The sequence below is a fragment of the Camellia sinensis genome, chromosome 14 (assembly GCF_055761805.1).
Source record: "Camellia sinensis isolate YWXY chromosome 14, ASM5576180v1, whole genome shotgun sequence".
NCBI classification, from domain to species: Eukaryota; Viridiplantae; Streptophyta; class Magnoliopsida; order Ericales; family Theaceae; genus Camellia; species Camellia sinensis.
In genome coordinates this window covers 63,843,128-63,915,216 of record NC_138974.1, presented here as the reverse complement: position 1 = coordinate 63,915,216, position 72,089 = coordinate 63,843,128, and the positions used below count along the sequence as shown (strand labels likewise).

At 36.2% G+C, this 72,089-nt stretch overlaps 4 protein-coding genes across 9 annotated transcripts in view; all 4 read left to right on the top strand.

Moving 5' to 3' along the window:
* LOC114257720 (cell division control protein 6 homolog B) overlaps positions 1–10,052 on the top strand; it is a 16,905-nt gene extending 6,853 nt beyond the window's left edge. For 2 of the 6 annotated variants that reach the window (XR_014350210.1, XR_014350212.1), the window contains exons 16-17: positions 1–85; positions 9,843–10,052. The exon at positions 1–85 is cut by the window's left edge and continues 42 nt beyond it. Coding sequence is in view for 3 of the 6 variants with exons in the window: in XM_082904509.1 (XP_082760635.1) it covers positions 852–1,025 (174 nt within the window). In the remaining 3 variants the exon portion in view is untranslated. Of the gene's footprint in view, positions 86–851; positions 1,149–9,842 lie in introns of those variants that run through there. The other 4 variants (XR_014350211.1, XM_082904511.1, XM_082904509.1 and 1 more) reach the window with 4 other exon arrangements.
* A 9,219-nt stretch (positions 10,053–19,271) lies between these two features.
* Positions 19,272–22,247, top strand: LOC114257721 (uncharacterized). The gene is made up of 5 exons (XM_082904951.1): positions 19,272–19,582; positions 19,689–19,695; positions 19,778–19,883; positions 20,051–21,459; positions 21,582–22,247. Exons 1-5 carry the CDS (start codon positions 19,272–19,274, stop codon positions 22,245–22,247), a joined length of 2,499 nt encoding a protein of 832 aa, XP_082761077.1.
* Positions 22,248–24,528: 2,281 nt separating this feature from the next.
* On the top strand, positions 24,529–34,764 carry ASA2 (anthranilate synthase 2). The gene is made up of 11 exons (XM_028197531.2): positions 24,529–24,796; positions 24,902–25,086; positions 25,237–25,426; positions 30,240–30,391; positions 30,914–31,029; positions 31,124–31,370; positions 31,457–31,513; positions 31,711–31,863; positions 33,282–33,362; positions 33,876–33,962; positions 34,243–34,764. The coding sequence occupies exons 1-11, from the start codon at positions 24,643–24,645 to the stop codon at positions 34,564–34,566; spliced, it is 1,746 nt and encodes a 581-aa protein (XP_028053332.2). The 5' UTR covers positions 24,529–24,642; the 3' UTR covers positions 34,567–34,764.
* A 7,695-nt stretch (positions 34,765–42,459) lies between these two features.
* Positions 42,460–42,891, top strand: PH1 (pleckstrin homolog 1). The gene has a single exon (XM_028203557.2). The coding sequence runs from the start codon at positions 42,460–42,462 to the stop codon at positions 42,889–42,891; it is 432 nt and encodes a 143-aa protein (XP_028059358.2).
* Positions 42,892–72,089: the final 29,198 nt, after the last annotated feature.

Below are 72,089 nucleotides of genomic sequence, written 5' to 3'. Positions count from 1 at the left end.
TAAAGATACGAACTCATGAATTTATTGTTTCTTGGAATTGGTGGCTGTTCCATGTCCAGTTAATGTGTTAACTCTGAATATTAAGGTTAGAATTCATTGTTTGGCTCAGCTGATGTTAAAACCTTCTCTGCATACCACTTTACGGCATTTGATGTCACACAATGCCTCTTCACTTGTATCTAAACAACAAAAAAATGGCTTCTAAAAAATGGCTTCTCTCATTCTTCAAAGGGCAAACTTCACTTTACTTCCCTATGATTTAGGTCGAGTGTAGATTATTTTCCTGACGTTCGAATATCACCACATAACTCTCCTGTGGTTGATGGAGTAAAGTGCATAGTTAGCTTTTTCATTTATTCTAACAGGTTGTGTAGCACATGCGAGTGTGAGGCAGTTGGACATGAAAATATAATTTTTCCTCCGAATTAAATGACAAATGCTTGTCTTCATCATCAATTTCCAAAGAATACCTTCATATTATTTTCTTCATCTTCATCATTTTCATCATCAGATCTGAAAATGTGATGATTTTGATTTTGTTTTCTTTCTTTTCATTTCTCATCATTTCTTTTCAAATCACTCAATTAATTATATTTATCAAATAAAGAAATCATAGATTTTAGACCAAAACCTAAAACCCCAAATGAGTAATTCAATTTTATTTCAAAAGTTAAACTATAATCATAATTCATGAACACCAAAAAATAGAAATTGAAAATTTTATGCATATCTGAAAGGGCAGCAAGAAGGAGAATCTGATTCGAATTTGAAAATACTGTAGAGAGAGAGAGATAGAGAACGCTAGAGAGAGAGACAGAAGTGATTCCTCGTCAATGGGTTGGTTGTTGCAGAGATCGAAGAAGAGGGAGGAGTTTGCGGCGACGACGGTGGTGGTAGATGACAGTTTGCGACGTTTGGCCAGTGAGTTTCCAGATCTAGATTCGTCGGGTGCAAAAGCAAGAGCTTTTACTGGGTTTCATCACTTCCTCATTCTCTTCATCTTACTGGGTTTCATCTTCAATTGAAGAAAATGAGAAGTCGAGGTGGCGACAGCAACACTGGTGGTAGGAATGGCAACGGGGCGGGGCGGGGCCGGGGATCACCCTTCCCGTCCCCGATTCCCGATGATAAGAATGTCCCCGGCCCCGATCCCCGACGGGAAACCTATTACCATCCCCATCCCCGTCCCCTAACGGGGATCGGGTTTCCCCGACCCCGAAAATTCCCCGGATCAAAAAAAAAAAAAAAAAAAAAAACAACTATTCAAACAACATCATCCACAACAATATCATCAAACAACATCAACACACAAATCTGAGTAAAAAGAGAGGTAGATCTAAGTAGAGAGAGAGATAGATCTAGCTGCAATCTAATATATATATATATGTGTGTGTGTGTGTGTGTGTGTGTATAACACAGAGAAAGAGAGGCGGAAAGGTCGGGCGGCGGAGGAGATCGCGGAGGAAGGCAGCGAAGGAGATCGGCATGACGGCAAAGGAGGGCGGTGGAGAAGTGGCGCTGTGAGATCGGCGGTGGAGGAGCGGCGGAGGAGGGGCGCTGTCAGATCGGGGTTGTGAGATCGACTCTTCTCTCTTTCTCTCCTCATTTTTCTCACGCGAAATGAAGCTGTGTGTGAGGGGAGAGAGGATCTGAGATGGGAGAGAGAGATCTGAAATGAGGGAGATGAGGGAGATGAGAGGTGTTGTGTTCTGGTTTTCGAATTGGGAGATGAGTTCTGAGATAATAGAGAGAGAGAGAGAGGAGAGTATATATTATATGAGTACATATATAATATTATATTATATTAGGTTTATTATTATTTATGTTGGAAAGTAGTTGGTTCTAGTCAACACAGTCAGAGAATAGATATAATATTATATTATATTAGGGAGTGTATTATATTAGATTTGAAATGAGAGAGGGAGAGGGAGGCGGGGAGAAACAACGGGGCCGGGGTCGGGCCGGGGTCGGGGCCGAACCACTTATCACCGTCCCCGGCCCGAAAATGAGCGGGGATTTTTTTTTTAATACCATCCCCGGCCCGTCAGGGGTATTTTTCGGGGAAACACCGTGTTAATCGGGGTCGGGGGGTCGGATCCCCATCGGGCCGGGTTTAAATTGCCATCTCTAACTGGTGGCAGTGGTGGCGCATAGAAGAAGTAAGTCAACTGGGTCTTTATTGAAATCAAAGAAGATTATATATGCATATATACATATATATAGCCACAAATTATATACATTAGATTTCACTGGATAGTTTGTTAACTTGTTTCATTTCTTTCTTCATTTTTGTTCTTCTTTTTTCTCTGTCTCTGTTTCTCTCTCTAGATTGATGTGTTACTATCATAAGAAATTAAGAAAAAGATAACAAAATCAAAATCATTACATTTTCCTTACTGAAAATGTGATGATTTATTTTGTGATTGAAAATGTGATGATTTTGTGTAAATTGATAAACTTAGGAAATGTTTTGAAAGTCTTCTCAAACGCACAGTTGAATGAGAAATGATAAATAAGGGTTATATATATAGGGTAAATTGGTCTTTTTATGTTTGTTATTAACGGTGTTAACTGTGCACTTTACTCTATCAATTATAGGGGGTTATGTGGTGATATTCGAAAGTTAGGAGAGTTGTTAGAAATTGGGCGCCCATGTGGCATGACCCTTAGAACCTTTTGAACCTCATCCAAATGGGTTTTGAATTTGAATTCAAACCTATTTGGATGAGCCACTCAGGATATATATCTATCATATCATGATATGGATAGATGATATAGATATCAGATATTATCTCATTTAACCAATGGATAAATGAGATAAATATAATATATATCTGATATATGGTTATGGGTAACCAAGAGAGAAAACAACGTAGGTTTTGTTTTCTACCCATAAACTGACTCTCTCCCAAGAAACAACGATCAAGTCAATTGCACTGTGGTTTGTGTGGGTGATATTCACCATTGTAATATCACCCCACTGCTGGGATTGATTTATCAGACTCTGGAAGCACGTGATTTATCCACGAGGTTCTATCATCGAAAGGTATGATATGATTATTTTATCCGCTGCATAATTGTTTGTTTTTATTTACATTGGTATCAGAGCCATTGATGGATATTTTCGTGTTTCTATTTTTACATGCGTATATATACATGTATATGCATGAATATTAATGGAGGAGGAAGATGAAGTGCACGGTTTTCTTTTTTGCATTTTAACTCCATTTAGATTGAGAGAGTGATATACCTCAATTTTATGTTGCTTAAATGTTATTTTTTATGCCATAAATGTTTTTATTGTGAAAAATGGAGTCCGTCAGTACAAAAATCGGACCGGAAAACACCCGGGAAGGCGGCGCGTGTGATTCACGCGCTGTATGACGCCGAGCAGCATCCCCACGCGCCACCACGCGCCACCACGCGCTGAGCGCGTTAGGCACGCGCTGAGCGCGTTAGGCACGCGCCCCCCACGCGCTACACGCGCGATCTGTCAGCTTCCTTCCACACGCGCGCGTTAGCCGCGCCGCTTCCAGCCGCGCCACGTGTGCGACACACGCGCGCCATGCGCCGCGCCGCGCCGACTCGCGCCGAGTTGCGCTGAGCCGCGAGCCGAGCCGTTTTTCCCCCTGGCTTGGCTCTAAGGCTCTGTTTGTTTGTTTTTTAATTCTGAATTGCGTTAATTGGCCATAATTTATTCGTTATAGCTTTGTTTTAAGCATGGTTGGTACCCTTAGACTCAGAATTAATTTTTCTACATTCTGTAAAATTTTGAAAATTTTACGAAAATAAAAATATTTATTCTGTGTTAATAATTCATTTTTTATGCTTTAAAATGATTCTGGTATTACATAAATAATTTTCTGGGGTTGAAATTTTTATTGTGGACTTCTGAAATGTTTTACTATCTACTGGTAATATTGTTTCAGTTTATCAGTTTCTGGATTTTTTATTTCTAATTTTATGTGTGTTTATTAGTTATTTAAAATTCCAGAATATTTCAGAAAAATTCCAGAAAATTTCAAAATGATGTACACTTTAATTATGGCATAATCTGAATATTGAATACAGCATATTTTTTTTTGGATTTGTAATATGTTGAAATTAGAAGAGCATGATTATTTATTTATTTATTAGAATTCCATTATTAAATAAATATAGCATGAGTTATTTGTAGATTTACATTAAAATGCTATTGTATGGAATTTATCATGCTTTGTATATGCCATAGTCAGTGGGAGGTTATTCGGTTGAGAGAAATCTTTGTAGATTAACTCCCGAAAACCAATATTTTGCGCATAAATTAAACTAAATTTTGGATAATTGTCACTTGTGGCGCAAGAGATGATTACGAGCATAGCGGATTTTCGATCTTGCGACTTGTGTAATATTGTCACTATTTAATTTAGATTTTTGTGGCAAAATTATATTATGCTAATCAAATTAATCCCAATGCGAATTTCTCTCTAAATTGATTTAGCTTATGGAAGTTAATTTGGTTGACCTAAACTTAGTAGAGATGTTCAAATGTGAACAAACTAATCCCATTCTTTAGATGAGCAAAAGTCTTGGAGACTTTAGGTCAAACCTTAATTGAGCCAAAGTAAGGAAACATGACTCAAAGTCGCCGTGTTTTTTGTTGCCTTGTTTGGCACAATAAAAACTAATGTGTGCGCTATAGTTAGCGGCACGCTACATAGTTTTGGTTGGCGAGTTTTGGAGTTATGAAATTAGTAAGCCCTCAATAGATCTGTATATGATCTTGACTAATGAGCTGCGCGGATTGACTTTGTAATTTGACTTGTAAATAATGTTACATCATTGGATGAAGTAACATTCAAGAGTCACGTCATCCAAGAAATGCGAGCTTAAATAAATTAGTCATTAAGTGTAAGACGAGTAGCCAGTACGAGCAGTGTTTTGCTCTCTATCCAATTATTGGGAGTGGATTGAGCGAAATTTCATGCACTATAATAGTGTGCGTTGAAATATCACGTGAAGTTAAAAGATTAGCGCTTAGAAGCTGCAAAATCTATTAACACTGAGTGAAAAGATTAGCGCTTAGTAGCTGCAAAATCTATTAGCATTGCCAACTTGTCTAAGTGTGGACACTTACTGTTTCCACACTTGAGTGTGAAACATGGATGAGGTGCTTCTTTGTGTGATTCCTTTACTAGGCTAACGTTTTGAATAACATTTACCACTAAGCGCAAACGTTGCAGCATAGTAATGAAAAGGTTAAGGCTGACAAGGTTGTTATGACTCTAAGAATTTAACGCATCGCTTGTAAGAGCATTGTGTTGAATTAGACTATTTAGCCTAATTCGCGCTTAAGTTACTTCAGGAGCTATCATAGTTGATAGCTTATTCTCTCCTTCTTGTGGATAGTAGAATTAATTGCAAGTGACTATGAAGCGAGAAATAGAGATGGCAACAGGAGTATCGTCATCTTTCAACTAGATGTATTAAAGTGTATGGAGAATAAAATTGACTTGAAGGTGCAGGGGATTAGCACTTACTAGTTAAATTTGCGACTTAGGCGCAGTTGATATCTCCATGATATCCTTTTTATGATCTAGTGAATATGACTTAGTCGTGAGTCATTACCTAGTTGGGCCTAAACCTTTAAAACTTGTCTTCGAGAACTCACACATTAAGATGATTGGAATTAGTTTATGACATTGGTCATGAACCAGTGGCTTATTATACTTAATCACATTAATGAGATGATGACACGATGGTTTGAGTAGGCCTTCTCTGGGCCCACTCGCTTATGACATCCTGCTCTCATGTGAATGTGTAACTTTGTTCGCAATGGGTGCGCACAAGTAAGTAGGAAAGCCGCAGAAGGTCATTTGTTTTGGCGCATTTAGTCCACTATGATATTTTGTGACTAGATATGTGTGAGGGTATGATAGCTAAGCCTCAATCTCGACACATTTATAGATTACGATACGCATCTGAGTCAAGACTATTTGATCTCCCATACGTCAAAAGTTTTGAGATGATTTTTGACATTGCACATATGAGGTCGAGACCAATTAGATAAGAGTTTTTTGTGCTTTTAGTTTTGACCAAGGTGGCGAGTATCTATTTGAGTTATTTTTCAGAAAAACTCTGTGAAGAGAGATGGATGCTTAGAAAATTGATTATTCCTAGTACTCAACAACACACTGGTGTAGTAGAGATAAGGAATTAAATATTGTTAATGTTAGGTGGATAATGGCGCAAAATGTTTCCCAATTGGGAATTGCACTAGTTTGTTGCCTATATCCCTAACTAAGTGCCCTCCATATCAGATTTTACACTCCATTTTGAGTAATGGGTTAGCAGAGAGCCATCTATGGGCGATCTGTAACCATTAAACAGCTTATCTTTATTCTACTTCTCATAAGATTGCGAAGTTAAGACCTAGGGTTCTATAGCGCATTATTGTATGCTGTCTTGTAAACACAAAGGGTCGTGTGGCGCATTATTGTATGCGGTCATGCAAACCCTCCGGTTCATGTGCATATAGGTAAGCATCTTTGTGGTAGTGTAACTAAGTCACATAAAGTTTTATTAGTAAAGGTGACGTGAATAGAGTTTTCGGAACTCTATAAGATGGAGAATTCCAAGCATAGCGCTCTATGTAGCCTAGTTGAGAATGGAAAGAAATTTCCAATATCTTAGGGACAGTGGGAGCGATGTGCCTACTAATGGATTACTCCATTAGAGAAGAATACTCTACATTCTTAGTTGCGTGGTAGCAAATGTGAAAATTTTCCACGTCATCACTGGGTGATTGAGAGGGAAACATTCATGATTGCTCCGCAAGATGATAAAGAGCCTAGGATAATGCCTAAGGCTCTAGTCCCCTATTTTTTGAAAGTGGATCAATGTTGCGCAGTTTAAGACAAAGTCTTTGAGGATTAACCATTTTTTATAATTTGGTTGACTTTCTATTATGACGCAAAACTGTTATAAAGTTATGCGTAATTTGGATAGTCATTGTTGAGGCATAAGACTCGCTAGATACCGAATGGTCGCACCATTGAGGAAAGTGTAGACCATGAGAAGACTTCCTCCTGGGGAGTGAGGTTATTTTGACTTAGGCTATAATTGACATAAGTTCGGAACATTGATTTGTGGACATTGTGACCTGATTTCTCATTAGAGAATTGGATAAGTAGATCCGTAGGGATTTACCTTCTGCTTTTATGGTGAAAAGTTAGGAGCGCAAAAAGGTTGCTGGTTCCAATAAATCTTTTACAACCTAAAGCAGTTATCCAAACAGTGGCTCTTAGATTTCGTCAAGCCATGATAGGCCAACGATGATCAATGAAGACCACTGAGGCATGATCAATGGTCCAAAAGAAGTTTTTCCTTACTTAGTCATTATGAGCCAGGAATTTATAAGGTTGTCGCCACCTAGGGTGGGCAGTCCTCTATTTTAGATATGATGGACATGGGTGATGTAATTTATATGCTCGGATGTACGATCCTTAGGGATTGTTTTAGGAAAATTCTCGGTCTGTCTTCGATGACTTACATAGAGAATATCTTAGAATGATTCTAGATGCAAAATTGCAAATCCATTGACTTACCTATCGGTAAAAGCCAGAGCCTTAGCTATTGAGTGAATCCTCAGATTATCTTTGGGAGAAACAGATGACCTATATTCCTTGATCTTTTCTTTGTTGTGGGAGCCTAAAGTACGCTATGTGGGCGTATTCGGCATGATAAGTGTTATCTTTGATAAATGGTTAACTGAGTTGTTCAGACTTTGACCTTGCTCATTAGACTGTGGATAAAATGCTTTATTAGAAGCATATTAATTTGCTCATTGTAAAATTCAATGCGCTGGTTGGGCGCATCTGCGCTAGTTGGGCGCATTAAGAATGAACGCAAATTGGTCACCAAAAATATCTTTAGAGAGGTTATTGCGCAAGAGGTAGTGATCTTAAATCATTTCATGTGAGGCGCACATGGTGGATTCCGTTATATATACTTATCGCAAGAGGTGCTGATATGGCTTATGTTTGGAATCCATAATTGTGCAAGCTGTGGTCATTTTTTTTAAATCGATCACTTATTTTGAGATGATGGGATGTTGACACTATTATGGTTTGTGTCATAATGATTAGCAGATGATGATGTCAGCAGGCAAGATTGGCTCACTCACACGAGCAATCGCCCTTGGCGCTTGGGAGCGAGCAAGGATGAGACTGGTGGTTTATTTTATTCGGAGCCAAGAGAGGCTTAAATCATCCACTATGTATGTCGCCTTGGTTATAACCAAGATGAGGTCGTGTTAAGGACCAAACATGGATGTTAGTACCCACTTTCCATGTTGTGCCTGTTATGATTAGCCAGATGCGAGATCTCATTTGGCGCCTAGAAGGCGAGCAAATAGAGAATTCGGGTTAGGCGCTAGAAAGCGACTAGACTAATATCTGTACGGTGTATCGAGTATGACGTCACTCTTTATGGAAGAGTTACTCCACCGTAACATGTATTCATACTATATGTGCTTAGCGACCGAGTAATGAGGTGAGAGAATGGATCCCTGCTTCCTCACCGTGTGAGTCTTACGAGTCATTATTGATATGACTTTCATTTATATACCCTTTTGTGACTTTTGACTATGTCATAAGGTAAGGGGTTGATGTTCTGCTACTTTGGTATGTTGCCTGCGGTCATGTATGATTCGGCCTTAAGGGACATCACTGGGAAAGCGGTCAATCCTAAACTAAATGGCATGAGGGCAAAGGGAAGATCATCTAGTATTACACCACTGTTGTATATTCACTGCCGGCAACTCACATCGCTCTGTATGAGAGGCGAATTGAGTGTGAATATATTGCAAGAATTAAGAGGGTCAAACATGCTCTTTTTGAGGGATTAGAGATGTTTTTTGGACCGGTGTAATTAGATGGGTCTGGGGTATATGAGACACTATTTCTATTCTTTTTGGGTTGATGTCTCTATGCTGGCTCATTTTGAGTTTCTAGTATAGAGCTCCCACATGCAGGTGTTCTCAGCAGTCGCACGGTGCAGTGGCTAGTATGAGATTGTTTATTTTTGGGGAGATTGAGATTGAGACGTGGCAGTGTCATGCCAACTTATGTCCGAGTGGGAGATGTTAGAAATTGGGCGCCCATGTGGCATGACCCTTAGAACCTTTTGAACCTCATCCAAATGGGTTTTGAATTTGAATTCAAACCTATTTGGATGAGCCACTCAGGATATATATCTATCATATCATGATATGGATAGATGATATAGATATCAGATATTATCTCATTTAACCAATGGATAAATGAGATAAATATAATATATATCTGATATATGGTTATGGGTAACCAAGAGAGAAAACAACGTAGGTTTTGTTTTCTACCCATAAACTGACTCTCTCCCAAGAAACAACGATCAAGTCAATTGCACTGTGGTTTGTGTGGGTGATATTCACCATTGTAATATCACCCCACTGCTGGGATTGATTTATCAGACTCTGGAAGCACGTGATTTATCCACGAGGTTCTATCATCGAAAGGTATGATATGATTATTTTATCCGCTGCATAATTGTTTGTTTTTATTTACAAGAGTAATTCACAAATAGCCAAAATCATAGGGGTAAAGTGAAGCTTTCCCCTGCGTCAAATGTATCCGGCAAATCTTAAATAAATACAAGCTATACAACAAAGGACTGATGCAGCATTTCTTCAAAACAGTGGAGTTTGAGTTTAGCATTTCTAGCTGTTGTTGGGTGGGACTTGAAATATTGAATGCATGTCTCTCTTTCTCTCTCTGCTTTCCATGATTGTGCCTTCAGTCTAAAAGGCTTTATTTTCATTGCAGCTATAAGTGCTTGGTGCGCTTGATGATGGACAAGTTAAATGAGGTAACATTCGAAGACTGCAAGCTTGAAAACTTGTTGCCAGCAAGGTGTTGCTGTTGTTTAGTACAATTCAAATCATACTAGTTACATTTTTAGAAGATAAAATATGTAAAGGAAAAACTAAAAAAAAAATGATTTATATAGATATATCTTGCAACAGAGTTCATTCATATCATACTCTTTTTTCTTTTTAATAGTCATTTGTTTATGTTGGAGTTTCAGTGTCTTTGATATGCAATTTTACAGGAAGCTCGAAAGGTGTTCATTTTATGCAAGATTTTCTAATACAATTGTTTGATAAAAAAAATCCAAAATGAAATAATTGCAAATCACATGACCAAATTGTTTGGATTAGTACAAGTATTTGAGAAAAATTTGAAAAATGAGACAATTATTTATCACATGACCAAAATTATTTGTAATCAAGGTTTTAAAAAGCGGCTGCAATCATTACGTAACGCCGTTACGTAATGATTGTGGTAGTTACCGTCACTCGTTACGGTTGCTTTTGTAGTGTGATTGAGATTCACAGGTATATCGGCCGTAACGGTTGCCATAGTGGTCGCAACGGCTTGTTATGCACCGTTACGTAACGGTTCTGAATTGTTTTTTTTAAAAAAACACAAAAAAAAAAAAAGAGTTGAAAATGAGGGAAGAGAGATAGAGAGAGAAGAGAGAAGATGGAAAAATAAGAGATAGAGAAAAAATATAGAAGATGAAGAACATGCTATTGATTTGTTGAAGTTGTAAGACTTATGTTATTTTATTCAGCTGTTATTATTCAATCATTTTGTTTGTGTGTGCCTATCTATATATTGTTTAAAAATAATAATAATAATAATAAGTGTTGTCATTATCTATTTGGCTTGATTAATATATATATATATATATATTTAGGTTTTTATTTATTCTCTTACTTTTGTCATTGTTTATCTTATATATAATAGTTAGTGATTGATTTTTTGTATAATATAAAGTCATTAATTATTAAAATAAAATATAAAAAATTTAATTTATAGTAATTTAAAAATATGAAACATATTGGATTAAACTTAAAAATTTATAAAAATTGATCAATATTTATTTTAAAATCTAATAAATATGATTATGGAAAAAAATGTATGTATTGGTAAGTTTTTTTCAAATTGTGCGAAAAATAAAAAAATTCACGATTTCGATTATCGCAATCGTTACGTTACAGTCTTTACATCCCGCAACTGCAATTGTGCCACCGCTATTATTACGACGCCCCCAATTATTTTTGACAACCATATTTGTAATGGATCCCACTATAGATGGGAATTGAAAGTAGGGGATGGTCCTACAAGGCTTGAAATTATTAATGCCTGATAAACATGCTAAGTTGGATTTTAGCGAGAATAAATTGGAATTTTTTTTTTTTTTTTTTGATAATGAGGTGGGGTCTCATGTCTATATGGTACGAGATTTATTGTGAATAGTTAATAGTGTATTTAATTTGTAGTTTATTAATATAAAAATCTTTTTAAATAATACTATTTAAAAAATTATTAAAGAAAAAAAATTCCAAACCCGTCTTGAACTTTCTTAATAAAAAAGTTTTGATTGACTAGTTTGCTAAGAAAGATAAGTTAATTTTTTATAAAAAATATTAATTTAATGTAATTTTTAAAATTTCAAATGAGTGATAATATTTACAAATATTAATAATTTAAATTTTAAACATTTTCATGAATCTATAATAATTTTCTAAAAGTGCAATGGTAATTTCCTCTAGATATTTTTGTGAGGAAATTATAAATCAAGTGAACTTTTAAAAGTAATTACATATTAATGAAAAGTTTTTGATTTTAATAATTAAATTTTATAAACTTTACCATTACTTTGAATTTTTTTTTCAACCTTGTTATTTCTCCTATTTTTGTCTCAAATTTCATATATTTCTACTTTTTTTTTTCTTCTCATTTTTCCTAATTACTTTGTAATTATTTAAACTTAACCATTAAATCGCCATTCTAAAAAAAAGGAACGTATTTTTGCTTTCCGAAAAGGGAAAATAACATAGCAGTGTATCTCTTTAAACATAACTACAAATAAGTGAAAAATTTTATCGACATTAATAATTAAAGAATAATTACATAAAGGTAGAAGAAAGAAAAAAAATTATCAAAAAAATTACATGAGTGCAAGTATAATCTTTCATTTGTATCCCACTACAAAAACACTTGTATTTCCATTAGGGGTGTAAAAATAACCCGAGGCTCGTGGCGGCCCGAAGCTCTCTCGAAGCCCAAGGTGGGCTCAGCCCATTTCGGCCCGGTTAAACCCGAGCCCAGCCCAGTACCTTGGGCCTAGGCCTAGGCCTTCCATTTGGGGCCCGGCCTGGCCCAAAAAATTTCGGACCCTGCGGGCAGCTCGACTCAACCATCAAACATTCTCTCTACCAATGATCAAATTTCAAAAAATAAAAATAAAAAACAACTTACAGTAATTAAATAATTAAAAAAAGTAAAAAATAAAAAAATTAAATAATTAAAAAGATTGATCTTATAAAAATAAAAAAATAAAAAGATTGATTTTATAAAAATAAAATAATTAAATAACTAAAAGATTGATTTTATAAAAATAAAAAATTAATATAATTAAATAAATAACATTAATAATTTAAAAATAAAACAAAAATTAATAATAATTTATTAAATTAAAATCAAATTAATAATTGTTTGATGGAAAAGGATGATGTATCACACCAGTGTGCCACCATGCCCTGTCACACTGTGGCTGGCAGTGGCAGTGCACAGTCTGTGTGTGGTTGGCCTTCATTTTTTTTTTTTAATTTTTTACTTCATTATTTAATGGAAAAGTGTACCTAACGTGAAAATATATATATATATATATATATACTAAGTTGGATGGTAATATTGGGCCCGTAAGAGCTCACCATGAGTCCCATTTTGATAATCCGAATCGTTAATGTGTAGAACTCTTCCATTACTATATTCTTGTAAAAAATCACGTTAATCGGATATCGTTAACTATATGATCAAATCAGTTTGGTATAAAAATGCATGGTGTTATAGTTAATGGTTGACAAAAAAAACTAATCCGATCAGATAGTTATACATATCTGATCAACGTGATTTTTTATAAACATTTAATACTCGACAAGTTGTACACATTGAATGGTTCCGATTATCAAAACGGGACTAGTGATTTTTTCATGTGTTTGTAATTTTTTTTTTATTTTCCCCTTGCATGTAATTTTTCCATAATTAAAACTATAAATTTTTCAATAATTTTGTAAATATTTTTTCAAACGTACGCCGTGTACTTTCCCCTTCCCAAAAAACACTCCATAATTTCCCGTTGAAAAAAAAAAGAAAAATGATTCGAATCCTCCTTTTTCCCCACCCCTTGACCCCCCTCTCTGTCTCTCTCTCTAATTGGTCAGATTTTTATTTTTATTTTTCTTTCTCCTCCAATTATCACCCGCCAAGTATGTGTGGGAAGGTGAGAATGGTGATCGGAGGGGATCTAAATCATCTATTCTATTATTAAAAGGGAACAGTGATTTTGGTGTCATGAAGCCATCCCTAAAAAACTTTTCTCAAATTTTCCTAAAATGACCTTAACTTTTTACACTTACATCAATTTTAATTAGGGGTAAAATGATAAATTCAAACACCAAGTCCACCTCCCACTTCCCACTCTCCACGTCTGAAGCAGTTACAACATCTTCCTTCAATTGCATTTTGCATCTTCTTTGGTATGTTCTTTGCTGAAAGTTCATTGTATTTGGTACCTTCTCTTTTGTATTTGGTTGTACGTTGAGATTTTCAATACTATCTACTCTCACCACCCGTCACCCGTCTCCCAATCAGCCCAAGAATCAGCCTTATCCTCCTCACCAGCTTCTGTGAATATCGCATCTTCTGTGAATATCGTGATCTCTGCAGTGTTCCTCTGCCTCGCTTCCTCTCCCCAACACCAGCACACCTCCACCACCGCCGCCGCAACAACAACAACAACCACCCACATTATCAACCTCTACATAGAACGGTTTCTTGCAATTATAGTACGTTTGTGATCTTCCCTTTTTTATTTGGTAAGCATTTCTATATCCAAACCTGATAGCAGAATGGTTTTGTTTGGATCACAATTAAAGATTCAAATCCTTCCCCTGCACCCTCTCTGTTTTTCTTTGTTCAGTTCACTGTCATCCACTCAAAACACTTCACCTTCATTGAGTAGGCATTTTAATATGACAATATTTTAAAGAATCATTATTTCAAACCAAACTTACTAGAAATGTATGGGTGTGAATGTATATATTTGTCTGTTAGTTTGATTTTTGATGAAAAATCATTATTTCATATTTTTCCAGGTTGATATTTTTTCAGTTCATGTTGGGTCTGAATATATATATATTTGTCTGTTAGTTTGATTTTTGATGAAGAATCATTATATCATATTTTTTCAGGTTGATATTTTTTCAATTCATGTTGGGTGTGAATATATATATATATATATATATATATATATATATATATATATATATATATATATCTGTCTGTTGATATTTTTTTTTCCCAATTTTCAGTTCACGTTGGTGTGTTAAAATTTTCTGATATTTATTTATGATTGGTATTTGATAAGTGATTGTGCATTGTTGATTTTTTCCCATTTGTTCAGTTCACTGTCATCCACTCAAAACACTTCACCTTCATTGAGTAGGCATTTTAATATGACAATATTTTAAAGAATCATTATTTCAAACCAAACTTACTAGAAATGTATGGGTGTGAATGTATATATTTGTCTGTTAGTTTGATTTTTGATGAAGAATCATTATTTCATATTTTTTCAGGTTGATATTTTTTCAGTTCATGTTGGGTGTGAATATATATATACTAGTAGGTGGCACACACGATGTGTGTGCAATTTAAATAAGTAGGACTAAAAAAAATAATGAAATTAATATTATAATGTGTACTTAGCTTAAGTGGTATGAGTCCTCGTACTTAAACCCATGGTCATGGGTTCAAGCCTTGTCCATCTCTTTGTTTAACTTTTTTTTAAAAAATAAAAAATACTGCCACATGACATGAGGAGAGTAAAGCTTCAGGACACCATAAGAGGTGTTCACTTTATAATAGTATAGATAGATATATCTGTCTGTTGATATTTTTTTTTCCAATTTTCAGCAGTTCATGTTGGTGTGTTAAAATTTTCTGATATTTATTTATGATTGGAATTTGATAGTTTACTTGATAATCTCTTTATTATGAATAACTTTGCCTTTAAGAAGTGTCATATACATATATAGGAGTGTGAGACACCGTTAGATTTGAGAGAAGTTATTGGTTGGTCTTAGAGATCCAGATCTTCACTCAAGATCTCTCTCTTATCCTCTATACTTTGCAATTTCTGTGTGTTTAAAAAAAAAATTTAGTATTCTTAAAATCTATTGTTTTTTAAAAATAATAGTATTAAAAAAAAATTTACAATTTCTTTTGCATTTTTTTTAATATTAATAGTTTATTATTATTTTTATTTGTATATATCAAATCTTTTTTTATTGTAAGTGTTCCAAGAGTATGGGTTTGTATTTTGATATTTTGTGTGTACACTGTTAAGTATACATTTTATTTTCTTCATTAAAAAATTAAATAAAAAGTTTCATTATGTTATTAGTTTCCTTGGGGAAAAAAATAGACTATTATTTTTCTTAGTTTATATCAAATCTATTTCACTGTAATTGTTATTTTTCTTTATGTAAATCAAATCTTTTTTTATTGTAAATATTCTTTTTCTTTTTTGGCTACTATAAGTACTGTAAGAGTATTAGGTTTGGGTATCTGTTGTTTTTTAAAAACAACAGTATTAAAATTTATTTTTAAAAAAAAAGTTTTTTTTTTGCATTTTTATTATTTAATTTTTTATATTAATAGTTTATTATTATTTTTATTTGTATATATCAAATATTTTTTTATTGTAAGTGTTCCAAGAGTATGGCTTTGTATAGATGTTTGATCTATTTGTCACAAAGCACTTGGTATGATCTCCCCCCATTTTTATCATTTTTGATAAACAAAAGACAAAAAATGAAATTGTGTTGAGCTCCTCATTTTACAATCCATATTGAATGATACAAATAGTTTATACAGTAAAATCTACCGAAAAGGGTATCTATATACAAAAATTAAGTTTATTGAACAATGAAATTCATATAATTGGATTACATTTATCTTATAAAACAACTAAATAAATTACCTATATTAAAATTTATATTATCCGTTCAATTTTTTAAGATAAATTTGATCAAATTAATCAAAAATTTTATAGGAACTATTTTCTGGGTGAACCCTACAAATGAATGGTTGTTTGAAGCACTAGGTGGGCCTCATAGTGGGCATGTTAATTAAGTAAACCAACCTCCTGGCCATGTTTGGAAAAATTGTGATTTTTTTTTTTTTTAAAAGGTATTGTTTGAGTAGTATAAAATGTGATTGTTATAATAGGTATCAAATGCAAAATATCGTGTAAACTACAGAGACTATTTATATAATTTATTTTCAATTATTTATTATTATTTTTTTGGACCGGAAACTAATAGTTTTTTATTTAACTACTAGACAAATCATAATGAGTCTTCAAAGAGTAAGATGAATAAATCTGTTTAATAATTCTTTGGCTATTTAATTCTGTAATTTTTAGTTTTCTTTATGTACATCAAATCTGTTTCAATGTTACTATTTATTTTTCGTTATGAGTATTCTAAGTCTCTTGGATTTTTACTTTTCTATTTTGTGTGCTTCTGTATATACTTATGCTTAAATAGTTTTGGAGTTTGTCCTGTTTGGTATGTTTCTATTTGGTATTTTTTTCACTTACTTTTTATTTTATTTTTGTTTCTCCTATTCAATTTTTTGGTTTGGCATAGGTGTGGAGATCTATCATGATCTAAGAGGATATATTAATTAAGTAACAACCAACTTCCCTGCCCATGTTGTGTTTTTTTTTTTTTAAAGGTATTGTTTGAGTAGTTAAAATTGCAATTGTTAATTGACATATGGTGGGTAGGCTTACCAACCATAAAACCCATAATTCAGTTTTTAAAAACTTTTGGGCTTTTTAGGGCTTTTCCCCATAATTCAGGGTTATGAAGATATGTATTTTTGTATTTTTTTTTGTAATACTGTTAATTATACTTTCTGTAATACTAAATATTCCAACTAAATTAAACATTATTTTGCATTATATTTTTTTGGTGTAATAATGTAAATTTTTTTGCAGGTTGCTTTATGACTTTGTATTGTTCAGAATAAACAACTTCTCGGGTGATTCTTTATCTACACTTATCTACTTTGACGGTAAGTATTCTAGACTTATTGATGGATTATTGTAGAGTCCCCCCCCTCCCCTCCCCTCCCCCAAAATATAGAGTTGAGTATGCTTTATTTTTGCCCAAAGTTTCTCTCTCAAATTTTTTATTTTATTTTATTTTATTCTAATTATGATATATCAATTGTGATGAATCAATTCTTCTTTATTTTCACAAAAGCACACACACAAATTTAAGAATAAAGAAAAACCCAAATATGAAATCCAAATAAAAATTATAGAACAGACAATAGATATACAAGGAGGACACCAAAAGTGATTAAAATTAAAAATATATATATATTTTTTTCATGATCTTTCTCATAACATTATTTGAATTGTTCTTAAAAAAATTAGAAAACAAAACTTACAAATATACTTGAACAAAAATTACAATTATTTTAATATTATAAATTTTTTTTTTTAGTTGCATAAATATGTGCAATGTCGTTACAAGGTAATTTACTTATAGGTTTGTATATATAACAAAAGTGTTAGTTTGCTAACAATCTCAGGAAAAATGAATCATGATTATCCTGACACATCAAATTTGAGACGTGTACAACAACAAAATCGTGAACGACGTCGTTTATACCTACAATAGAGGAGGCAACGTTCATCTTTGGAGTCAAATGCTCAAACTGAACAACCACAAAGAGAATTCGAACAGTTCCGCCTTCAAAACATGAGCACTGAACAACGCTCAGCAAGATTGGAGCAACGTCGTCTTGCTCAGCGTAGGCAAAGATTGTTCATTCGCGAACAAAGCACGAGTTCTAATGTGCAACAAAGAGAAATTCAAAGGGAAAGTTTGCGTAATTACGTCAGACAAAGGAGGGCTGCTTTGACTACTGAACAGCGCGAACAACAACTAGCAAGGCGACGAACAAATTATCGACAAAGAAGGCAAATATCTGAAAATCTCGAACAAACTTCTCATCCAGATCAAGCACATAATATGACAAATGCACATAATATGTTTTTTTTTTATAAAAAAAAAAAAGCTTTTACACTTCCAAATTTTACATTAATATTCATTTAATTTATTATGTACAATTTTAACTGTTAGGATGCATGTTAAACTTTTTCGATGCAATCCCAAGAAGAAATAGAACAGGATGGCGCAGGCCGAGAGCAACAATTTTGCCAACCATTCACGATGAAGGGGATTTAGTTGTGACTAATGTTTTTAGTCGTGAAAGTAGAATGACTCTACGCTCACGTATCGACTTATTCCGATATGCACCTACTCATTCGACTTATGAGCATGGAAGCACAAGTGGCAATAGACAAGATGATTCTCACGAAGTTCAGATGGAAGGTAAAAAAAAATTATTCAGTTTAAGTACTTTTACAAAACAAACAACCTTTACAATAAATGTAAAAAAGATGGCCATGCAAATGTGATATGCAGTACAATTACAATTAATATTGAACATGCAACTCAAACACTTTTAAATAAATACTATTCTGTTAATAATAAACCTATACATCATACATGTATTGTTATAGGAAATATCCCTCATGTCGACCACAATCAAGATGCTTTCAGTGATGAAGATATTCTAGATAATTGATCATTTATCCATAGGAGATATCACAATTGTGCAAGAAATTTTCATGAAAGTGAAAGGTTCCAAAGAATGCAGTTTCCTGCTCCAACTACATGTAGACATTGCAACGCAAGATTGTTCCACCGTGAAACGTCTACCATGTGTTGTAATAATGGAACCATTGTTTTGCCACCAGTAACAGCTCCAAATGGGATGATTGATATTTTCTCTGACCAAACAGTGGAGGGTCGTCATTTCAGACAAAATATTCGATCCTATAATCATGTTTTCTCATTCACTTCAATGGGTGTTCATGTTGATGAAAACTTAGCAACAAGAACTCGAGGTGTGTACACGTTTCGTGCACAAGGATCCATATATCATAAGATCGGGAGTCTCTTACCAAATTCTAGCGACAGACCGAGATATTTGCAACTGTATGTTTATGACACTGACCACGAGAATGCGAATTGAATGTCTGAAAATAGAGAATTACACTTGGATTTGCTTGACAAGATAAAGAATATTTTAAATGCTCATAATCCATTTGTACACACGTTTCGCCAGTTAGCTCAGCGTCCAGATATACATGAATGCAGACTTCAGATCAAAGAGCAACCACGTAATAGGCCCCAATACAACCTTCCTACTGCTCCTGAAGTTGCTGCAGTTTTAGTAGGCGGCGAAGAAGCAGGAAACTTAAGACCAAGAGATATCATTGTCCAATCAACCAGTGGTCACCTCCTAAATATTCCTGATATTACCGGATATTATGATCCATTACAGTATCCTCTGTTGTTACCCTATGGTTCATATGGATGAGATGCAAATAGCAGAAGTAATGATGGTAGAAAAGTAACATGCTGTGATTTCTATTCTTATATGCTACAGGTACAACGTACACATAATATCAAAAAATTACTTCGTCGAAGTTATTTAATCTATAGTTATTTATAATTATTCAAATACTATCAATTCAGATTCGCTCTGGTGACCAATCTCTTTTTCTTCGAGGAGGTCGCCTCTTACAACAGTATGTTGTAGATAATTACGTGAAGATTGAGTCCAACAAATTAAGATGGATACGTACTCATCAGAATCACATTTGAGTAGATTTTTATCAAGGTCTTCTAGATGCAGTACATGCTGGTGAAAATTATGGAGGTACAAATTGTCACTACAACTACATGTATTCACGTTTGTTTATATTCATACATATAATTTTTTTTTTGTGAAATCCAAATTTGGAGCAGGTAATGTCGGTCGTAGAACAATATTACCGTCGTCATTTGTTGGTAGCCCACGAGACATGTATCAACGATATCAAGATGCAATGGCTCTGGTCCAAAAGTATAGAAAACCTGATCTTTTCCTTACAATGACTTGCAATCCAAATTGGCCTGAAATTAAAGCTGAGTTACTACCTGGACAGTCACCACATGATCGCCCTGATTTGCTGACAAGAGTATTTTATTCAAAATTTGATGAGATGAAGACCGACATTCTTACAAAAAATGTACTCAGGAAGGTTCTAGCATATGCATATGTTATTGAGTATCAAAAAAGAGGCTTACCACATGCCCACATGGTCATTATTTTGGATGAAAATGATAAGTTACGCACTCCTGACGATTATGATAACATTGTCATAGATGAAATTCCAGACAAGAGATTAGAGCCTAGATTATACAGTGCAGTTCTGAAACACATGATACATGGCCCATGTAGAATGTACAATGAACAATCACCATGTATGACAAATGGTCAGTGCAAAAGACGTTTCCCAAAGCCATTTTCTCCAATTACTACACTTGGAAACGATTCATACCCTGTTTATCGAAGAAGAGAAGGGGAGTCAGTTCCATTAGAGAGTAATCCAAGTATCTTGGTGGATAATAGTTGGGTCATTCCATACAACCCATGGTTGCTCTTGGAATATGATTGCCATATCAATCTTGAAATTTGCAGTAGTGTTACAAGTGTGAAGTATTTATACAAATATGTTTATAAAGGGCCTGATCGTGTTGCACTAGAAGTTCGTCAAGGTCCTAATTATGACGAAGTACAACAGTTCATAGATGGAAGATGGGTTTGTGCTCCAGAAACATTGTGGAAAATATTCAAATTTCCAATGACCAGAATGACCCCTAGCGTAGAACTCCTCCAAATACACTTACCAAATAAGCAGCAAGTGCGGTTTTATACGTTCCAAGACATCACAAATGTTTTAGGAGATGAGTATTATTCCAGAACAATGCTTACCCAATTCTTTCAATTAAATGTTGATGACGAAACTGCAAATTGGTACTTATATCGAGAGATCCCTCAACACTATAGATGGTGCAATAGCACAAAGATTTGGCAGTTGAGATTGAATCGTCAAAGAGTAATTGGTAGAATTTACACAGTTTCGCCATCAGAAGGGGAGAGATTTTACCTAAGAATTTTACACAATCATATCAGAGGACCAAAATCATTCGACCATTTGTTAATGGTTAATGGAATTGCGTACCCAACTTTTAAACAAGCAGCTGAACATCATGGTTTGTTAGAGCATGATGATAGCATACGACAATGTTTGTTAGAAGCTGCAACCATGCACATGCCATCAGCATTAAGGAGATTGTTCGTTACAATTTTGGTTTACTGTATGCCAACAGGGGTGCGAAGTTTGTGGGATGAAATTTATCCTTACTTGATTGAAGATTACATATCTTCAAACAATATGAATAATATGTATATCCTTAACAAAACCCTACACGATATAAACGTCTCCTGCTACAGCATAATAAGAACATATCAGAAAACAATTTGCCTGAGATGACAATGAATTTGGATGATAATTCAACAGTTCCAAAGGTCACAGTTCCAAAGGTCATACAAGATAAGCTTTCCATTGTAACTCCTCGAGAAGACTTAAATTCCATTGCCACGTTAAATAATGATCAATGCTTAGCATTTAATTCAATCATGGAGGCTGTGGAATGCAATACTGGTGCAATCTTTTTTGTGGATAGACCAGGAGGAACTGGAAGGACATATTTATATTGTGCATTGTTGGCCTCAGTGAGAAGTCAAGGTCGAATTGCCATTGCAAAAGCAACTTCTGGAATTGCAGCTACACTTTTACCTGGTGGAAGGACAGCCCATTCAAGATTCAAGATCCCATTAAATCCAGAGGCTTCATCCGTGTGCTCCATTACTAAACAATCAGATTTGGTAGAATTGATTAGACGTGCAACAATCATCATTTGGGATGAAGCTACAATGACGAATCGTTATGCTTTTGAAGCTTTGAATCGAACACTCATAGACATCACTGGTGTTGATTATCCATTTGGTGGCAAAATTATGGTGTTTGGTGGTGACTTTCGTCAAGTACTTCCAATTGTTCCTAAAGGTACAAAAGCTGAAACTATTGCTGCATCGATAGTCAAATCATCTCTCTAGAGTCACATTCAAATACTTCGTTTAAGGGAAAATATGCGATCTATAAATGATCAACAGTTTGGTGAATTTCTTTTACGTGTTGGAGATGGTGTACAACCTACCATTGGAGATGAAATTATCAAAGTACCAACATCAATGGCAATACCATGGAACGGCGAAGAGTCAATAGTTCGACTATTACAAGAAATTTATCCTGATATCATAAACCATTCCTTTGATGCCGAGTATATGGTTAGTAGGGGCATAATAACTCCTCGCAATGAAGATGTCGACAAGCTCAATGAGAAAATCATTCAAAGATTTCTGGGAGTGTCAAGAGTGTACCACTCATTTGATAAAGTTGAAAATGATACCCAAAATTTGTATATATCAACAAGAGTTTTTAAATTCCATTTCACCCGGAGGAATGCCTCCACATGCATTGCATTTGAAAGTTGGAGCCCCAATTATGCTTTTGAGGAACCTTGACCCTTCTTCTGGTTTGTGCAATGGCACAAGGCTATTGTGTCGAGCTTTGAATAATAATTTCATAGATTCAGAGATTTTAACGGGACATTTCAAAGGCACGAGAGTTTTCCTACATCGCATTCCATTAAAGGCTCCGGAAAACTTAAAACTTCCATTTGAAATGACTCACACACAATTTCCAGTTCGCCTTAGTTTTGCTTTGACAATAAATAAATCACAAGGTCAAACAATTCCACATGTGGGAATTTACCTTTCGGATCATGTATTTAGTCATGGACAACTATATGTTGCTTTATCTCGAGAGGGTGTCAGATCAGACAACAAAAGTCTTGGTTAAAAAGGGTTCAGTTAATAATGAAGAAGGAGTGTATACCCGCAATGTAGTCTACAAAGATGTTTTGTTACCAAATTATTGATACATGAGGTATGTACTAAATATGTTCTTATTTAGCTTATATTATGTCATTTTTTTAATCTACAATTAATGTACTTATAATATATCTTCATATAATTATTAATTGTAGGAATACTTGAAAAAATAAAACTACTTCAACTTTGGGAGGATTATCAAGATGAGGCAAATATGGTTGCATATAAGAAAGTTACAAATCAGGTATTCGCTTCACTTATGTTTAAAAAATTATGTTTGTAAAATTTTTGTTATTTAGTCTGGCAACATTCGCATATATTTTGAGTTTGACTATACCTTTTAAATTAATGTAGGTTAAACAGTTCTCCATATACAGTCTTGGATGGAAGGTTTCTATTAAAGTTGATAAAAAACAATTGGGAAAATTAATCATGCGAGAGCTTTTGAGGAAACGACAACATCGGTATGATAACGTGTTTGCGGGGCATTTTATATGAATCATTTCAATATGTTACATTGCTAATAGTTATCGTACTTTTTTTTAACAGAAATCCTATCATATCTGATAGAGCAAGTATATGCAGCAAAGACAATATGGACATATATGTGGTAAAAATCAAGTCTTATGAAGTTTACTACTATGTTCCATATATTCATATTTGTAAATTTACAATTTAATCTTAGATTTCATACATTTGTCAAACAATCAACTTACAAGGAAGTGATATATTTTGCCCCAGTTTTATAGGCAACGAATGATACAAAAATTGAAAGCTTACAAAGATATGTGCACCGCCGTTACAAGGTAATCTACTTATTGGTTTGTATGTATAACAAAAGTTACATATTTCATTTTTTTGGTCAATTCTATCTTATTTTTTATAGTTTAATGTTGTCATAGATCTATGGCAAAAATTGCATCAAGACAATTTGAAGAAATTGTTGAACGTGACGTGTGATTTGGACTATGTCAATATATGTAAAAATGTAAGTTTTTAATTATGTTTATAAAAAATTAACACAATAATTACCTATTGTCTCTTTATATAAAATAAGTCAATTACAAAACCAAAGTAATTATTATACTCTATTGACTAAAGTACGAATATGTATAATTATGTCTCACTTTAAGAACGTAAAATTTTAATTTAATCAATGTATATTGTTAGCAAACTAATTTTTACATATATCTTATATATTTTTTTGCAGGATTTGCAGGATCTCCACTCTCATGTTACCAAATTCAGATTTTATATGAATTTTTGTTATACATATTTTTTAGTTAAGATCAGTAAATTTGTATTTTTTCAAATTGTGTATTTTATTTATCAAATACATTAATATCAAATATTACATTGTACATAGTTACTTATTTTATTTATATGTATATTGTTAAAAAAAATAATATGAAATTCATATTTTAATTCAAAAAGAAATTACACACGCATTTGCTGAAAAAAAAAAAAAAAAACCCATGAAAACCTTCCACGGTCCAAACACAGCAATAATTTTTGAAAAATCAACCTACCTCAGCTCCGACTCTTATCCCTAACCAAAATGGAAACCCTAGCCCTCTCTAACCGTCCGGTTCCCTCCATCCCCAAGCTCTCCATTCCCTCCATTACCACCCCAATTTCCCTCACTCTCTTCCACCCTCGAACCCCTCGTCTCCACACATTCAGATGCTCGGCTCTCTCATCTCAATCATCAGGTCCAAATCTCAATTAATCGATATAGTTTTTTTTATTTATATTAATGTTTGATGATTGCATGTGTCTGTAATGCGCAATTGATGTGTGTGCGCGTTTTGGTGCAGTGGACCATTCGACCAAGTTCAGGGAAGCTGCGAAGCACGGGAACCTGATTCCGCTCTACCGGAGCATATTCTCCGATCACCTTACGCCGGTGCTGGCTTACCGGTGTTTGGTTAAGGAAGATGACAGAGACGCCCCTAGCTTCTTGTACGAGTCGGTGGAGCCTGGTTTGCAGGTGTCCAGCGTTGTGAGTAACCTTTTTCCCTCTCTTGTTTGTTTCCTGAGAAAATGCGGGACAATAAAAGCAATGTCTAATTAATTAAAGCATTTGATTTTCTCGGCAAACAAATTGAAGATTGGATTCCAAGTTTTATTATTATAATTATTTTTGTGTTAGGGGCGATTTAGTGTGATTGGCGCGCAGCCGAGTATGGAAATTGTGGCGAAAGAGAATATGGTGACGGTTATGGACCACAGGGAAGGGCGGAAGACAGAAGAGATTGCAGAGGATCCTATGGTTGTTCCGCGGAGGATTATGGAGAAGTGGAAGCCCCAACGACTTGATGAGCTCCCTGAAGCATTTTGTGGTATGACATTTGGATTCTTAAATGGGTTGTGATTCAACCTTTACACTTATGTGCCAGAGATTTGATCCTAGAGATCCTGGGGAGGATTATTATTAATATATTGTACTGCACCGGCAAGCAACAATCTCTGAATAAGGAGAATGAAAGAAGGACCTGTTGATTAAGATAACTAAAGTCAACTCAATGTACCTTATTTTTATTATTTAGGTTCAACTATGCAATTAGTTGACTTTAGTTTTATTATGCTAGTATGCTTTATGCGGATAACTAAACCCAACTCACATGAACCTTATTTTTACCTATTTAGGTTCATCTAAGTGATCAATTTTCGTATTCCAGTCTGCTCTATGTAGTTTTATATCAGATAATGCCCCCACCACAATTTTAATTGTTTTTAGGGAAAATTGCACCGTTAGGCCCTATATCCTTTGTGTGATTTTGGGTTGGCTTGATTTTGACACAAAATCTTTGAATTTGTCTGAAATTGGTCTAATTGATTCAATTGTTAGCATTTTTGTATGGATAATGTGCACATGAGTGGCATGTGTCATGCTTTTAGAGACAAAGTTGTAAACTTAATCAATTCAATGACTTAGCCTCAACCAACTTACTGATTATTTTCCGTCAAAAACTCTAATGGTGTTATCAATTGGACTAAAATGATACAAAATCTAAAATTAAGAGTAAAAATTGAGCTAATTGAAGGTGTAAGGACAAAAATGATACAAGTAACAAAATGTAGGGATTACCCTTGTAAGTTGCCCGTGTGTGGATAGAGTCCCAACAACCAATTTTAATCAACTAATGAGATATTGTTCTTAGAGAATCCTCTAGGGCTTGATATTCAATATTGAGATGTTTAATTAGATTAACTACAACACTTTCTTGATATATGTTTTATTTTATTTTGTTTTATTTTAATCAACCTGGTCGATCTGCCTCTTCAGGGGAGGAGTTTTACTTGGTCTAATGGCTACCAGATGTCTCAAATTGATAGATTTCTGGTTACTAGTGGGTGGGAGGAGCATTTTACGGAGGTGGTGCAATGTCGGTTACCTCATCCTGTGTCAGATCATTGGCCGATTATGCTTAGTAGTGGGGGGTTTATTAGTTGATCGACGCCTTTTTGTTTCGAAAATATGTGGTTGCAATCGGAAGATTTTTTAGAAAGGGTTGGTGGATGGTGGAGTACTTACATGGTTAATGGTATTCCTAGTTATATGTTGGCTCAAAAATTGAAATTACTCAAAGGGGATTTGAAAAAGTGGAATAAGGAGGTTTTTGGCTGGGTGGAGGTTCAGAAAGCGGAAGTAGTGGCCATCCTTCAGTCCTTAGATGCTCAGGAGGTTTCCGGCAGCCTTTTAGAGGCGGATGTAGTTAGAAGGGATGCGGCCTGGCAGGATTATGTTCGTTTGGCTCGTATGGAAAAGACATGTTTTCGTCAGAAATCTCGATGTTTATGGTTGAAAGGGGGGATCGGAATACCAAGTTCTTTCATCGAATGGCTAATAGCCATAAAAGGGCCAACCAGATTGTGCGAATGCGGGTGGATGGGAAAGATTTGGTTACTGATGAGGATATTCGGGGAGGCATTGTGGGCTTTTATCAGCAACTCTTTCGGGCTCAGGATGGGGAATGGAGGCCGGGGTTGGATGGGCTCCTGTTTGATGTTATCTCTGAAGAGAGTAAGGAGGGGTTGAAGCGGTTCTTTACAGAGGAGGAGGTGTTTGGGGCTTTGAAGGTGATGAGTGGTGATAAGGTTCCTAGTCCAGATGGTTTCATTATGGCATTCTTCCAACATTGTTGGAGTGTGGTTAAGCAAGATGTGATGGTAATGTTTGAGGCCTTTTTCATGTCCGGGCAGTTTGAGAGGAGCTTTAATGCAACCTTCCTAGCTTTAATTCCGAAGAAAGGGGGGGCTGAGGATGTGAGGGACTTCAGGCCTATTAGTTTGCTTGGCAGTGTGTATAAACTGTTGGCAAAAGTATTGGCGAATCGCCTTCGAGGTGTGTTGTCAGATGTGGTGTCTGAATCCCAGAATGCTTTTGTTAGGGGGAGGCAGATTCTGGATGCGGTTTTGGTGGCTAATGAATGTGTTGATTCTCGAGTTCGGGACGGGCGACCTGGTTTGGTATGTAAGCTGGATATTGAGAAGGCCTATGATAATGTGAATTGGGATTTTCTGGTTTATATGATGGGTCAGATGGGCTTTGGTGATAGATGGTGTCAGTGGGTGAAGTTCTGTGTTTCCACGGTGCGGATGTCTGTGTTGGTGAATGGTTCTCTGGCCGGTTTCTTTTCGACTTATTGGGGTCTTCGGCAGGGGGATCCTTTATCTCCTCTTTTGTTTATCCTTGTTATGGAGGCCTTTAGTAGATTGCTATCCAGGGCTGTTCATGTAGGTATGTTGCAAGGTTTTCAAGTGGGCTTGTCATCAGGGACAACAATGGGGGTGTCTCACTTACTGTATGCAGATGATGTTTTGGTTTTCTGTGATGCGGATCTGGTGCAGTTGGGCTATCTTCGATGTGTTCTGATTTGTTTTGAGGCAGTTTCGGGCTTACTGATTAATTTAAGCAAATCTGAGTTGATTTTGGTGGGAGAGGTTGAGAGGCTGCCAGTATTAGCGACGGTTCTAGGATGCAAGATGGCCAATTTACCAGTGACTTACTTGGGTTTGCCTTTGGGTGCTAGTTTCAAGGCAAAAAGGGTGTGAGATGGGGTGGTAGAGCGGGTTCAATGCATTTGGCCAGTTGGAAACGTCAATATTTATCGAAAGGGGAACGGTTGACTTTGATTAAGAGTGTGTTGAGCAGTCTTTCGACTTACTTTATGTCATTGCATGTTATTCCCGTCTTTGTGGCTGCTTGCTTAGAGAAACTTCAACGGGATTTTCTGTGGGGAAGTGGAGGTAAGGATTTCAGATATCACTTGGTTGATTGAGGGCAGATTTGTTGCCCTAAGGAGGTGGGTGGTTTGGGGGTGCGGAGTTTGGTGCAGTTTAATAGGGCTTTGTTAGGGAAATGGTTATGGCGGTTTGCTGGTGAGCGTGATCACTTTTGGCGTAGGGTTGTGGCCTCTAAGTTTGGGATTGTTGAGGGCAATTGGCGGTCGGGAGATGTGGTGGGATCTCATGGGCGGGGTTTGTGGAAAGGGATTTGGTTGGGAAGGGGGGAGTTTTGGGAGAGGGTGAATTTTCGAGTGGGGACTGGGGAGTGGGGAGAAGATTAGATTCTGGAATGATAGATGGTGTGGGGAGGTGGCTTTGGAGGTGCGATTCCCTTTGATTTTTAATATTGCAAGGGATCAGGAGGCTACAGTTGCTCCTTATTTGGGGGATGGGGAGGTGGTGGTTTGGGATATTCAGCTTCGGCGGGAAGTTCAGGATTGGGAAGAGGGCCAGTTGGGGGGAGTTGTTTGGCTTTCTATATGGTTTGGGCTTCTTGGGAAGGGGCGAAGACGTGTTGGTTTGGAATGTGACGGGTGCCAAAGGTCGGTTTTCTGTTCGCTCATTTTATCGGAGTTTGGTGGGGGAGGTGGGTTGTGTGTTTCCGTGGCGGAGTATACGGGTGCCTTGTGTTCCTTCTAAGGTGGTTTTCTTTTTATGGACGGCTGCCTTAGGCCAAATCTTACAATTGATAATCTTGTTTGCCAGGGGCATGTGTTAGTCAATCGTTGTTGTATGTGTTGTGTGGAAGCAGAGTCTGTTGATCATTTATTTCTTCATTGTTCTGTTGCTTCGCGACTTTGGGGGCTGGCATGTTCCTTTTTTGGGATTATGTGGGTGCAACCAAAGGGAGTTGTGGGCATTTTGTGGAGTTGGCGGGGGGCTCGTGTTTAGCGACTTTGACGTTGAGTGTGGTTGTTGGTGCCTTTCTCTTTAATGTGGCTGGTGTGGTTGAAACGAAATAGGCGTACTTTTCAAGATGTTGACCAGTCGGTGTTATGGTTGCAGAATCGGTTCTTAGTAACCTTGTATAGTTGGTTAGAGTGTAAAGGTGATCTGGATTTGTTTTCTTTCTTAGATTTTATGAATCTTGTTGTTGGTTAGGTGGTTTTGGTCTTGCTCTTTTGCTGCTCTTGTATTCTTTGCATCTTCTTGATGCTTTTTAATAAATCTTGTTATTTATCAAAAAAAAAAAAAACTATTAACACTTTCTAATATTAAAATAATTTTATGGTTAGAAAAAAAAGCATCATGGGATTCTTAGTTTTAATATGGTCCACAGTTTTATGATCTAGCATAATTTCATTATTTTAGTAATTGCTAAATGATTACCCTACTTTGATTCACATGGTTTATTTTGATTGTGCATATGGTGGGTTCTTGGGCTAGGTGTTCAATCATGAGTTGTGTTTTCTTTGTTCTAACTGTGACCTTGGTTTGATTATTTGATCAATTGTTTGCAATTTTCTTGAGCTGAGGAATATTTTTGAAATGTTTTTTTGTTGTTAAATCTACACTGATGTTATGTGGCCATTATAAATCTCTTGCTTAATAATGTTTATTGAAATTTTGCATGGGTTTAATTAGATTGAGCATGATTTTTATGACTTAATGTTATGATCAAAGTATGGTGTTGAAGCCTCATGAGTAACTATTTGGCCTTAAGTGAGTAGTTTGGGAATGTTTAACTATTTTCTGTATTTGCCTTTCTATGTTGCAAACTTGCAATGATGTTCTCCATTGAGAAATTCGTTTATCTTGTTTGATTTGTAGTTTCTTGTAGAGATTTTCTTAGATGTGCCAGCACAGGATATGCTTTATTGAGTCACTAAACTACATTTAGCAATGTGCTTCCTTCTTGACCAGGTGGGTGGGTTGGTTATTTCTCATATGACACAGTGCGTTATGTAGAGAAGAAGAAGCTTCCATTCTCAAGTGCTCCACAGGATGACCGAAACCTTCCTGATGTTCACTTAGGCCTTTATGAAGATGTGATCGTGTTTGATCATGTAGATAAGGTTCTCTCTTTGCTGATTAAACAATACTTACATTTCTCCTATCTATTTATTTATTTATTTTGATATAGAAACTTCCATTTCATAGATATGTGTTTGGTAGTATACCCCAATTGTCATTTTTAATATATTTTTTAAAATTTGAATGGAAACTCTTTTGCTAAACCTCTTTTTATTTTTTATTTTTTATAGAAAGTCTCTCTGTCTAAATAAGAGAATAAAAATGAATTGTATTATGATACTGAATTCAGTTTCTATGAAATATTTTTAACATGCAAATTTTGATGGGTTCTGTTATTGCTGAACATGTTGAATTCCTATATATGCTTTTTAACTGTTTTCAGAATATTTTTCTTGTAAGATCAGATAAAGCATTCATGTCAGTTTTTTCTTCCAGTCCATGCATATATTTGATTTATGAGAACTTGATCGCTATTAGCTTCAATTGTGAACGTAGCTTAAAATTGGACGTTTTCTCATTAGAATGTTGAATTTCCTCTTACTTGGTATTTTCTTCTACCTCAGAAAGCTCATGTGATACACTGGGTGCGATTAGATCAATTTTCTTCTGTTGAGGAGGCCTATAATGATGGGATGAACTGGTTGAACTCTTTAGTCTCTAGAGTGCATGATATAGTTCCGTGAGTATTCACACTTTTATGCTTAATGAGTCGTACCATTCCTTCTGTTAATTCATCATTTATTTTCAGTATTTGATTGAATTGTCAATTTCAGCCCAAGGCTGGCTGCGGGTTCAATTAAATTATATACTAGCCTTTTTGGCCCATCCTTGGAGAACTCAACCATGACAAGTGAAGCATACAAGGATGCAGTGTTGCAAGCTAAAGAACATATACTGGCAGGAGACATTTTCCAGATTGTATTGAGTCAGCGATTTGAACGGCGAACTTTTGCAGACCCATTTGAGGTCTACAGGGCATTGAGAATTGTCAATCCAAGTCCATATATGACTTATTTACAAGTCAGTATGTTCTTCCCTGGAACTTGTATGTTAAGCTCATTTTTCAATTCAATTCTGACTTTCCATTGAACATTTCTGATGATCAGGCCAGAGGGTGTATCTTGGTTGCTTCAAGTCCAGAAATTCTTACTCGTGTGAAGACGGTAAACTAGTACATCAATCCAAGAGTGTTTTAACAAACAATCGTTTGTATTACTTTCTACATTGTAACATTGATAACAAGTCTTTTTTCTTGTATAAATAAGTTTCAATGTCCACCTGTCTTTTATCGAATTTACTACAGTTTACTTTTAATTAGCATTAACAACATCTCATGTTCATATTGCATTCTTGTTGACAGAAAAGGGTCACTAATCGACCCCTTGCTGGAACTGTTAGGAGAGGGAAGACACCCAAAGAAGATTATATGTTGGAAAAACAACTTCTGAGTGATGAGAAGCAATGCGCAGAGCACATTATGCTTGTTGACTTGGGAAGGAATGATGTCGGAAAGGTTTATACTCCCTTTTACTAAATTATGTTGGTATAAATCTGCATTTTTCAAAAACTCCCAAGCATAGAGTTCATACACAATGTTTGTCCTGAATTTCTGTGTAGACCTGTTCTTAAATGGATGAAATATCTTGCCAACCAGATATGAAGGGTGTCCTGCAGTGAATATCCTCGACAGAGCTCTTAACATTTGCACTCTTTTGTTGCCTTTCTGATAGATCTATTTCCGAAACTTTGGATTTGAATTAAACTGTTTTAGTTTTTGTTGATCTTGGTTGGTACAATCATGAGGAGCAAGTAGGAATGGCAACGGGGCGGGGCGGGGCGGGGCGGGGCCAGGGATTGCACTCTCCGTCCCCGATCCCCGATTGGGAAAATCTCCCCGGCCCCGGCCCCGATCCCGATCCCCGACGGGAAACCTACCACCATTCCCATCCCCGCCCCCCAACGGGGATCGGTTTTCCCTGACCCCGAAGATTCCCCATCCCCCAAATCTGTTTCAACAGCAACACAATCAACAAGAAAATCATCATCATCCCCTATCAACATCCCCAATCATCCAGATCATAAAACATAAAAAAATAAATAAATAAAATACAAACAGATCTGAGATCTGTGTCATAGAGAGAGAGAGAGAGTAGACTATCGGCGGTAATGGACAACGGAGGAGGCGATGGTGGACGAAGGAGGACGGTCGGCGTCGCCGACAGTGGCGATGGACGACGGAGGACGATCGGAGATTCGGAGGCGATGGGTGGCTGTGAGTGCGACGACGGAGGTGGACGAGGAGGAGGAAGCGACGCAGGAGGAGGCAGCGGTGGCCTGGAGAAGGAGGAGGCGGCAGTGGAGGAGGGGACGAGACGCAGAGCCGACTGCAGAGAGAAGAAAGAGAGTGAGAGAGAGATCAAAGAGTGAGAGTGAGAGTGATGAGAGAGACACATTAGACCAAACTGTGTGTAGGGGTTGTTCAAAAAAAAAAAACTGTACAGAGGGGGTTATATATATAAATAGATAGAGGGGTGTTATGGTAATTTTATTTCGGGGAGAAACGGGGCCGGGGACGGGGCTGTGAAAGTGATCCCCGTCCCCGGCCCGAAACTGATCGGGGATTTAATTTCAAATACTATCCCCGGCCCGTCGGGGGTATTTTTCGGGGAAAAACCGCTCTTATCGGGGACGGGGGGTCGGGTCCCCATCGGGTCGGATTCGAATTGTCATCCCTAGAAGCAAGGTTGTATCCTGTTACTTACCTGGTGATCCATCACGCCAGTAGATCCATATGTGCAGTCATTTTGGTGATTATCTGTCAGTAGTACTGTTGTATTAACTGTATTTTGTTTTGTCTTTGATTTTTTAGCACTGGTGGAAGCTTTTATTTTTCTGCCATTATCTTGATACCAATACATGCTATACTTGCAGGTATCGAAATCTGGTTCTGTGAATGTTGAGAAGCTCATGAACATTGAACGATATTCCCATGTCATGCACATCAGCTCCACGGTAACTCTTCCTTTGCTGCGTTTACTATTTGGATGAAAGAAGATCTGAACAATGTTTAACATGTTACTCATATTTCATAAAAATCTTGATCAATGACACCCAACATAATACTTTTTCCATGGGACATGAAAATTAAAGAAATTGAAAGAGATTTGTCACAATAGCAAACTTACCTCACATGGCCCTGTTTGGCAAGAGGCTTTTTGACTTTTTTGGGCTAAAATTCACAAAAAGATAAAATAGGTTAAAATAGCTAACAAGACAAAATGTCACATCAAATCCATAATCATTTTACTTTTTCTCTTATAAACATCACATTCAACTATAAAAAAATTCAATCATCTTCTCAAACACAAAAAATTTAGTCTACTAAAAGAACTAAAAACTAAATAGCCTACTAAAATAGCCAGCTTTCCAAACGAGTCTGAATAATTCAAAGCAATGCATGTTGGAGAAAGACATTAGTTTGTTGTACTCTTCACAATCAAATGACAGTTTACACTGCATTTGCAGGTCACTGGAGAGCTGCTTGATAATTTAACTGGCTGGGATGCTCTGCGTGCTGCATTGCCTGTTGGAACAGTTAGTGGGGCACCAAAGGTTTTACCTCACCTGCCTTCTTCTGAATATAATAATGCATGTGTTTAAAATATAATGGTATTGTGCCTGAATCATTGAACTCGTTGGTCATTCCAGTAGTTAATATAGTTGGTTGAAGCTTTATCCCTAATTTTTGTGGTTATAGGCTTCTTTAGCATTTGTTTGGTACTTGCAATATGCATGCACGATTGTAATATACATGTATGATGATTGTAATATTTTTGTCATTGTGAGGGTGCATTTTATGTGCTTCTTATTGTTTAATGTACCGCCAATACAGGTGAAAGCCATGGAGTTGATTGATCAGCTAGAAGTCACGAGACGAGGGCCATATAGTGGTGGATTTGGAGGCATTTCATTCTCTGGTGATATGGACATTGCTCTAGCATTGAGAACGATTGTATTCCCAACCGGAATACGTCACGACACAATGTACTCGTACAAGGATGTGAACAGGCGGCGGGATTGGGTTGCCCACCTTCAAGCTGGGGCCGGTATTGTGGCTGACAGCGATCCCGGTGATGAGCAGAGAGAGTGCGAGAACAAAGCTGCAGCTCTTGCCCGTGCCATCGATCTTGCAGAGTCTTCATTTGTTAACAAATGATAAAATTTTAATAATTGCAGAGTTCCATGTTTGTTTATTATAATTATGTTTTAAAGTAGAAATGATATTATGTTTATGTTTTTAGATGGGGAGAAATGATTATGTTAATGATTACCAAACTTGAGTTTTTGGAAGTGTCCAAATTGCCAGTGGGAAATTAATTAATCATGGAGCAATCCATTTTTTGTTGCGTAAAAACTAGAGAAAAAGTGTTCCCACAGGCTGCGGTGCTGTGGTTGATTATGGAATGAGGATGATGCTTTGGACAGATTCTAAATACCATTGATGACTAATTTTGAGGTTAATGGGGGTTGGAATTTTGTCCATTTTTTATATTATGGAATTGTTTTTTTTTTTTTTTTTTTTTTTTTGGCCTCTCCCAAAAGGAAATTTGGGAAAGAATAATGCTTGGGACCCCCTTTTGGGGGTCACCCCTCACCCCCCTTTGCCACGTGGGGGTGGTGATTGGAGGAGCAGGAAAAAAAAGAAAAAGAAAAAGAAAATGTAACCAATAAGAAAGAGAGGGGGTCAAAGGGGGTGGGAGGAAAAGGGGGATGAATTATTGTTGTTTGGGAAAATATGGGAAATTGATAAACTAATTACAAATCAATTAGCATTCTATGGGCTTGGATTTATTTTTCCCATTTTCCATATATCAGATTATCGCCCGAGAAATTTTCTTTTAGCAAAATCAGTAGTAGATGCTTAGAACTTAAAAGATGGACTCTTATTATGTAACAATTAATTTTCTTCTTCCTTTTTTTTTTTTTTTGTTTTTGGCCCCCTCAAAATTGAGAAATGATACAATCATATTCATTTAAACTAGTGGTAAACCTGTGATATGTACGAGACTAATTTATAATATATAAATTTTTTAATAATGCATCAAGTTTTAAATTCTGTCATAAAATTATAATCATAATGAATAAAGATCATCTTCTTAAATTTCATAAGTAAAGACAATAATTTAAAAAGCAGATATGCACAAAATGTTATTATAATTCAACTGATCTATTTTTCTTGAAATAATAAACTTGATTTCTAACTAATGAAATAATACTAACAATAAATAAGATGTTTCTCAATAACCCTAATGTCTAAAACATATATATGCTAAAAAGAATTACTAATAAACTGAATGCCATAAATCTATCTATCTATATTTGTTATGGGTTTATATATATTTTTAATTTATATATATGGTTATAAATATTTGTGGGTTTGTAATTTTTTTATCACTTTATGCCAAATATATTTTTTATTTTTAAAAAATTGAAAATTGAAAATTTCTATTTAATGCTTGAAGCTCTTGTAAAAAAATAAAAATTCAAATAAAAAAAATCAAAATTTTAAATTAGATTTGTTTAGGTAGACTTTAAAAAAATTAAAATTTAAAATTAGATATTGAGAGATAAAATAAAGATTTTAACTGAACATATAGGATCAAATTTGTTAATTACGAAAGATTTTATCAGAAGCGAGATAGATCAAATTTGTTAACTTTATCTATTTGTATATCAATTTTTTTTTTTTACGTTTATTTAAAAAAAAATAGAAATTAGGAAAATTAGTAAAGGGGACTTGAGAGAATACTAGTAGGAAAGAAAGTGATTAAAGAGTTAGTATTAAGGGTTTGAAGGCCTTTCATGTTTCATACTACATTCTTATAATATATAAGAAGATAAAAGAAAAGGAAAGGACTGAACATCTTATAAATATTTTATTTTTATTTTTTCATATGTACAAAAATCACACATTAATATAGTAATTTTGTCTTTCTTATTTGGTCCTTAGTTTTTTTTATTTATTGTTATTATTATTATTTATTATCTAAGATTAATGTTTTAACCATTTGTCACACATGACCTCAAGCTAAAACTTTAGCAAGAAAGAAAAAACAATGGTGTGCTTATATCTATTGGACTAAGAAAAAATTGTGCCAAAAAAAATTGAAATACATTTAACAACAGTGAACACTCAAATAGAAAAACTCTCCATCTCATACACACCATTTTTATGATTCAAGATTCTAGTTACACACACACACAAAAAAAAAAAAAAAAAAAAAAAAAAAAAAAAAAACCAGAACAAAAATGGAGAAAGAAAAGGGCAACAAAAACAGAAGTGTCCTCTTTACATAGTAGTCTTTGATAAGTTTCTTATTGACATATTGTTTTAAGACTCGTTGGCTATATGTGCTTCCAAACTAAAATTTCTTACTCATGGTAAAACTTTCTAATCCCTCTATAAAAGCCATCTATTTGATCGTTCCAGTAATTCTCGATTATCCATCTCATTTATTGTTGTTTGTTCTCCTTGTGACTTAGGTGTATTGTTTGAACTTCAGCACTATTGTAACTTGTAAAATACTAAATTTTCTCAAATATAAGAAAAAGAAAAACATATTCAAAAAAAGAAAAAAAAAATTGACAAATTGCTTTATTGATATGGAATACAAACACACAAAAATTCTATGTAAAGCAATTGTTTTGTCTATATAATAAGTGAAACATATAACTCAAAAACTTGGAAAGGGGCTTAAAAAATAAATAAAAATAAAGCAATGGCAACTTTTGTTGTATCATATATACCAATATCTAACTTTCTTACGGAATGACCATCTAGACAGTACCAATCTAACTTTCTTATGAAATGACTATGGAGGTAATGGTGACAAATAAGGACAAGTTTTTTGGGAGAGAGATATAGTCATATTTTTGTTTTTTTTATAAGAAGCATTGTGAGATTGAAACAAAAATGTAACTATATATAAGGGGGGAAGAGAGACATGTGAGAGAGGAAGTCATGTGAAAGGAAGCTACTTTAATTGAGATAAAGGAAAGAGGTGATAAGAGAGTTTTAAAATTTTTAATTTATCTAAAGTGATAAATATATATTTTTTCTTATATATTTCATGTGGATTTTTGTCTCTCCTCTATTTTGGCTAGAAAAAACAGGGTGAGAGAGGAAGAAGTGCCACCTCATTTTTTTAATATCTCAAAATTATGAGAAATTAGGATTAAATAATTGATAGCCTGTGAGCTTCCACTACATTTGCTTTTATAGATAGTTTAGATAGATAGATAGATAGTGTAGATAGATAGATATAAATATATAGGTAAAAAGATAGATATCAAATCTAATTTTAAAAAAGATAAAAGTAAAATAAACATCCTTAAAAAAAAAAAAGAGAGAGAAATGTGAGAATTCAGTTGTTAATAATCAAAATTTTAAAAAAGATAAGATATTTATGAGAGATTATGTATGAGTAGAAGATAATTTAATTTTTGTTATATCGAAATAAAGGCATATATATTTTCTTGAATAGTAGCAAAATAAATTTACTTTTTTAATAAAGTTGTAATAGAATAAAATATATTTAATTTTTAAATTGCATGCTTGATGATAATTTTTTTAAAAAATACATTGATAGAAAATTTTAAAATTGATGGTAGTCAATTGTTATCATTATGGCCAAAATGAATTTAATAGTGGTCAATCATTAACCAATAATTTTGGATAAAATCATGGATAGCCAATAAAAAATCAACACTTAGCACCTTAAATTTTGTAAATTTTTTTTTTAAAAAAATTGGAATATTAAAAAAAAAAAAGTATTGGAATTCCACAAATCATATAGTTAAATATTTTAATTAATTTTAAAATTTAAATGTTAAATCCAGTAATATTATGCCATGTGTAATAATTCAAAATTTAGATAATACACTAATAGATTTGAGTCATTTTTTTCTAATATTGTAAAAAAAAAAATCAAAATTTTAAATTAGATATGTTTAGATAAAATTTAAAGATTTTAAAGATAAAATTTAAAGATTTTAAAATTAAGTATTGTTAGATGTACCAATCACTTTCAGCCAAATATAATTTTGTTTTCAAAAATTTTAAAATTGAGAAATTGTATTTAAGGTTTGAAACTGTTGTGTGTGTTTTGTGTTGTTAAGCGGGTGCATATTGGTTGTAGATGATCCGAAGAACTCTCATTTGAGAGAGCTTGAAAGAGCAAAAGTGAGATTAACTTTATGCAGAGCTGATCTTCTTGATTTCGAGAGTTTACGCAAAGCCATTAACAGGTGTGATGGTGTGATAGACATGAGATAAAGTAAATTAAATTAAATTCAAGATTTGATGAGTTTCGAATCTGATTAAATTGAAAAACAAAAGCAAAATAGAAATTAAAAAGTAAGCAAGCCCAAATCGTGTGAAATGTAATAATGAAGAAGATGAAAAGATATATAGATAAACTGAAAAATAATGAAAAAAAGAAATATATATATACACACAAAAGTAATAAACACTGAAAAAATACATATAAAGTAAGAAATAATATTATGAGCATAAAAATGAAGAAAATGAAAAGATATGCAGATGAACTAAAAATATTTAAAAATATATATACACACAAAGTAACAAACACTGAAAAAATGCATATAAAGTAAAAAATAATATTATACTGACCTTGTAATGATTTTTTGCAAATAATCAAACTTGTAAAATATAATAATGGAGAAGATGAGTTATTATGAGAAAATAAAAGATGACTGGAATAAACTGAATAGAGAAATGTGTGTGTGGAAGTTGTAGGAGTTGTCGATTTTTTTTTTTGTTTTAAATTGAGATTGAGAGTGAGATAGATATTATTGTGAGTGATGGATATAGATGAATATTTTATTATTTTCGGATAAGTATTATTAGAAGGAGTGAGAAGGCTTGAAGAGTGGGAAGGGAGCTAAAGGGAAGTGCCACGTAATATTTTTTTTTTTTCAAAATGATGAGAATTTAGGATTCAAGTTTTAGAATCTTTTGACTTAACAACTACATTTGATTATATATATAGTATAGTATAGATAGATACATAGTATAGATATGGGCAAAGGGTAAATTTCAATCTCAAAAAAAGAAGGTAAATTACAGGAACAGTTTGTGGTTTTGGTTTTTTTTCCTTGACTGAGGTTAGGGTTGTAAATTTGGTCCGGCCCAGCCTAACCCATGTCGGGCTTCACGGGCTTCTGTCAAAATTCAGATAGGGTCGGGTCGGGTCACGAGCTATAGAATTAGGTTCAGGCCCAGCCCAAACCCAAGGGTATTCGGGCTTGGGGCGGGCCTGAACAATTTTTTTTTTTAAAATTTTTTTTCTATCAAAATTTTATTATTTTCTACCAAAAAAAAAAACACTGGGCCTTGGGCATATTGGGTTCAAACCGAGCCTTGAGTGGGCCTTAAGCAGGCCGATGAGACTGGGCTTCAAAATGATGGCACAGGTCTTGGCCTATGGTTTCAGGTTGAGCTTGGGCTTGGGCCTGGGCCAAAACGGGTTGGCCCCACTCGGGCTGCGAGTGGGTTTTGGGCTACCCACAAGCCGCGGGCCATTGTTACACTCCTAATTGAGGTGCAATCTGTAACGTAACTTTATATCTTAGGAAGGGAAATGTAATTTTTTTAAAAGTTAAGCCAAAATAAATTCAGGAGAGATGTTTGGGTAATTTATCTTTTATTTTTTTATGCGGTAAGTGATGGGGAGAAAAATTATTTACAAAAAAAAAAAATGATAAATATTATAAATTAAAATTATAAATATTTTTATTGTAATAATTTTTTAAAATCACCTTAAATAGCAACCTTGTTTGGCTCAGATTTTCAAAAAACAATATTCAAAATATTCTATTTTTTTCTATATTTTAATGTTTTCAAGGGTAAATTACAAATACACCGCTTGAGGTTTGATTAAAATAAAAATTACTTCCTGTGATTTTGAAAATTACATTCCACCCCTAGCAGTTTCTAATTTCATAATAAATTGCTCATTTTATTAATAAATTATCAAGTCAATTAACAGTCTTTAATGATATTAAAAATATGTTTCAATTAATAATTTAGGTAATTTTATTATTGTATAGGAGAACAATTATAAATATTATTTTTTTAGTTAATTCTATTAAACAAAAAATTCTAATAAAGGGTATTTAAAAATTTTCAAACCACATGGGGCATTCTGTATTGTAAGCAAACCTCCGGAGGTGTATTTGTAATTTACTCAAAAGTATAATATTTGTGAAAAAAATCTTTAAAAAATACATTAAATACCAAAAAAAATATATATATAAAAAAATACAAACATTAGGAGATTTACCAATAAATCTCATATCATAAACAATTATTCCAATAAGTCCCAAATTTTTTCTATTGATCTATTAAGTTTTATTACTAGAAAGTTTCTTTCTGTGTGGTCCTATTTTTGATTTTGATAATGTTTTGGTGAACAGTTATACCCTTTTATTAACGTAACATGTATGATGTGATACTCAAATGTGACAGATGTTAATGTGACACTCTAAAAAAATTAAAAACTCGTTAATGTACTTTTCTTAAATGTGACAATGTGGCAGGTATGATGTAATACTCAAAAACTTTATTTAAAAAAAAAAAAACTCTTTAGTGTATTTTTTCTTAATATGATAACATTTCGCGTATGATGTGACACTTCAAAAAAAATTAAAAACACCTTTGTGTGCTTTTTCAAACGTGACATGTGACACGTCAATGTGGCGAGTATGATGTGACACTCTAAAAAAATTAAAATTTATTTAATGTACTTTTCTCAAATATGACACTCTAATGTGACGGGTATGATATGACATTAAAAAAATTCTTTAGTGTATTTTTTTTAAAATGTGACACTCTAATATAGTGGGAAAATGAGTCATTACACATCTAAAATGACTAAATAGATTACAAGAAAAAATATATGGGACTATATGGATTATAAGTCCAAAATGTAGGACTTATTGATCAATCTCCCAAAATTTAATACATTTTTTGTATTTTTGTATATTTATTAATTTTTTAAAATATTTTTTTACAAATATTTTACTATTTAGATACATTTAGGTAAGATGCATCTAAAAAAACTAAAAAAATTACTTAAAATTAACAAAATATTCACTAAAAATAAAAAAATACGAAAAATAAAAAATATAATTTTCAAAAATTAAATTAAAAAAACTAAAACCAAACACATTTATTTATCTTATTTTTTATTTTTGTTCGGGCAAAATAACTTGTAACTCGAAAGTAATGCTATGTATCATGGGAAAAAATATTATGAAAATAATCATGAAAGATTTTCTACTGTTAGATTACACATACAATAAAACATCACACACTAATCAAGAAATAAAAAATCTTTATAAAATATTTTATGATATTTTTTTAATGATCCCTAATATCTATACTATATATTAAGCAAAAGGGGGTTTTAAACCTCAAGCCTTGTGGGAGATCCAATCTCCCAATATAAATTTCTTGATTTTTTGATTTAAAAAAAAAAATTTAGCATTTATTAACTTCTCCCAACCCCCAAGTCTTACCCTCATAATAACACTTTAATGCATTAAGAACAAGCATAAAAAAAATTATTTGAAATCCAACACATATGAATTCCTTGAAAAGTCCCAACACATATGATTATTATCTCTCATTATAACACTTTAATGCATTAAAAACATGCATAAAAAAAATTTCTTAAAAAGTCCAGCACATACGATTATTATCAAAATATTAAATTTTAATATAATATAAAAAAGACATTTAAAAAAAAAATATTTAAAAATTACAATTTATATATATAGATGATTATAAATACAATTCGTACATAACACACGGATAATATGCTAGCTATTGATAACCGAAATGACTTATATTCTCTCTCCTCTCCTCTCCTCTCCTCAGACTCCAAGCCAAACCTCGGAGGACCACTGTTTTAACCTATGTGGGCGCCCACTATATTGCGTACATTACACATCTTTGTACTAGTTCATAGTCGGTTTACGATTCACAGTTGTTCACGCTCCCGAAACACCTCGTGAATTGTACCAAATGGAGAGTCTATGGCGAGCTGCGACGGGTGCGAACCCAAACCCCGAAGACTACGAAGGAATAGACTACTGGTCCAACCCCGAGCGCACCGGTTGGCTCACCAAACAAGGCGACTACATCAAGACCTGGCGTCGCCGCTGGTTCGTCCTCAAACAAGGCAAGCTCCTCTGGTTCAAGGACTCCTCCGTCACACGCGCCTCCCTCCCCCGCGGCGTCATCTCCGTCGCCACCTGCCTCACCGTCAAGGGCGCCGAGGACGTCCTCAACAAGCCCTTCGCCTTCGAGCTCTCCACCGATCGCTTCACCATGTACTTCATCGCCGATTCTGAGAAGGACAAGGAAGAGTGGATCAACTCGATTGGGCGTGCCATAGTTCAGCACTCGAGATCGGTTACTGAATCGGAGGTTGTTGATTACGATAGCAAACGGTAGTTCGTGAGAAAGTACTTGCACTCTCTGTAATATTATTAGGTGCGTCGTTTCTGATCTTGATTCGTGTTTTTTTTGCATGTGTTGTGTGATGTGAATTTTATATATGTTGGTGTATTTTACAGTGAATTCATGGTCTTCTTGTAAAAAAACCCTAATTTTTGTGGATGTTTATTGATTTTCTCTTTTGGTTTTATAGTGGGATTGTTTGATTTTGGTGTGCAAATGGTTGGAGTGGTATTGATGTTAGTGTTCTATGCGATCGCATCTGCTAGTTTTCTCACTGGATTTTTGTTTTTAGATAATTTGGAATAATTTAGGATTCACGATACTCCTCAATTAATCGAATTTGAGATCTCACTGTGGAGTGACCCTCTTATCTACTGAGTTTTGTGGAATGTCTGCTGTATGTGATGATTGATGAGTGAGACTGTATTTTAATTACTTCGCTGGGAGTGAATATGTAGCGCAATTAAGGAATGGGGGAAAAAATAAAAAGATCAAACAACAAACTAAGAAACATGAGTCTACTTGGTTCAGCTAGAGAGAGGCCTATCTAAGAGAGTTATCCATTACAAAACTTGATTCAAATTTAGGATGATTCAAATTTTGATTGATCAAATGAATCCAAACTAGAGAAGGCTGGATGAAAAAGAATTTGGTTCTAAGTTTGGAGTGCTCAAAAACAAATAACTTAACTTTCGATTTTCAAAAAAATTCAAATGCAAAAAATAAACACCGTTTCAGTTAACTCAATGGTCTAGACCTTAAAATTAGTAAGTGAAACCAAACATGTAGGATCCTTACAAACCAATATGGTGTGTGTTTAATAAACATGGGTGGCATCTGAGCACATCTCCATATATGGGAAATGTGATTTTGAAAAAATTACGGCTTCAATTTCTGCTACCGTTATGGCCATTACACCCCAAACTGTGTTTCTGACACTGTTATTGTTACGACGGCTGCTACTGTTACTTAAAACTAGTGTCGACATCTGATAAATTCCAAAAACATCATGACAGCAACAACATTCATCAGAGAGGGATTTGGGAAAAGAAAGATGGAAGGGGGAAAAAATTGAGTTTCTGTTTTTAGATTTCTGTTAGATACTTGCATATAAGCTTGCCTATTGAATTCATGTAAATAGTTCTTTTTTTTTTCCAAGAATCCATTGCTTCCCAAGGCTGAAGAAAAAGGGAGGGAAAAAAAAAGAAACAAAAAATAATCGAAGACAGAAATGACGGAGCTAAACCTTCTCCAACTTGATATTTATAATTGTTTAAACAAACCTGAAGGTTTAGAGGAGAACGTGAAATTTTTTAAGCTATTTGAATGAGATGATAAAGCCTAAGTGATAAGCATCAGCTCAAGAGATGGGCTGCAATCACTTCCTCAAATCCTAATGAGGAAAAAATTTGTTCCTAATCATACACGTCCGCTACCACATCTCTCATATCCATTCGTTCACCCAGCAATTCCATCGAGCATGAAACTTCAATTGTTAGCACTGCAACCAAGCACTCATTGGTTTTGGCTATCTCGATTACGTGACCATCGTCACCTCCAACTTCCAATAACAGTGAAGGGTCTGCAATCTCCATCACTCTTTCTGGCAGTGCCATCTTAGTAAATCAATGGAGATTCAGACCGTCCTTGAATATGATATCAGTAGGTCTCTTTCCTATAAACATCTCCAGTAGGAGAATTCCAAAGCTGTAGACATCTCCCTGCATGGATGCCTTGCTGCCCATACCATACTCTGTGGCAAAGAATCATAACAAATCATGTTAATTGCCCAAAGATTTTAGGCTTCAAAAACTAGGAATGATCTTGATATGTCATCTCCAACATGAAAGATGAATTTATCAGCATCCCCAATAAATATATGAGTTGGAGAAAGATGCACTTGGTTACTTAGGAGGAACATAGCCAACAGTTCCTTTTATCCCAATTGAACTGATTTTATTTTGAGAACTAGTGGGTAGGCTATGATCAGATAATAGATGTGCTACTCCAAAAGCAGCCATGCCTGCAGTCATGTCATGATCCATCTGAATATTACTCGGCTTCAGATCACCATGAATAAGTACTGCTTGGCAGTGATGGTGAAGATACTGTAGTGCAGATGCTACCTCCGTCGCTGCTCTTAGTCTCTGAGTAAGACTTAAACTTCTTTGGTGGTCTTTCGTAAAAAATTAAAAAGTCATCCCAAATATACTAGTTTTTTTTACATCATATTTTAGTCAAAAAGTTACTAAAAAAGCTTGTTCTCAAATGAGGCTTGAATGATAAATTCAAATTTTGCAAAACAATGAAGTTTTGCCAGTATGCTGGAATTTCCCCGGACAAGTTATTTCTAGAAAGATCAATGAAGTTAAGGCTATTTAAAGCGCTCAAAGATGAAGGAATTCTTCCTCCAAACAACTTCCCCTCCAAACTAAGCCGCACCAGCATCAAACACTTGGCGATAGTACTTGGAATTTCTCCGGTCAATCTGTCATTCAAAACATCGAATTCCGTTAGGTTGCTCATGTTACCGACCTCTGTGGGCAAGGGATCGGTTAAAGAATTTTGAGCCAAGTTGAAAGAAAGAGTCATAGAAGAAAGGCTTACAATTTCCTTGGGTATGAAACCAGTAAAGTTGTTACTGAACAGGTACAGTAGCTCTAGTCGACAATTTCCCAAACTAGGAGGAATGTTGCCACTCAATTATTTGTGTGCAAATACAATTGATCCAACTGTGTTATGTTTCCAAGATCGGCTGGAATTCCCCCTGAAATTCTATTATCAAACAGGCGAAGATCCTCCGATCTTTCGAGTTTGCCAATACCCACTGGAATTTCTCCTGTGATTGAGTTCATGGAGATTAGCAACCATGTCAGGCCAATTAAATTCTCTATTCCTCCAGGGATGGTTCCTGATATCTGGTTTGCTCCTGCAATCAGCTGTTGAAGAGTAGTTGAAAAATTAGCAATTGAAGTTGGTAATTCACCTTTGAACCTGTTAAGGCCTATGTCCAGTTCCTGGAGGTTGCTGCAGTTAGTTAAAGAAGTTAAGAAGCTAAATCCTTCTGCTTCCACAGTTCGTAGCAGATTATGGGTGACTGTGAACCTAGCTAGTCCCTTTAAGCTTCCAAGATTTGGAGGCATGGTTCTTGTAAAGTTATTGAAAGAAAAATCTAGTTCTACTAGTCTTGGAGCGTTAATGGGCCGGGGCGGGGCCAGGGATCACACTTCCCGTCCCCGATCCCCGATGGTGAAAATTCTCCTGTCCCCGGCCCTGGTCCTCGACGGGGAACCTATCACCGCTCCCGCCTCCACCTCCGCCTCCGCCCCCTAACGGGGATCAAGTTTTCCCGACCCCGGAAATTTCCCGGCCCAAAAAAAACCCATAAATGATGACAACCTTAGATGCTTTGTTTGGTTGTAGAGAAAAAGAAATAATTGCAATTGAATGCAACCCAAGTGCTCACTACACACAGAAGATTGAATACATTAGTGAAAGAATAAGTTTCTTGCTCAAAAACAAGTAGTTACCTGCATTCTGATTCCTGTTTTTGATGCTGGAATATTAAGATCAATTTGGGCTTTTGTGAAAACAACATGTTCTTCTACAGTCAATTTGTCAGAGGACTCTGTATCAGCAGCAGCAATCACTAATGGGTTTGGTTCTTCTGAAACATCCTTTGCCTTCTCTTCGTCTTTTTCTTTTTCTTCTTCCTCAATATCTGAGTTCATCATTTTCCCTTCTTGGTCACTGCTTTCAGACATTTTCTTGATCTTTCTTGAATATGGTGGTGGGTACTTGGCTGATTCTACATGGAGAGAGAGAGAGAGAGAGAGAGAGAGAGGTGAGAGAGAGACGGTGAGGCTCTGTGTGTGTGTGAGGTTGTGTTATGTTAGGGTTGGGTTTATATATATATAGGGGTATAATAGAAATTTCAGTTCGGGGAAATGGAGACGGGGACGGGGACGGGGCTAGAGAACGTATCATTGTCCCTGGCCCGAACATTATCGGGGATGCATTTTTGAATATCATCCCCGACCCATCGGGGTTATTTTTCGGAGAAAAACCGTTCTAATTGGGATCGGGGGGGCGGGTCCCTGTTGGGCCGGGTTCAAATTGCCATCTAATGAAACTGTGATGGGACCAGTAAATTGGTTTCCTCCAACATAGAGGCTGAGGAGGTTGCCAAGAGTAATCCACTGAGTTTCTTTGTTGACAGATAGCCCAGCTGGTATGGGATCTCACTGACAAGATTGTTGTAGTTCAAGTTGATGACTTGCATATCTGAACAGTAAGATAAGTTGCTCGGGATTTCCCCTTCAAAGGCATTTTTGCTGAGGTTGAGGTTTTGAAGTCATGACAAGCGCCCAAGCTCTGGAGGAATTGGACCTTGGAAATCATTGTCTCCGAGATTGATTACCTTCAAGTGGGGAGGCATTGAACCTGTCAACTTTTTGCTTTGCAGATTTAAGACTGAGACTCTTCTAGGATGTTGGTTACTGCAAAAAACTCCCAGCCATTGACAGAAATGTATTGAGCTGTTCCAAGAACTCATGACACTCTGTGGATCTTGAGTTATCCTATCCTTGAAGGCAAGCAGTGCAAGCCAGTCTGTTTCGTTCCCAGCTGCAGACAAGGCAGATACTGAAGGAGATTTAGAGATGCACAAGGCAGTGCAAGCAAGGATGGCCAGTGACTGATGTAATCTGAAACTTGGGTTTTTCATCGTATCTGATTCCATTATCCGAGGATAATAGAGTGCTAAAGAAGTTGTTAGTGATACAACATTCTTAAGAATTCTTCTGGAGAACTAATTCTCTCCAAGTTTTCTTTCTTTTACTTATTTTTTGGCCCAGTAAGGCTCTGTTTTATGGAGATCATGATAATTTATTTTTTATTTTTTAAGGGAGAGTTATAATTTTGGTTGGTGGTTTGTTTGAAAATTTGAAAATTTTAGAAGAGTTTCCTGTGGAAAAGATTGGAAAACAACCTTTCACTTGTTCAAATAAAAATCCTATTAAGTACTGTATCCTGTTTCTGTCCCCAGATTGGATATAAGAAGTTGAGGAGCATAGGTAATACTTAGAGATATGGAATGAGATACAATATGTTTGGGATATAAGATGGATTATATATATATATATTGTGGGGTTAGTTATATTATGATTCGGGTAGGATATAGTATGATATCAGATGAGAGTGATTATTTTTTACCATTAAATGAATGGTTTCTCATATTTTGTGGTGGGGGATATGCATTACCATGCTGTGTGTGGTATTGCATATCCTGTACTTTTGAGGGATATATTATACCACCAGTTTTCATTATGGTAATCAAACAAAGGATGCACACACACACACACACACACACACAAAAAAAAGAAAAGGTGGAACCCACATATATTTGTATCCCTCATTATATACTCCAATCAAACAGAGCCCATATTAGCATATACACATTCAACTCTCTCATCTCTCCAGTCATCTGGTACGTCTCTTATCTCTTTTTCTCTATATAAAATATATATTTGTATGTATACATTCGTGATATTATTTTAAACATGACACAACCTTGTACTACTGTGATTCAACTCCACCTTGGATGTGCAGTGTGCCAGTGCACAGGTTATTTACTCAACATAAAAATGACAATGATGAGCACCGTTGACATTTCAATCAGAAAAGGATGAGAGGTAGACTGTTGTTAGTGATGTGTTATGATTTTTTCTTATGATGAGGTACTGTATAATTGAGAATTGAGTCTTGCAGTTGGTATTTTGATCCTGAGATTAGCTTGCTATGCAGTTTGCTTGATGATATATCTTTTAAGTAGGTCTGTAAATGAGAGCTCAGCATTAGGTAGTTTTAGTTTGCTTTGAAAATGTAATGAGTTTTAAAATATATTTAAGCTTGGTTTGATAATCGTTCAAGTCAATATCAAATTAGTTTTAATCAAGCTAAGCTCAAGTGGCTTGAATTTTTATTTTTTACTGAGGTAAGTAGTAGGTTGTTTACATTTGACTTGAAAATTTAATGAATTTTAAAATGTATTTAACTTTGACTTACTTACGTAAGGATTAGATTTCAAATGAATTTTTTATGAGTCAAACATGAATGGAACTTGAATATTTTGCAAAGGTTTGAACACAATGAACTGATATATATTTATTTATTAATTTTTTTTAAGTATTTAAGCTTCGCTTGGTCATCTGCAAGATAGAATAAACTGTCTCTTACATAATCTAGTGATGTAATTCAATATAATATACTTTGTAGAGTATTGATATGTTGACATATATGATAAAAATCGCTATAAACAGAAGTTATTTTGAGTAGTAATAGTAGACACAAGATTAAAAACAAGAACTGGACTTTTTTGTAGTTCCTTAATCGGTTTGGAGGGTCCAGTTGGAAGGCTGCCGACCCACCCAAAATCCAACTAGGTGACTTAAATTATTTTTTTTGTAAGACCGGCTGAACAAGTCAATCATGAAAAAGTTTAGGTTGATTGGAGCTAGGGCGGAACTTGAAATTTTGTTTGGAAGCAGTCAATATATATGCATAAAAAATATTGAATATAATTTCTTATAGAGTAATTCTAATTGCACAATAATTGTCTCCTTACACCTAATTTCTCATTACACCACAATCAAATTTATCTTCTCCTTTTTACACTTTTCATAATACCAATCTTACCCTTATCTCTTTCCTCTCACTTTTCAAACCCTAGATTTTACTACCACTTCAATAGCCACTGCTGGCGACTTCAGAGATAGCCATTGCTGTCGACCATGGCCATCAAACTGCAACCGCCTTTCCCCACTAGCGAACCCCAAGCCTAGCCCTCTTATTCTTGCGACCACCTCCACTACCGTCTCCTCTTTCCGATTGCCATGACCAACTACCGTGGTTACTTTTTCCCCCGCGAACCAACAACCTCTCATCTTCGTCTCTGATTCCCATTCCAATATCTTATTCTTCTTTTTCTTCATGGAACTCCAGATTTCTCCCTCTCTCGCTCACTTTTGCGGTGGTGGATCTTTTTTTATTTTTCTAGGTCTTGAGATTTGGAACTCTAGATCTCCCATCTTCTCTCTCTCTCTCTTTCTCTCTCTCTCTCTCTCTCTCTCTTAAGTGCTTTCGCGACAGAGGAATGCGACATAGGTTGCAATTGATATTGGTCTGAGAAGCGCGATGGGAGATGAGATGGAGAGCATGGCTGGGTTGACGAGGAAGAAGAGGGAAGAGACGGCAATGATGGGCGACTGGGGGGGCTGGGGTTCGCCGTTGGAGAAAAAGGGGTTGGAAAAGGAAATCTCCCGTGGGTTTTGATGACGGAGGTAATGGAAGTGGCAGAAAAGTTTGCCGGAGATAAGAATGAAGGTCGCCGGGGTGATTGCAGTGGTGGTTGGAGAGATTGTATTGAAAAATTAAGGTTAAGTCTTGAGGGTGTTTTTGGTAATTTTGAGAAGGGATTAAAGTGTAATAAAAAAAATTTGAAAATTTTGGGTGTAATAAGCTGTTTTTGTTGTGTAAGTAGAATCACTCTTTCTTATATAAGCGTTGTGAAAGAAGTATTTCATGAGAAATTATATAAATCTAATAAATAGTTTTTTTAATTTTTAAAGATTTTGAATTATTAGATCTTACTGTACAATCAGCTAAACCACTATTTTAAGATATTTATTGATTAATATAATTTAGTAAATAAGTGTTGGAAAAAATGATTTTTGGTGACTTTAATTTAATATTAAAGTGTGGTGACTTTAATTAAATATAAAAGTGGGTCCCAACCTTTTATTGTGTTAGGTCCAAGTGAGCCAACGAATGTGACAAGTGTATTTATGTCAAAGACATTGACAGAAGTTATGTCATTTTGTGTCTATATGTTGATGATATGCTCATTATAGGTAGTAACGATGAAATGATCAAAACTACCAAGAAATTGTTAAACTCTAAGTTTGACATGAAGGATATGGGTATTGCAGATGTTATTCTGAGAATTAAGATTACCAGAATCTCTGGCGGAATTGTACTTTCTCAGTCTCATTATGTTGATAAGATACTTGAGAAGTTTAGTGGATCAGATACGAGTGTGTCATCGACACCTGTAGACTTATGTCTACATTTTACCTAGAATAATAATGAAAGTGTCTCACAGTTAGAATATTCTCGAGTAATTGGAAGTTTAATGTATCTGATGAGTTGTACTAGGCCGGATATAGCTTACTCGGTTAGTAGGCTCAGTAGATACGCAAGTAATCCCGATGCTTCTCATTGGAAGGGCATTGTGCGGGTGTTAAGGTATTTACGTTACACTCGGGATTATGGGCTGCATTATACTCGATATCCAGCGGTGCTTGAAGGATATAGTGACGCGAATTGGATATCAGCTATTAAGGACTCAAAGTCCACTAATGGATATGTGTTCACTTTTGGTGGGGCAGCCGTGTCTTGAAAATCTTCCAAGCAAACGTGTATATCTAGATCAACGATGGAATCAGAGTTTATTACTTTGGATAAAGCAACGGAAGAAGCAGAATGGCTTCGCCATTTCATTGAAGATATTCCACGTTGGTTTAAACCTGTGCCAGCTATTTGTATTCATTGTGATTGTCAATCTGCAATTGGTAGGGCACAGAGTAATATGTATAATGGAAAGTCTAGATATATCCGTCGTAGACATAATTCCATACGACAACTACTCTCGAATGGAGTTGTCTCTTTAGACTATGAAAAGTCTAAGGACAACATTGCGGATCCGCTAACCAAAGGGTTAAGTCGAGTGTTAGTCGAAACGTCGTCAAAAGGAATGGGGTTGAGGCCTTTGGAAGTTACCAGAATGGAAACCCAACCTAGTTGACTGGAGATTCCAAGATCTAGATTCAATGGGACAACCAAAGCGTGCAACGGTGGTATGTCACTGAGGAGGTTAAACCTCCAGCTATTCCTTCTATCAGTAATACCTACAAGTGTAGAGGTTAAGCTGAGCTTTTAATGACTCTAGTGTGTTAAGCTGTTGAGCTGAGTATTGCAGGATACTCAAATAGAGTCACCTATGTGAGAGTGAAGTAGGGCCGCTTCTAGAAGAATTGGGCAGGCCAAAATTCTTTAAAACCACTCGCTGAACCAGGCTAGTGTCCAGGGCCATACAGGGCACACCAGTGAGAACAGAATGGTGGTAGGAGTAATTCCCGTGTGAGATCTATTGTCTCAGTTTACATAAACGGCAGAGCAGTTCAAGATGTCTTATTCACTGATCAGCTAGTAAACTCGATAGGTTTTCACTGGGAGAGGTTCAAAGCGGAAAGCTACCTTCTCTGATGTCGGGGTTAGTTCGTTGTACTCTCTCTTCGAGTCATTATTGTTGAACGATGTCCGTTTGTTGAGTCTTTCGGTCAATTTTTATTCATGTGGGGGATTGTTAGAAAAAATGATTTTTGGTGACTTTAATTTAATATTAAAGTGTGGTGACTTTAATTAAATATAAAAGTGGGTCCCAACCTTTTATTGTGTTAGGTCTAAGTGAGCCAAAAACCATTGGGTTTTGAATAAGAAATTGCCAAGAAATTGTCTCATGATGTTAGATTCATGAATATGATTTTAAAGAGTATTTAAATCCTTTTTCTTGGCTAAAGGGTGCGAATCCTTTGGGCATCCAAACTTTCATATTTTGGAAAGGGGCTATGGATGCTTGGTGTTTTAATGACCAGCCTTAAAGGCTAGAAGCTCTTCTTCTCTCTCCTTTACATGTATAAATTGAGACCCTCTTATCAAGTTTCAAGATAGAAATTTTTTGCTTCCATTTTACAAGTCAGTTTGCCAGAAAGTTCCTACATTGAGAGAGTGCTGCCATTGTTCTTGTTCGCTAAGCTAGACAGAAAGTGCTTCTGCCGTAGCTGGTTTTGACCGTCGTATCCTAGGAGACAGACGCCGGGTTTCCTCAAGCACTCGACCCATGAGGCGGCGAAATCTGTTTTAAGAAAACTGCTTCCGTGTAGGCTTCGGTTTCGTCTCTTTACCCTTTTATTGTTTTGTGTATTTTTGTTGAAATTTAATTGTAATTATCAGCATATATTCTTGGTATATAATTTGATTTCTTCATAAATCTATTTATTTAATTTTACAATTTGAACAACAATAAGAAGTGAAAAATGTTTAAGATTCCTAAAACATGACCCTTAAATTTACACTCAATAACATTGAATGTGACATATCAGTTGATTATTTAGAAATCAATAAGCCAAGACTCAACCCTTGTTATATTATTGTGATTAATTTAGGGGGTGAAATTTTAGGTTATCTAACTGTTGGTAAAAATATTAGTTTAAGCCTAATCAACAATGATTTTGATCGACAAACTCAAATAAATTTTAAGTGAACAAAAATAAAAATCAAGCTTTGTGGTTGAGTTCTATGCTTTAAACAGATTAAAAACTTCCCTTGAGATAATTAAGTAAAGAAGAGATGGAACAAAAAAGAATATGTATTAATTCGAATGAATTGTCATTTGTCATTAGTTACAAGAACAAAAGATTGAAGAAATATAACAATCAATAGAAGAAAAGAAGAGAAGTGGGGTTAGAAAAATCTACTAGTTTTAATTTACTCTTAAAATGCTAAGTTAAACTATTCCTAGATAGACTCTTTGCGAGTATTCTTGATGATCGAGATGTCCTATTTTTCATTCTTCAAGTCCTCCTTTTATACTTACCTGGCCACCTCATGTTGTAGCTATCAATCCATGATTTTCCTTGATTTTTGCTCTACTCAACCATATCCCATATCTTCATAGAAACTACTTGTAGATTTTGTGCTTTGACTTGATATTGATCCCTGTGATTTTAGCATATAGTTTCTAATTGATTTCAACAAATATCTTTTTTGGCTTTATTTAATCTTTTCAAGCTAGATCATCATCTCTTCCATGCCACGTTACTAGCAAATTTGTCATGCCATGTCAACAAAATAATAATAATAAAAATAAATGTAGCCAATGTCATTCTTAAAAATAGTCTATGGTCTTAATCGACAGACCATAATTGAACTTGGTCATAATCAATCAGGCCATAATTGACAGAAAAATAGAATGTGGTGCAAACACTAACGTCACTCATAAAAAAATATGCATACCATTTTATTTTAAAATTAAAAGAATAAGTAATATGTACCTTTTGTATTAATAAAATCAACTCGATAAAATTGATACTATTATTTAAGAAAAATGCCTTAGACCCCCAGCTGGGGGTGCTGGGGGTCTTCTCCTATTGGCCCAAAAAACTGTTTTTTTTTTTTTTTTTTTTTTTTTTTTTTTTTTTTTTTTTGGATTTTCGGCCATTACCAACCCCCCACGTGGAGGTGGGGGTGCTGGGGGTGTCTCCTGCTGGGGGTCTCCAGCAGGACCGATTATTTAAAATGTAAAATTATTAGAAATCATTTTTATTATACATTGTGAAATATTAATGAAATAGAAAATTAGTGAGATAATTTTTTAATGTATATATTTTACAAATATTTATAAATAAAAAATTAATAATAAATTGTAAAAAATCGGAGGCCCCTCTCAGCCCTACACAATTCCGCCCCTTGGAGCACATTTATCTTGAAAAAATATAAAAAAATGATTGAGAGCTCTAATAATGGAGTTTTAATGAAAGTAGACTCCACTGTGATGTGATGTTTTAGCCTTGATTTTATTTATCTTTATTGTTTTTATTCCCTATCACATCATTAGAATTTAATTAGAGCTCCAAAATTAAAGGGATACATCGTTGCTGAAAATATATATGGCAATTATGATTTCAAGAACAGAGTTCATATATATATTTTTTAAGAAGTTAGCTCTCTGTTTGTTACACTCAACCGTGATTTATACACCCAGTGGGGGTCGACCCCTAGTGAGGTGGCGACCCCCTATTCGCTGAAAACACAAAAAAAAAAAAGAAAAAAAAGAAAATTGTTTTTTTGGGCCAATCCCCAGTGACACCTCATTGGGAGTCGATCCCTAGTGGGGGTAGGAAGCATTTCTGTTGTTACACTAGCAAATTAGTTTTTGAGTTTAGAATTAAAAAAAGAGAGAGAAGAAAATTAGTAGGTCTACCCAGCTAGCTTGATTATCAAGGGCAGGGATTGATATTAGGCCTGTGTAGCTTGAATTGATTGAGTTTTTAGACTCATTTATTTATTGGGCTAACCTTTAGAATTGTTTTGAGGATTGGCCTAAGCCGATTATTAATTTATATTATATACATCCGTGTGATAAAAAATTAATTTTTTGAATTTTTGATTTTTTTGTAAAAAATTGGCTTCTTGGAGTGTTTGGGGATACTGCTGCGAGTTACTCACAGCAGCACCTGCTGTGATTTAATACTGTGTCGTTTGTTAGATCAATTTGAATTCTCAATTTGTTGTTCCAATTTTTAATTGTTTTTTTCTCTCAAAATCATAGTTTATTTCCTTTTCTCCTCTCAATTCCTGTGCTCCATATATACACACATATGAGTAATATACAAATAAAAAATTATTATAAATTTTTATATAGATTGATATAATTTAATATGAATTTTTTATTTTAAAACAGATCACTTAGGAATATCATTTTATTTATATATTTTAATGGTCTAATTCAGGTTCAAACTAGAACCACAACTACAAAATTATGAATCGAATTGTGAAGTATAATTTGTCTATTTTAAGATTAAGACCAAACCATGCATTGAGAAAATTAAGGCCTAGTTTGGGAAGACTAAATAAGTGTACTTTTTGACTTTTTATGAAATATGAGTTGGGTTTGGGTTGGGTTTGAAGTGATGTGTTAGAGAGGTGATGTGACTTAAATAAGATGATGTGACTTAAATAGGATAGTGACTTTTTTACTTTTTGTCTTTTTTGCCTCATGCCAAACTTGGCCTAAATCAAAATGTGTGATTTGGCCGGAATCGATTTGATTTGCAATTTTTTTTTAATTTTTTTTGCTCAACCCTATCCATTTTAGCATCAAAGGAAAAAAAGAACATAAGTTTGATTGTCTTCAATTTCAAATCAATGAGAAAGGCTATGCATCCTTAAAAAAGGCACATAGCAAAAAAATTATAACCTTTTATGATAAAAATGATTTTTTTTTTTTTGGGTGTGTTATGCTATTTTATTGTAAAAGTTATGAATGACAAATTAATGATGTGTATCTTAAAATTACAAATAACGAAATTATGCCACTACATGATAAAAAATACATTTTTTTTAATGGTTAGCAAAAAGTTTTATTTTTCATAGTAAAAAAAAAGTATGTTTATTGTGCAATAAAAGTTGTGAATTTTTGTGATGTTATGAGGTGCGTAGTACATGCACCCTTTTACGAGTGCACATAATAGTATTTTCTCAAATGAATTTTTGTATTCTACAAGAATAGCATTTGAATAGCACTATAAAAATGATGTGATAATATCATTTTTTAAAAATAAAATTATTTTTATAAGTATTTTTTTAAAATAAAAAATTCACATTAAATTATATTAATCTATATATTTTTTTGTATGAATATTTGTTTATATATTATATTATATTAGATGGGGCAAGGCAGTCAAAAGGACAAAGAAAAAAAAAAGGATTTTTGAGAGAGAAAAAAAAAGCTTGAATTTGGAACAAAAAAGTGAGAGTTGGAATGGAGCCAACAAGACGACATAGTATTAAAACATAGCAGTTGCTGCTGTGATTAACTCACAGCAGCATCCCTGAATCCCTTTTTGAATGGTTTTTTTGTGATTTTTTTGAGAGAACTTGATAAAAAGTCAAAAATTAACTTTTTACTTAGTTCTTAAATCACTAGTACATACATAATTTTTTTGATTTTATTTTTTTAAATAAAATAAATGCACTCGTTAAAGTTTCAACTCAGAATGTAATGAGCAAGTATTAAGGTTGCGTTTGGTTGTATTTTGTAAATGTGATTTGAGAGTATGAATTGTATTTTGAATTTGTGTGTTGTAAAATTATGATTTGAGTGTAGAAAATTTGTTTGGTAAAGAGTTTTGAAAATAGTTTTGGAAAAGATGTTTGATTTGAGTGGGGAATTGTTGATGTGATATTTGATATGTGATACAAAAATTTACAACTCATAACTAAATATACAACTCAAAATTATTTTAAAGCACATTAAAAATTAAAAAAATTTCAGAAATTTTTTTTTCCAATTATATAAATCAATTGCCAAAAAAAAAAAAAAAAAAAAAAATTCCTGTACAGCAGAGGACATCCAGGTGGATGTCCCCATGGACGTCCGGGCGGTAGTCCCTAAGGACGTCCGCGTGGTCTTCCCCTGGCCAAAATTTGAACAAAAAATGCGGCTGTAATACAGAGCTCTCTGCAGAAGTTTGGAAAGTTGATTCCAAACACACAACCAAACATCATACTGAAATACACATGTGGAATTACATTTTGAATTCACAACCAAACAGAGCCTAAATGTTTGTGACAACTAAATTACAATAATTTTGTAACATTATTTTAACAAGTTATACTCATCATGTTTGGTTTCACTTTTTAAAGTTATTTTTCAAAAAAATAATTTGAAAATTATGTTTTGAAAATGGATGGGCTTGTTTAGTTTGTTTTTGGGAGAGTTGTTTTTGAAAAAAATTTTGAGGAGAGAGTTTAGAAATTTTTTTGATTTGTTTGGTTGTATATTTTGGGAGAGTTGTTTTTTTGAGAGTTTGGGATGATTTGATATTTTGGGAGAATTTGAGTAGATGTGTGTGAGAGAAAAAGTGATTGAGAAGGAGAGAGGAGAGAGAAAAAGTGATTGATTGATGTGTAAGAGAGAGAAAGTGATTTTGAAAATTTTTTGAGAAAAACTCAAACCAAACAATTTTTTTAAATTTTTTTTCTAAAACCCATCACTCAAATGCAAACCAAACATAATGTTTGGTTTTCCAAAAAATACATTATTATAATTTCAAATTTCCCTCCACAATTGCAGAGAGAGAGAGAGAGCTGCTTCTAGTCTCTAGAATACATTTAACAAAATAAAAAAGAAAAAAATTTGTCACATCAGCACTAGTCCTGTGTTTGTATTATATATGTATATACAAGATAGGTCCGAAAAAAGAGAGCAAGGCAGAGTTTAGTAGGAGTAATAAGAGTAGAGTAATAGACTGTAGTATCTCACATCTACTGAGATCACATGAAGAATAAAATTGAAAAATAATCCGAAACAGAAATTCTAGACAACCAAACAACAATTCTAGTACTCATTTCTTTGATATTAATTTGATCTCAATATTTTTAATTCATTCAATTTTAATTTTATTCTTATTTTATTTTATTTTATCTCATTTTAATTCAACCCATCACCCAACGCAAAGTTAGAGAGAAGGCTGGAAGGCTTGCAGGGGGACACTCCATCTGCGCTAGGTGGAAGATAGTAGCTGCCGGTAGGCATGGGCTGTCACTTGGGGCCTCTCTTTGGTTGGTAATGCAATTGGAGAGATGCTATAACTTGGTGCGTTCATCTTGAACTCACTTTAATAATTTAAATTATTCATCTTATAAATTTGTCGAATTAATAATTTATATAAAAATTAAATTAATTAAATATTTTAATTACATTTATCTTTAAAAAAAATAAAAATTAATGATCCATTCTCAAAATTATTAAGATTTGCCAAGCATAGAATAGGCTAGTTACGTTAGTATGTGAGAGAGTAAAATGCTGCCCCGAAACTTTTAGTCCTCAGTTGGGCCTCACAAGATTGCTCATGTATTTTTATTATTAACTATCAATTCCGATATGCATATGAACGGTGATTCTATTTGCACTCAAAATTAAGGATGATAATTTGAATCCTGCCTGACGGGACCCGACCCGCCGATCTCGATTTGAGCAGTTTTTCTTTGAAAAATATCCCCAACGGAACGGGAATGGTATACAAAAATCAATTCCCGATCAATTTCGGGCTAGGGACAGGGATACGTTTCCTAGCCCCGTATCCAGCCCGTCCCCATCCCCGTCCCTGAAGTGAAATTACTATTATTTAATACGCTCAAATTCTTAGGATTCTCTATTAAATTATTTAGGTTATAATTTACTCTTAATACACTTCATAATTTTTTACAAATTATCCTTCAAAATGAAATTGTAATTTTTGGTACATCCAAATAATAAACAACCAAATACAGCAGTATTATTCTTCTCATTGCTGTGAATCCCATTTGGTATCGGGCCGTCAACTGTTTCAAGAAGAAAGTAGTATAGTGAAGATGTGATTCCATTTTGACTCATTTTCCAGCTAGTCCCGGCCTATTTCGGACATACCGGCCTGATTCGCCCATCTTCCGGCCATACCAATTGTTCTGGTATTCACCATTGGCAAGAAAAAATAAAAAAGAAGAGTTGATTTTTTTCTTCCGACCACCATACTGGCTGCTTGTCGATTTCTTTTTCATCTAATATCGATTCATTAATTCTTTTAGTTTTGTCTTCTTTGCAAACAATTTATAGTGACTTTTAGAGCTGTGGATTGGAGTTTTAGAGTGAAGAAGAAGATGAATAGAAAATAATTAGAACTTTGAGGAGAAGATGAAGAGTTTTGAATATCAATAATACATATAAGTGATACAAGTGTAATATGAGAAAAAAATTATATTTTATTTTAGAGTTTAATGTAAGGTATCATAGAAACTGTGGGGGTGTATTTTCTAAATACCAACACGTGGCAAGGTGACGCCGACGTGTCAGCCAAGATGCCACGTGTCCAGGTTGTGACGCCGAGGTTATCTTGGCAAGGCCGAGGTTATCTCCGAAGATATCGAAATCCGAGATAAATGGATAAAAGATAAGGGACATGAGTCCTAGAGTAAAAAGGAAACTTAGCTAAGATAAGGATAATACTTTTAGGGAGTTTATCCTTATCTCTTGAGGAATCCAAAGTAAGCACTGAATTGGAGTCCATAGAAGTCAGGCTTCTAGTGGGACTTGGATTGAGTAAACTATAAAAGAGAGGCACCCTCGTGGGTCTAAGGTACGTAATTTTATACTTTGAGTAGTGAGTTTAGCACTTGATTATCTTTGAGAGATATACTGACTTGATCGTCGGAGTGCCCCCGGGTGGAAGAGCTGCCGCCGGAGCATTTTCTTTCTATTACAGGTTTGCTGAAGCCATCTATTCTGCCGGTGCTCTCCAACTAATTATTAGGTGGGCAGTGTGGTCAGAAAATTACCCACACAATTTGGCGCCGTCTGTGGGAAACTTAGAAGAATAGATGGCCAGTAACGGACAGAGGGAAAACATTGGGGGCGACACTCTTGCTGGGAGTGGCAGACCAATTGACCTTGACGTTGAAGGAGACAACCACAATACAGAAAATCATGACCAGGGCCACGGAGAGAGAGACGTCGGCCAGGAGGGCGACGCTTCGAAGAGGACAGATCAAAGCAAGTATTATAATGAAGATAACCTTCAGGTATGGAGGGATAGGTGCCTACGGAGGGATGAGGAAGTAAAAGACTTGGCAAACAAGTTGGCAGACCTACAGTCAGTGGTCAACTTATGATGCAAAACAATGTCTTGCAGCCACCATACCCGCTGCAGGATACGCCAATGCCAGCAACTAACACCCAGAAGGGAGAAGGAAGAACAATCCTCGAAGTCCCTCAGCACACCAGGAGCGGAAGGCACTCTCACCGACCTTCCAGGGAAGGCGGACGAGAGGAGCCGAGACGAGAGGAGTCCCGAAGAACGTATCACACGAAGGACCCAGAGCCCAAAGAACATCGGCATGTTCAAGGGCAGGCGCTTTGCTTTGACACAACACATGGAGAGAGATCAAAACGAGCCCACCACGAGGCCAAAAGTAGTGTGCCGAAGAGATTGAAATCCAGAGATAGCCGAGCTCCAGGAAGGAGTAAAGAAGACTTGAGAGATTACCTCAAGAGGAGGCAACAGAATGCTGAAGCCGAGGTAACTTCCCCGGTTAAGCCGAGGACACCATTCTTGGTGGAACTGGACAAATTTCAAGCACCAAAGCAATTCAATATGCCGAGGTTCCAAATATATGATGGTAAGACAGATCCCAACTTCCACGTCGGGCTATACCTGAATTCGATGGCATTATATAGTGGGAACGAGCCGTTGCTTTGTAAAGTGTTCCCTTCGTCCTTTGGGGAAATTGCATCAGATTGGTTCTATAAACTACCAAAGGGAAGCGTAAAGACTTGGGAAGGCCTGGCAGAGATGTTTGTGGCCAGGTTTGTAACAAATAAACTACAACCCTTGAGGGTCGACGCACTGATGGCTTTAAAGATCGCCAAGGATGAAGGCCTTAGGGCCTATGCAAAAAGGTACTACGAGGTGTTCAATCGAATACCTGATTACAACCAAGAGGTGGCGGTCGTGTCCTTCAAGAACGGCCTGAAAGATGACTGCCCACTACGGAAATCTTTGGCAAAAACATTGCCAAAAAGCATGGAAGAACTCATGGCGAGAATAGAGAAGTACGCCAGAGCCGAGGAGGATACGTCGGGAAATAAAGAAACAAAGCAGGAGAAAGGAAACGGCTCGCCGAAGCGAAGCCGAGGCAACAATGGACCAACCAAACAAGAAACGAAATTGAGGGGTAAACAGGCAGTAACAACTATATTCCGAGTCCCGATCCACAAAGTCTTGGATGAAATACGAAACCAACCCTATTTCAGAGCTCCAGCAAGAGCACCAGGGGAATTTATGGGAAGAAACGTTGGTAGGCGTTGTGCTTACCACAATGAAGAAGGGCACCCAACTCAGGGTTGCAGAGCCCTAAAAGCACACTTAGAAGACTTGGTAAGACAAGGCCATCTGAGGGACCTTGTTGATGAGGCCAGGACAAGAGAAGAACAGGCAAGATTGCCTCAAGCACCAGCAGCTCCGCCTCCCCCAGCACAACAACCACAGGCGGGAGGACCACGGGTGGTTAATGTAATTCACTCAAAGGTAAACGAAAGCGACATTCGGGGAGAAACCCAAAAAGTAAAACACCTGCAGTACGTGAACCAGGTCGGACATAAAAGACCTCGGCCTGAAGAGTGCCGAGGACCGATGATAGCCTTCACTGAAGCTGACCTAGAGATGGTCCAGCATCCGCATAATGATGCCTTGGTAGTATCCCTCCAGGTTGGGGAGCGCTAAGTGAAACGCATTCTAATAGATCAAGGCAGCTCTTGTGACATCATGTACGTTAGATGTTACAAGGAGTTAGGCCTTCACCCAGACGACATGGAACAATCGAATGGCCCGATGATCGGCTTCAATGGAACGCCGACGTGGCCACTGGGCGCAACAAGCTTGGAAGTACAAGCTGGCACTAAGAAGATCAGGATAAAATTCATGGTGATTGACACACCTTCACCATATAACATCATCTTGGGAAGACCATGGTTACATGCAATGGGGGCAGTTCCCTCAACATTGCATCAACTACTGTGGTTCCCAACAAAGCATGGGATTGAAGAAGTCAAAGGAGATCAACTGCAGACAAAAAGTTGCTCCATGGCAGCAATGAAGTCTACTTGCAGCGTTCGAGAGCCAAAAGAGGCAGAAATTGAAGATGAGGACATGGAAATACTAGAAGACGTCGGCAAAGAACCAGCCGAGAAGAGCGAAGAGACACTAAAGAAAATCCTCGTCCAGGAGGGTGACAAAGAGCGCTTCTTTCTTCTCGGCTCAGGCTTAGCCGAAGAAGAGGAAAGAGAACTGGAAGATTTTTTGAGAACAAACATTGAGGTGTTCGCCTGGACGCCTTACGAAATGCCTGGCATTGACCCTGAGGTCACTTGCCATAGACTGAATGTCGACAGGTCGGCAAAACCTGTGATTCAACGAGTCAGAAGACCGACGTTGATGCACGTCGAAGCAGTAGAAGAAGAAGTGGACAGACTTCTGGAGGCCAGGGCCATTCGAGAAGTTCATTACCCGACATGGCTATCTAACACAGTAGTGGTAAAAAAGAAGAACGATAAATGGCGGGTCTGCGTAGATTTTACAAGCCTGAACAAAGCTTGTCCTAAAGATTGCTTTCCTCTACCCAAGATTGACCAGTTGGTAGATGCCACCTCTGGACATGGAAGGATGAGTTTCCTGGATGCCTATAGGGGGTACCACCAGATAGCCATGTACCCCGCAGACGAAGAGAAGACAGCGTTTATCACCCCAAAAGGCCTGTACTGTTACAGAGTGATGCCTTTTGGGTTGAAAAACGCAGGAGCAACCTACCAAAGGCTGGTAACCAAAATGTTCAAACACCTGATCGGCCAAACAGTAGAAGTCTACATCGATGACATGGTCGTGAAGACCAAGGAACCTAAGGGTCATCTTGCCGATGTAAAAGAGGTATTCGACATCCTCAAAACATATCGGCTCTAACTCAACGCATTAAAGTGTGCGTTTGGAGTTGGATCTGGTAAATTTCTGGGGTACCTGGTAACAAGGAAGGGCATAGAGGCCAGCCCAGATCAGATCAAGGCCATCCTAGACCTATAGAGCCCAACATGGACAAAACAGGTACAAATGCTTACTGGAAGGGCCGCAGCCCTAAACAGGTTCATAAGCCGAAGCTCAGACAAATGTAAACCCTTCTTCAACCTGGTGAAGAAGACCACGGATTTCCTATGGACCGAGGAATGTGAGGCCGCTTTAGCCGACCTAAAGAAATATTTGACCACGGCTCCGGTCCTCTCAATGCCTGAACCTGGGGAAGAGCTGTTTTTGTACTTAGCTGTGTCAGAACACGCAGTAAGTGCAGCGCTAATCCGAGAAGAACAAAGAGAACAAAAGGCTGTTTATTATGTAAGTAAAACCTTGGCCGACGCAGAAACAAGGTATCTACCACTAGAGAAATTAATGCTGACCTTAGTAATGGCCTCAAAAAAATTGAACCATTACTTTCAGGCGCACAAGATTGTGATACTCACAGAGCACCCACTGAAGTCCCTGTTACAACAAGGAGACTTAATAGGAAGAATAACAAGATGGGTAGTTGCCTTGGGCCAGTATGACTTGGAGTTTAGGCCTAGAACAGCAATAAAGGGCCAAGTTTTGGCTGACTTCGTAGTAGAATTCACGCCCGAAACCATCGAACATCGGGCTCCGTTGAGCCAGGATGAGTATTGTCCCAACAAGCAAAGAGAATCCCAGCCTAAGGCAAAAGAGCAAAGGAAGGAAAAACTCAGACCCTGCAGCATCTACATCGGTGACTCATTCAGACTGTTTGTCGATTGAAGCTCGAACTGACAAGGAGCGGGCGCAGGAGTATTGCTGATATCTCCAGATGGAGAAATAATAGAACAGTCCATCCGTTTAGGGTTCAAGGCCTCAAACAATGAAGCGGAATACGATGCATTAATTGCAGGGCTAAAACTGGCAGCAGCAGCAGAAGCAGATGAGGTAATTATTTTTTGTGATTCACAACTTATTGTTAACCAGTCAACAGGAGAATTTGTAGCCAGAGACGAAAGGATGTCGGCATATGCAAAAGAGGTCATCAGATTGGCAGCCCTATTTCAGAACTGTCGACTACTCCAAGTTAGCCGAGATGACAACACCTACGCCGACGCGTTGGCTAACCTGGTAAGTTCAATGCAGACTGGAAAAACAAGGACAATTATGATCGACTATATGTCGGGCCCAAGCATAGAACCACAGAGCACAGAGCAGGAAGCAATGTGTGTGGACATGGGGCCAAACTGGATGAATGCAATTGTTGCATTCCTGAAAGAAGGAAAGCTGCCTGAAGATCGTAAGGAGGCACACAAAGTCAGATTGAAATCAGCAAGATTCAGTCTGACAGCAGATAGGCACCTCTACAGAAGGTCCTTCACTGGACCCCTTTTAAGGTGCGTACACCTTTTGTAGGTTGACGATTTCTTATATGAAATTCATGAAGGAATTTGTGGAAGCCATACTGGGGGTAGATCATTAGCCCACAGGGCCATTACCCAGGGGTATTGGTGGCCCTACATGCAAAAGGATGCTGAAGCCTACGTGAAGAAGTGTGAACAATGCCAAAAGTTTGCACCTTTGATACATCAGCCAACTGCTGACCTAAACCCAGTATCCAGCCCTTGGCTGTTTACCTAATGGGGCATGGATCTTGTTGGACAACTTCCCCAAGCAACTGGGCAGAGAAAATACTTGCTGGTAGCAACAGATTACTTTACGAAGTGGATAGAGGCAGAACCTCTTGCCAAAATCCGATATGTGGACGTCAAGAACTTTATATGGAGAAACATCATCACCAGATGTAGGATTCCAAGAGCAATAGTTGCCAACAACGGAACACAGTTTGCTAGCAAACTCATCAAGAACTTTTGTGCGAAATTCAAGATCAAGAATTACTTCTCAACACCAAGTTTTTCCAAAGTAATGGGCAAGCAGAAGTATCCAACAAAGTAATTTTGGATGGAATAAAGAAGAGGTTACAGGTAGCAAAAGGAAAGTCGGTAGACGAATTGCCCAACGTACTTTGGGCATATCGGACTACGCCGAGAAGATCAACAGGAGAATCCTCCTTTGCCATGGCTTATGGCACAGAAGCAGTCATCCCATTGGAAGTCGGCATCCTAGGGATCCGAACCCAGAGAGTTGAGAATGGAACTAATGACATACTGTTAGCCCGAGATCTTGATCTGTTAGAAGAAAGAAGAGAGAAGGCTGCAATACAGCTTGCAGCATACCAGCAGCAGCTTGCCAGAGCTTACAACAAGAAGGTTAATCTGAGGGATTTTCAGATCGGCGACTTAGTCCTAAGAAAAGTCGTCGGCAACAAGAAGGATCCCAGAAAGGGCAAGCTTGGCCCAAACTGGGAGGGACCCTACAGAATCACTTCGGTATTAGGCAATGGAGCCTATCGACTCGAAGATAATGAGGGCAAAGCATTGCCTAGACCATGGAACACTTGTAATCTGAAATTTTTCTATCATTAGATGTTCCTTGTTATTTTTTCAACGTCATCAATAAAATTATAGCAGAATTCCTCTACACTGATAAAAGATGCGCAATATTATTTCTGAACAATGAGAACCCAAGTGGAACTCAGGTTCACATTGGGGGCAAAGAGAAGACGAATATGCTTAGCACTTGTTGAAATTTGTAACAATTTACAAGTTGAAGTTAAGCTGATTCCTTATCTTCACTTGTTGAAATTGTAGCAATTTACAAGTTGAAGTTAAGCTGATTCCTTATCTTCACTTGTTGAAATTTGTAGCAATTTACAAGTTGAAGTTAAGCTGATTCATTATCTTCACTTGTTGAAATTTGTAGCAATTTACAAGTTGAAGTTAAGCCGGGCTGATTCTTTATCTTCACTTGTTGAAATTTGTAGCAATTTACAAGTTGAAGTTAAGCCGAGATTATTCCTTATCTTCACTTGTTGAAATTTGTAGCAATTTACAAGTTGCAGTTAAGCCGATATTACTGTTTCTCTTCACTTGTTGAAATTTGTAGCAATTTACAAGTTGAAGTGAAGCCGAGGTCATTGCTTAAACCCTTATAGCAATCTACAGGTTGGTTAAACCTAAAGAAGATGCTTAACACTTGTTGAAATTTGTATTAATTTACAAGATGACGTTAAGCCGACATATGATCATCTGTTGAAATTTGCAGTAATTTACAGGTTGAAATAAAAGCTAAGTATATTGTTTAAACACTTGTTGAAATTTGTAGCAATTTACAAGTAGATCATTGTTTAGCACTTGTTATAACTTGAGAAATGTTTTCAAAGATAGCATTGAATAGTATATACTTGTTGAAATTCATGAAAAGTTTGCAGGTCAGTATCTTGCCGAAGTAAAGCTTGTAGTTACTATACCCGAGGTCTTTAACCTCGAGAAGATTGCACAAATGAGGCAAAGTATGAAAGGCATGCCAAATATTCTAAGCATAGAACCATGCAGAAGCAATCAAGAGAAAATAAAGACTAAAGCATTCAGAGAAAAACAGTTGCAGTTGTGTACAAAGAAGGCACTACGGCCTAACCAAAAGCAAATTAATCGGCAGTGACAAAGATAGGCACATCGGCCACAAAAGGAAGCTTACATTGTCCAGAAAACAGAAAAGTAAAAAAATTCAAACAAAGAAAGACATTGGAGTCAGGCTCCTTCAGCATCAATAGCTGGATGGGCTGGAACCTCGGAGGATTCTGGTGGAACCACCTCGGCAATCTTTTCCGCCGCCAACTCGGCGTCAATTTCGGCAAGTGTTTGATCAAGACTTCTATCGACTGGAGGAACATCAGATGATGCTTGCTCAGGAGTGGTCTCCTTGATAACCTCCTCATCCTCCTCATGAGTCAAGTCTAGGACTTAATCATCGTAAGGAGGGGACTTGGTCTCACTAGCATCTTTGGGCTTCCTTACCAAAGCCTCATCATCATCCTTATCCTCATCCTCAGATTCAGATTCAGATTCATCTTCAGCTTGGCTTGGCGGTGGAGGTGGAGGAAATGGAAGAGGAATAGCGTCGGCTTGGCGCAGTGGTGAATTGCCAAAAAGATTAAGTTTCTTTGCAAGGGACATCCAACCAAGGGAGAAGCCCCTATTGTACGCCTGCCTAACTTGTAGTTTGTATTCCTCTGTAACGTCGGCCATTCCTTGAGCATAGGCCTTTTCGTCGGCCGCTTTGATTTCGGCGTCTTTAGTAGATAAGGCCTCTTGAAGTTCCTTTTCGGCTTGGGCCTTTTTGTCCTCGGCCTCTCTCTTCTCGGCCTTGGCGACCTTCTTAATAGCCTCGGCAGATTTGGCCTTTTCTTTGGCTAGGGTTTGGGCTTTGGTGGCAGCCTCAACCTGGTCTTCAAGCTTCTTCATCTTTGTCAGAAAGTTTTTGTTTTTCTTTTTTAGGGTAGAAACCTCCCGCCTCATATCGGCCAACTTCTCCTTTGTTTCAAAAGCTTGCATGGAGAGAGAATGGACATGTTGAATGGCCTGAAAGAACCCAAGGGAAAAGTTATTACACAAACTTTACAAGTATAGAAAAAGAGGCAAAAAAACAAGTTGCCAAATGGGGGAACTTACTTGTACAGAACGTTGGAGCATGAGGGCGTAGTTCTCGTACTCGCTCATCTTGGCATTCCGCTCAAGATCGCCAGGAAGGAAAACAGCAGTACTGAGTGCCACGCTGACATTGATGTCATCGGCACTGTCACAGGCTAGAACAGGCTTATCTTCTAGGGTGATTTCAGGCACCCAGGGGACTCTTGGTATTTTGGAACCCGAGGTCGTCGCAGACGATGACCTCGGCTTGTTTGATTGAGTGGACTCTGATGGCTGTGTTTCAGCAGACCTTTTTGTGGGAACAGAAGCGGTCTTCCCACTCTCAGCCAGTTTGGATATAGGTAAAGTGTCCTCAGATTCAACCTGAGTCACTTTAGCCTTTGGCTGGGCTTTCTTGGTTCTCTTCGGCTTTGGTGGGAGCATGGTTTGCGTCGTCTGAGCGTCAATGTCCGTAGGAAGGTCGGCTAAGAGATCTTGGGCAACAGGTTTCGGGCGACCCATCTTAGCAATTTTGACAAGTCGTCGCCGACGTTTTCTTTCTGGTATTGGGATTACGTATGGGGCTGAAGTTGATGGTTGATCGGCTAGATCAGAGGTTGACCCTTGGTCAGCCCGAGATGTTGATGCGGTTTGTAGAGTGGTAGCAGAGGGAGGAGATAAGCTCTTCTTCTTTCTTTTCGGGACGTCGGGCAGTGTAGACTTGTACGTCGGAATAAAATTCAATACCAGTGGAGCCTTGCGCTTTTGGATTGACAGATCTAGGAGCTTCTTTAAGTCTTTGCCTGGAAAGTAGGACTGGCGAAAATCCTTTGGTGGCTTGCGAACATCTGCAAGAAAAGCAAGACATTAGAAACAGACAAAGTATTGAAGACTTGAACAGAAACAACTAAGTATTGGCGCTGGGCTCTTACCCTTGCCCTCTTTAACTGTTCGAGGAAGAGGGTATAGATGGACATCCTCGTCTGGGGCAAACTCCCGATTTCCAGAGACAATGAAGTAGTCATCTCCAGCCCCCTTGTTGGAGTCTGGGAGGTCGGCTACGATTTTGAACTTGGTGGACCTCGGCTTGAGGTAATAGACGAAACCTTTTTCTTTTAAGTTCAGGGCGCACATGGTATAACAATATTGGATATCGGCAAGGGTGATCCTAACGTTCTCCTACCTAGCTAGGGCTATGATACCATTAATCACTCGATAGGAGTTGATGGTAAGTTGCATGGGGTTCAACCTATAGTAGTGGAGAACTTCGCGAAAAAGGGGATTAAGTGGAAGCTGGAGTCCACATTCAGTAAAGGCTACAATAGGAAATGACATCGTATTGTCTGTAGGCATGATGGAATCGTCATCCCTAGCTAGCCTAAGGTGAACATCGGCTGGAATGGCGAACTCTTCCCTTAAGTATTCGAGTTTGGTTGGGGTATTTACCTTATGTCTTCACATACCCATGATTTCGGCGTAAAGGAATCTGATTACCGAAAGAAGATGTTCTTAAAAAGTTATTGGAACCTCAGCAAAAACCTAGGTAAGTATTGGTATGGCTTGTTTCAGTTTTCCCTAAAAAATTAAAGGTTCTACAAACAAATCCTGAACCTAAAAACTATGAAGATGAAGATCAAAGGCACGGATCTGGAAAAGATACAAAAAAAAAACAGAAAACAAAGACGAAGTTTCAGAATTTAGAACAAAAAAGGGGCTATCAGAAACATGGAGAATACAAAGGGTTGAAGGCCAAGAATAGTGGCAAAAAAGTGGTGAAACAGTGCAAGTGTTCAAGACATGAGCAAAATCGTGGAATAGATGCATCCGGATGAATAATCCAATAAATTAAATGTTTGAGAACGGCAGTAATAGCAAGAAAATTCCAGAAAAAATCAAGAACTGAGGTAAGAAGGAACAGCTGCTTACCAGATGAAGTGAGGCCGGAATAGAATTCGCTGAAGATAGACGACGGTTACTGAAGTACCAGAGTGGTAAAAGCTTCACCAAAAAGACGAACGAAGATGGTTACAGAACTTGGAGCATTAGCAATGGCAGATTCAAGAAGCAAGAGCTTTAGAGAGAGAAAAGCAAGTAAATCGAATACAAAGGTAAGGAAAGAAAGAGGGAAAAAACAAAGTTTTGTTAAAAACTTGACGCGGCGGAAAAACAGGGCATTTAATGTGCCTAGAACAACGCATGCGTTAGACGGCTCAGACAGATTAAGACGGCTTACAAGCGCGTCACAGGCACGGGCCAATAAAGATGAAACGTGTGCAGGAAACGGTTGCGAAGTGATGCATGACAGCTCATGCGCGTGGGAAAGTTCATTTGAGTTCTTGTTCTTTAAAAACGAGACATATCGGCTTGACATGAATGATCTTGGCTGAAGAGTTCTTACGCCGAGGTACTGGAAGGAAAATACAGATATAGGTTCCATCACCTCAGAATACCGAGGTAATAGAACCTAGGGGGCAGTTGTAGGGATGTATTTTCTAAATACCAACACGTGGCAAGGTGACGCCGACGTGTCAGCCGAGATGCCACGTGTCCAGGTTGTGACGCCGAGGTTATCTCGGCAAGGCCGAAGTTATCTCCGAAGATATCGGAATCCGAGATAAATGGATAAAAGATAAGGGACAGGAGTCCTAGAGTAAAGAGGAGACTTAGCTAAGATAAGGATAATACTTTTAGGGAGTTTATCCTTATCTCTTGAGGAATCCAAAGTAAACACTGAATTGGAGTCCATAGAAGTCAGGCTTCTAGTGGGATTTGGATTGAGTAAACTATAAAAGAGAGGCACCCCCGTGGGTCTAAGGTATGTAGTTTTATACTTTGAGTAGTGAGTTTAGCACTTGATTATCTTTGAGAGATATACTGACTTGATCGTCGGAATGCCCCCAGGTGGAAGAGCCACCACCGGAGCCTTTTCTTTCTGTTACAGGTTTGCTGAAACCATCTATTCTGCCGGTGCTCTCTAACTGATTATTAGGCGGGCAGTGTGATCAGAAAATTACCCACACAGAAACTAAAATTTTAAAATTTAAATTGGGTATACCAAATTATTATTTAGGTGTAAATAAAATCACCCATATATGAACAATTCTTTAGTTATTGGATTATATCCTTAAAAAGAGACATGTAACAATCTGCATACTAATTCAACATCACAACATTATATCTATCGCCTAGACCAAAAAAATTTACTGATTAAAAAATGGATTGACTATCCACAAAAAGTAAATAATAAAAGAGGTTTAAGAAATCAAAATTGATCAGTAGCATCATGAATTTTATGTATACCAAATGTTGCAATTAGCAAAGTGAAGAGTACCTACTTGCTATGAATTATGCATTTTATGCATGCCAAATGTTCCAATTTTATCAAACGTAAAAGAGCACGTAATTGCTGTGAATTATAACGCTCTATTTGCTTCAACAAAAATATTGTTTAATGGGTTACATTTTATGAAATACTTTTCTTAGAAAATATTTTTTGTAAAAAATATTTTTTTATATTGTGTTGTAATCTTAAAACTAATGTGTTAGTGATTGTATTAGTTGTAAGAGTAAATTACGCTTTACACCCTTGCACTTTGCACAAATTTATCCTTTACACATGAAATCAACCGCTGCAGTTCTGGTTAAATCATACTTTGGTCATTACATATGAAATTGCGATAGTCAACCCCCTATATTTTTCATCAAATCTCACTTTGGTCCCTACACAAATGTAATAACCCATTTTCTGTTACTCAATTGTTTAAATTTTTTATAAAATCTGATTAAGTGATGGGAATGTAACTACGACATAAAGGTAAGAGAGGAAAATCATTTACATTTTCCACCAATACACACTTTGTCCTAAAATTTACATCAAATTATGTTTGTATTAGGTTAAAACAAAACGCAGATTATGAACGATTAAGAAGATGAAATAGGATTTTGCATGAATTTGAATCACGAAACTCTATTTTCACGGTAACACAATCTTCTGCCTATTCATCTTCCTTTCTTTTTGATTTCTTTGTCGCATTTTTATTTATTTCAAAAGCTTTATTTTCTTGTCTCTTTGTCCCAATTTTTAGCATACGAACATATATATATATATATATATATATATATATATATATATATATATATATATATATTATACTATATAATTCTCACATGCATATCACGTAGACAAAGTGTATTGATGGAA

What these genes read in the sequence shown, in the direction of transcription:
- LOC114257721 (XM_082904951.1), top strand. Translation starts at nt 19,272, where the DNA reads ATGTCTGAAAATAGAGAATTACACTTGGATTTGCTTGACAAGATAAAG. An exon ending in CAACAAATTAAGATGGATAC is followed by an intron (nt 19,884 to 20,050) that starts GTACTCATCAGA and finishes AATTTGGAGCAG; the next exon opens with GTAATGTCGGTCGTAGAACA. An exon ending in TTTACTGTATGCCAACAGGG is followed by an intron (nt 21,460 to 21,581) that starts GTGCGAAGTTTG and finishes CTCCTGCTACAG; the next exon opens with CATAATAAGAACATATCAGA.
- ASA2 (XM_028197531.2), top strand. Translation starts at nt 24,643, where the DNA reads ATGGAAACCCTAGCCCTCTCTAACCGTCCGGTTCCCTCCATCCCCAAG. An exon ending in GCTCCCTGAAGCATTTTGTG is followed by an intron (nt 25,427 to 30,239) that starts GTATGACATTTG and finishes CTTCTTGACCAG; the next exon opens with GTGGGTGGGTTGGTTATTTC. An exon ending in GAAGGAATGATGTCGGAAAG is followed by an intron (nt 31,864 to 33,281) that starts GTTTATACTCCC and finishes CTATACTTGCAG; the next exon opens with GTATCGAAATCTGGTTCTGT.
- PH1 (XM_028203557.2), top strand. Translation starts at nt 42,460, where the DNA reads ATGGAGAGTCTATGGCGAGCTGCGACGGGTGCGAACCCAAACCCCGAA.